Genomic DNA, 72,089 nt, shown 5'->3' on the forward strand with positions numbered 1-72,089 from the left:
TTATTAGATTCATTCACTTACAAGTTGATGTAATTTCTCAATTCCAGAGAAGTCTTGTATTTTGTCACAATGACACTGCATTAGATGGATGACTTGCAGCCATGTTTCATGCTCACAAATGCGATGCTTGATTCTTTAGGTAGTCAACTGAGACAAGCCTATAGCTGAATTCATTTATAGTTTTCTTTGCATAAGCCATGACATAATCATTAGAAGTAACAGTTTGTATTGTATCGGCTTCATTAAGTACGTAAGTCAGGTTATTCGACAATCCATAGTTATCTTTTTCCTCATGAAGAATATATTTGTCATGCATTAGTTTACTTTCTGAATCATTTATTTTCGAATATGCAAGGGACATTTATATTGTTCCATGGTTGCTGGTACTATCTTTTAGGTCCGTTTGTGGATTGAGGAGATTCTCTGGGATAAGAAATATGGCATGGATGTATATCGCTGCAAAGGGGTTTTACGTGTTGGAAACTCTGATCAACTACATACTTTGCAGGTCAGATGCCATTATCAAAAATAGTTTGTTTTTGGCACCAACAATTTGTTTTATGAACCATTACTCGTTGAACATTCTACAGGCTGTAAGAGAGATATATGAGATTGTTCCTACTCGCCAATGGAGAAACGAGGAAAAGCAGATGAACCGGATAGTTTTTATCGGTAATATACTCTACTAATGTCGATTTATGAACCAGATTCTGAATTAGTCTCTAAACTTCAAAATATTCTAATTGAGTCCTCTAAGTATTAGTATTGTATCAATCAAGTCCTTCTGTCAGCCTAACTGTCATCTTGTGTTAAATGCCAATTTGAATCTAACTTGGAGCATATTTAAAACTTATGTACTTATTGCATGGAAACAATGTGTGAAAAAAATCAGCTTTTGTCATTAAAAAATTATTAGGGCTATTTTTTTAACAGGTTAGATCCAGGGGATAGGTATACACATGTTTAAATTATGACCATTGTCTTTTAAATATGTTCCACTATAGATCTAGGTTAGCATTTAGCGATTAAACTAACTACTAGGTTGACAGAAAGACCTAATACAAATAATGATAATTTGAGGACTCAATTAGGAAGCTGCGAAGTTTGGGACCAATTTAAAATTTGAGCCATAGTTTGAAGATGTTTAGTAGAATTAACCCTTTTTTTTTTCCAAAAGGACTTATTTGACTAAATTCTTAAAATGGTTTTTGCAGGTCATAATCTGGATGAAAATATACTCATTGATACCTTTAGAGGTTGTATATGAGAATCAACTTGGTCTGAGTGACACTCACCATTTGTGAATTCATTTTGGTAGAATAAAAAATACCAAATCTACTGTTGTGAACAATTTTTATTGATGTGATGTAAGAATAAACATTTTAGGTAGGAGTATAATCTACATTTCAAACTGTTTAATGTGTTTTGATATTTAATTGTATCATCTGCATGTTTCACTCACTTTATTATTGAATAAGATAAAGATATTCATACATGTCCTGAATCTGAATCTTGCAATATAATTGGATTTTTGAAAGAATTTGTGGTTAATATTAAAAAAAAAAAGTCGACTTTATCTGAGTGAGCAGGGGTCATGGTTAAATGATACAATTGCAACTTTAGTCTCTTTCAAATTTTAATAATTTAATTTGATAGTATTTGATTCATTTTATTTAGGGGTGAGCATTTGATCGAATCGAGTAAAACATTTCGAGTTAATTGAGTTAACGAGTTCTATTTTATTATTTTAACTCTATTTGATTTTTTTAATTGAATGAAATTGTTCGAGTTAAAAATTAATCATGTTAAATTAAAATCTTATTACAATATAATTAATTTTATATTACAACACATTAATTTAAAATAATATATATTTGAAAACTTTTTCAAAGCAAAATAATAAAAAAATCAAAATACTTTAAAAATTATTAAACTCGAATAATTAATTAACTTATTTAGGTTTCAAAATTATTGATTTGACTCGAATTCGAAACTTAAATTACTTATTCAAGTTGACTCGAATAACTCGATTCAATTAATTTAAAATTTAATTTTTTTCGATTTTTCTAAATCAAATCAAGTTTTACTCACCCTAATTTTAATACAATTTTTTTATCTTTGGTTGTTAAATATTTAAGGCTTAATTCACAATTTAATTTCTAAATTATACATGTAATTTTTTTTTGAAATATTCAATAAAGTTATTATCTTTTATCCTAATTTTGAATTGTTTTAAATTATTATTTTTCCTTATTCTATTTTAGATTTACCTCTATAAATAGAGGATTTTATCAATAAATCAATGGAGTCATTACATGGTCTTCCGTTTCTTCAATAAAAACAACTATCATTTTGTTTTGTTTTATTTTAAAATTTGAAAGTGGTACACCAAAATAGATCGATACCAATACATATTAAATTCGGTAAGAAAAACAATACATTACCTTTATAGTATTGGCTACAATAAAAGTACCATAGGGGTCCTTATAATAGAAGTTGGATTGCATTTTACCCCCTCCACTAAAAAATGGACAAATTAGTCTTTATACATTAGGTCAAAGAGCAAATGGATCTTTCTATTAAAAATTTCATCAATTTTTGCTATTAAAAACTAGTTTTTGTACGTTAGCATTCCTGGAAAATAATGGATATTTTGGAACTTTGAGGCGTATTATTTTATTGATAAAATTGAAGGTTTGAATAATAAATTATGGATTTATATTCTATATAATATGCTCAAAATTGTTCAGTGATGAATGATAAATTAATGCTCAAATTAAACAATAATTCTGTCTCTTAATGAACAGTTGTATCTTTTAAATAATTGTATCTTTTGGTGAACAAATTCATTGCTTTTGGTTTAATATTGCATCTTTCCATTCATTGTGTATGTTCACTTATATAACTTTTCAACAAAACTCTTCATGAATCGGTCTAAATCTCTTCATTCATTTCCTCTCGTCTATATAAAGCCAAGATAGGAGACTTCCAAAACACATCATAAAAAAAAACCATCAATATCAAAAACTCCTACTAAATTCATTCCTCCTGGAAATAGAGAAAGGCAAGGTTGTGTTCGATTTATCACTATTGTTGTGCTACTACTGTGATCATTTGTTGTTGTATCATGGGAGACAGACGTCCAACGTTACTTAAAGCACCGAGGAGAGGTCGAATCTGTCTTAAGAAAGTTGTTCATACAGGCCTCAACAAAATTCTTCTTCTAATTTTCAACTCTGTCCGATTACAGGTATTCTGTTGTGTTACTGCTACTACATTGTATTGCATTATTATTGTTACTGACATATTAATACTACATACGATATTATATTTTCTTACAATCTTAAGACATATGATTTGTTGTAGTTTTAATCTAAGGCATATAGATTACCATCGTAACTTATTTAGGTTGGTTTATACTTCTGTTTTGGATTTTAATTTATTTATTTGGTTCTTCATTTAGATTACAGAAAAATGTTTCATACATTAAAAAACTCATCCAATTCAAAGGCTAAGGCGATTGTTGCTGCTTAGGCTCAAGTTGCGAACCAAACGTTACTTATGACTATGACTCACAATGAAAAGCCTGCAAAATTCACTAGAGAGAATTTTAAAGCATGACAATAGAAAATGTTGTTCTATTTGACCATGTTGAATATGGCAAAATTTCTGAAGGATGATCCTCCTATTTTTAGAGAAGATGAGGAAGATGCTATTACTGCCTTCAATATTGTCGAAGCATGGAACAACTCTGATTTCCTATGTTGTAACTACATTTTGAACGGTTTATCTGATGAACTTTATGAAGTATACAATATCAAGAAAATGGCTAAGTAATTATGGGAATCGTTGGACCATAAATAAAAAATTGAAGATGATGATGCTAAGAAATTCTTAGTTGTCAAGTTCTTAAACTTTGTAATGGTTGATTCTAAAGTTGTTGTAAATTAGGTGCAGGAATTCCAACTGATCATTCATGGTATTCTAGTAGAAGGAATGATTATAAGTAAATCCTTTCAGGTGGCAACCATTATTGAAAAACTTCCCCCTACTTAGAATGACTTCAAGAACTACCTTAAGCATAAGAGAAAGGAAATGGCAGTGGAAGATCTAATTGTTAGACTTCAAATTGAAGAAGAAAATCGAGGTACTACTAAAAGGCTAAACAAAGCAACCAATCCTAACTTTTCCAAGGCAAACGTAGTGGAAGTCAAGAAAGACTCTAAGAAAAGAAAACATTCTCAGACTGGGTCTAAACTAGGACCAAAAGGTGGTGTATTCAAGAAGCCAAAATTCTAAGGAAAATGCTTTAATTGTAATAAGATGGGACACAAGTCATCCAATTGTAGGCTTCCAAAGAGGGTCAAAACAAATGAGGCCAACACTATGGAAAATATTTCTAAAGAAGTATCTGATCTTGACTTCTGCGTTATGATTTCTGAAGTCAACTTGATCGATTCAAATCCAAGAGAATGGTGACTTAATATTGGTGCCACACGTCATATTTGTTGTGACAATGACTCTTTTGTTAAGTCGGTTCCTTGTGAGAAAGGGGAGAAGCTCTATATGGGCAACACTGCAACTTCCAATATCAAGGGGAAATGCACTGTAATTTTAAAGATGACTTATGGCAAAGAGTTGAAACTTCAAAATGTGTTGTATGTGCCTGACATACGCAAGAATTTTGTCTCTGAGACCCTTCTAAGTATGCATGACTTTAGGATGGTATTTGGATCCTAGAAGTTAGTTTTGTCAAAAGGGGGAATGTTTGTGGGAAAGGGATATGTATTAAATGATATGTGGAAACTCAATGCTATCTCTGTAAAAGCTAATACTATGAATAAGAATGATGCTTCTTCTCATGTTTATATGCTTGAGTCATTTGATTTATGGCATGGTCGGCTCAGACATGTTAATTCTGATACTTTAAGTAGATTAATTAACTTAGAACACATTCCTTCATTTTACATTAATTATAATCATAAATGTGAAACATGTGTTGAGGCAAAACTAACAAGGTCTTCATTTGAAAGAAATATTGAACTACTTGATCTAATATATAATGATATTTGTGGCTTAAAGTTTATTCAAAATAGATGAGGGAATAAATATTTTATTACCTTTATTAATGATAGCACAAAATATTGCTATGTATATTTGCTTAAAAGCAAATATAAAGCTATAGAAAAATTTGTTCTCTATAAGCAGGAAGTTGAAACCCAACTTAGTAAATGAATTAAGAGGGTAAGAAGTGACCGTGGTGGTGAATATGTTGAATCATTTGGTAAATTTTGTGTGCAACATAGTATTATTCATGAAATGACACCACCATACTCTCTTCAATCCAATGGAGTAGCAGAGCGAAAAAATCGAACCCTAAAGGAAATGATGAACGCAATGCCTGGAAGTTCTGGGTTGTTACAGAACATGTGGGTGGGAGTTGTTTTATAAAAGAATTACCTTTTAAATAAGGTTCCCCGCAAGAAAAAGAACAAGACATCATATGAGTTATGGGAGGGTAGGAAACCTTCCTACAACTACTTGAAAGTGTAGGGGTGTCTTGCAAAGGTAATGGTTCCTTTACCGAAGTAAATGAAAATAGGTCCTAAAATGGTTGATTGTAATTTCATTGGTTATGCACGCCACATCAATGCATATTGGTTTCTTGTGCATGAATCAAAGAATTCTAAAATTCACAATAATACGACATTGGAATTTAAAAATGCCTTATTCTTTGAAAATATATTCCCTTGTAAGACTAGGGAAGTTGGGTCAAGTTCAACAAAATGAACTTCAGAGACTATTGATAGTCAAGATTTTTAACAAGAGGTTGAAGTCGAGGTAGAACCAAGAAGAAGTAAAAAGGCAAGGGTGGAAAAGTCATTTGGATCGGATTTTCTAACCTATATGCTAGAGATTGAACCTCAAACTTATAATGAAGCTATACGCTCATCTGAAAGCACTTTTTGGAAAGATGCTATCAAGAGTGAAATTGATTCCATCGTGAAAAATCATACGTGGGAATTAGTGGATCTACCTTAGGAAATTAAACCACTAAATTTTAAATGGATTTTCAAACAAAAAATGAAAGCAGATGGAACAATTGATAAGTACAAGGCCATATTGGTTATAAAAGGTTATAGATAAAAGGAAGACCTTGATTACTTTGATATATTTTCTCCTGTATAAAAAATAACTTCTATAAGGATGATACTTGCTATTGTCGCTTTATGGAAATTAGAAGCTTATCAAATGGATGTTAAGAGAGCTTTTCTAAATGGAGATATTGATGAAGAGATGTACATGGAAAAACCTGAGGGTCATGTAGCTTCAGGGCAAGAAAGAAAGGTATATAGATTGGTAAAGTCTTTGTATGGACTTAAGTAAGCACCGAAGTAGTGGAATGAAAAGTTTGACAGTGTCATGATATTAAATGGATTTAAAATTAATGAGTGTGACAAATGTGTGTCAAAACCACTGTTGATGGATATGTAATTCTATGTTTATATGTTGATGACATACCCATTGTTGGAAGTAACAATGAAATGGTAAAAAGTACCAAAAACTTGTTAAATTCAAGATTTGACATGAAAGATATAGGACTTGCTGACATGATTTTGGGCATCCAAATTAAAAGGTCATCTGAAGGTCTCGTATTGACTTAATCACACTACGTAAACAAGATTCTTGAGAAATTTGGTAAAGATGATTTTGGTGCAGCCAGAACTCCGATAGGTATAAGTCAACATCTGTCCAAAAACAAAGGTGAAAGTGTTGACCTAGTGGAATATGCAAGAGTCATAGGTAGTCTAATGTACCTTAAGAGTTGCACTAGACCTGATATTACTTTCACTGTAAGCAGTTTAAGCAAATTCACAAGCAATCTAGGAGAGAATCACTAGAAAGCGATTGTGAGAGTACTAAGATATCTCAGATATACTCGAAACTATGGATTACATTATTTTAGAGATCCTGCAGTGTTAGAAGGATTCTCCGGTGCCAGTTGGATATCTCATATTCAAGATACTAAAGGCACAAATGGTTATATTTTCACATTGGGAGGAGGAGCTGTGTTGTAACACCCCTTACCCGTATTCGACACTGGAATAGGGTATGAGGCATTACCAGAACACATACACTTATAAACATGTTAAACCGAGTTATAAAATTTCATTCAAATTTAAACTCTTCAAAATTTTAACATGCTTTTATAAATCTTCACGTTAAAACTTTGAACTACTATATTTGTAACAAATAGGGCTTCTGAGACCTAATACATACTCATGCAATTCAATACTTCATTTCCATTTCATTTAATTCACGATTCTCATGTTGACGATTCGATTCAATTTCTCAATCTAATATACATTTCAATACCACAATAATTCATTTAGTTCAAATCATATCATTTACAATTTCCATTTAATTCACGTACAGTTCAATTTCATTAAGTTTAATACTAATACATATCTATCGTTTAACTTAACGTCCCCTTTTTGCGTCATTTTATACTTCAAGCATGAACTTAGTATTTCATTTCCTTTCCACTCCCGTTTCCTATGCATATCACACAAGATAAAAACATTACACTCAACCATAGTCGCAAGCTAGTTCTTTTTGAAGACTAACCACATGATAAACCATTTTAATAAAGATTACAAACTTTAAACCTTACCACCTTTTATGCTCACAAGCATATTTCCATCTAGACATTTACCATCTCAATGCATAATTTTATAAATTTAATGTGGCATAATCCAGCCACAACTTGGCCAAAGCCTAAGCATACACACCAAACATGCTAGCCAAATAAACATATAGTATAAACATTATAAGCATGGATAATCACCACATTTATTTATGTATCAAACTTATCAACATGAGTTAATTCATAAACCATTTCTGACATTGCTACATACCAAATCATATACCAAGTATACCACATACACATACTATGAAACTTTATTTTCTCACATGAACTTTAACCATAACTAATAATGTACAATTATAAACATCATTTATTTTCAATCGTTTATCGATTATAATCGAGCATATGGCCAATTATACACAAATCATTCATATGTTCTTCCAATTTTCCTCCTCCTCTTCTCCATTCCATATCCTTAATGTGCATAACACTCTTAGAGCACGTTTGGTTCGCTGTATTGGAATAGAGGCGTAATGAAATAGAGGCGTAATAGCAAATCAATTGTTTGGTTGAATGTAATGGAATAGAGGCGTAATAGTATTCTTGTGTTTGGTTGAATGGTATGGAGGTGTAATAGTATAAGGGAAAAAACTAAAATGACTAGAATACCCTTAGCAGAAATTTGTTTAGGTAAATGATTATTCTTATTGTTATTAAATTTTAATAAGATTATTAATATCAATAATAAATAATTTAATCATATTTTAACATAATTATTATTAAATATATTTTAATTAAAATATATAATTTAATAAAATTCTTAATAATCAATATTCTTATATGAATTTACTCAAATCATAATATATGATACTATAAAATATAATTTAACATAATTATTATTAAATATATTTTAATTAAAATATATGATTTAATAAAATTCTTAATAATCAATATTCTTATATGAATTTACTAAAATTATAATATATGATACTATAAAATATAATTTGAAATAATTATTATTAAATATATTTTAATTAAAATATATGATTTAATAAAATTCTTAATATTAAATATTCTTATATGAATTTACTAAAATTATAATATATAATAGTATAAAATATAATTTAAAATAATTATTATTAAATATAATTTAATAAAAATATATAATTTAATAAAATTATTAATATTAAAATATTCTTATATGAATTTACTAAAATCATAATATATAATACTATAAAATATAATCTAAAATAATTATTATTAAATATAATTTAATAAAATTCTTAATATTAAATATTCTTATATGAATTTACTAAAATCATAATATATAATACTATAAAATATAATCTAAAATAATTGATTTTGTGGATTTGATTAATTGATGACTTAATAATTATTATTAAAAAAACCCAATTGAATAATATAGTGTGTTAAATATCTTCCTTTTTTGTTAAAAAAAAGAAAACATGATTTGTTTGTAGCATTTTACTTCTTTTTTTTTTGTTTCGTTTGTTGAGATAATTTTTGTAGTGTTAATTATAATTGAACAAAATTAAAAAATTAAAAAAGAATTAAAAAATAAACTCCATCAAACCTGTGAGCCATTCAAACTCCATCAAATTCTATCAGTACAAGACTCTTGTAATTCTACAATAACAAACACAATGATACTATTTATTTTGTTACAAGAAAATTGAACAGAAAAGATCTCTGCTTGGAAATGAAAATAATTTAGATGTAGATATTCAAACTCCAAATCTACTTGATAACACATAGTACATATTGAAAAAAAAATCAAGGACTAACTGATCTTTAGGAAGAAGCTCTAGGTAAAGCAAACAGTTCTAGTGCATTCAAGATGAACATGAAGGCAACATATTTGTAGAATGCAGGTCTTGCTGCAGAAGGACAAAGAAGCAACATTAAGTCTATGATTAATCAACTTGCAAAAAATGTAAGTAACTTAGATGAACATACCAGGTTACCTTTCTCTCCACTTGGAATGGTACATAAACAGTATGGAGCCATAAATAGCAGTCAGCACTAGCCTGTGAACAACCTGCAGACCCCATATTATCTGACGTGGATGTTCAGAGTTGAAGGGCACACCGAATCCAAATGGAAAGAGAAGACAAACACATTTATTTAAAGATGCTGGAAAATATTTGCAACAAATTAAGCAAAAATTGATTTCTAGCAGTAACGAGATTATGAGAATACATATTAAACAAATGTAAATTGAGTACTACAGGGATTATGCATTTAGTGGATTACATTTGTGCTTGTATGGTTCTTGAACACAACATGATTCCAACAAATTTCAGGCGCTACTTACCGCAAGAATCACAAGTTACAAATGCATTAAACTGTAGATCCTTCGTGCATCCTTTAGCAGCTTTAGAAAAAGAGAGCAAGATCTCTGTCTACAAGTTTTCCAAACAAAACATATTTTAACTTGAAATGTAAGGCATCTGTTATCTCTTGAAATTTCCTCTTTGCAGAAGGATTATTTTTATTAGCAATAGGATGGTACTTCTTGGCAAGCTGCATAATTGAAGCTAAAATCATTAATAAAGAGCTAAAAATGAAGCATAATTCGCAGAATTAAATTGAAATTCAGTATAAATAGTCAATAACAGCATAGTGCAATGGGGTTTGACCATCATTGTCCTTCCAATAGAAAGAAAAAACAAAGATTTTAACAACAATGCTTACAACACCAGAAAGAGAAAAGAGAAATATAGAGCATTGTGCACCATTTAAATAAAAAAAATTTCTTATTTACTTCGGTATGCTTTTGAAAACAGTTCAAAAACACTCTAAAGACAGTTATTTCACATTTGTTTATGTGCATTACAGGTACATCAGACAGGGATAGTTTCAGCACACACAAATAGGTTAGAAGGTGAATACCAGTAAAATCGTAACAGAGATACAATAATTACCTTAGCATTCACATCAGCATTAGCAGCCATAACCATTAGCAGTCTTCAGAGACTTTTTTAACATTTTGAACATCTTACCAACATTTAACACACTAAAGATTGCTTAAATATGTTAACAGAACAAACACCAATCATAACAATTTCCACCAGCTCTTGCAAAAATGGAGAAAGCATCACACAAGCAATTAATCTAGCAAATATGGCATAGAAACACAGGACTAAAAGATCCTTAAAGCATATATCTTATCGCTTTCTTAACTATTCTATGTCAAGCAATTAATATTGGCAAAACATATGCAATGGGAAACACTAGAACAAATATTTCATCTCGTTCAAATGGCCATATCATGCAAATAAGTTTTGAGACCAGTGAATAACTTATCTCGAAGTCATGCCAACATACAAAGCAAATGATCCATCAAAATAGGTTTTGAGACCAGTCCATTGTTCTTTTAAACATGCATAACAATATAAACAACCTCAAATTTAGCACAACTCTAGGAGAGTAATTTCAATGGAATCAAGAATGCAAAATCAACTGCAATGCAAATGTAAGCTTCAGCATGCTAATACTATTACTGAAATTGCTTCCTATTAAGACAATCAACCTGAACTTTTCACTTTCACAAATGGATAACCAATAAACATAAAATGCCCACAACTTAGAATTTTAAGGCTATTTTCAGTACCCACATTTTTTTTCTAGAAACCCAAACAAAGACACCATATCAACCAATCAAAAGGGTACCTAATCGATCCCAAATATTCGATTAAGGGAAATAAAATTAAATCTGATTTGCAAACTATAAATCGGGTGAAATATCAAGTAGTTCAGAAAAGAATAACTTCAAAATTATTTCTTCCTAAGCACCCAAGCACCAAAATATAAAATCAAACAATAAATCGTGAAATGGATGTGAGAAAAAGGGGTGACCTTGGAAGGATCGACTTTGGGGAAGCTTTTGACAACGTCGAGGACTCTGTCGATTACTTTGGGGAAGCTTTTGATAGCGTTGAGGATGAGGGCAGAAAATGGAAGAGAAAAAAGGGAAAGATGCGGAATGGGTAATCGGTGCTGAGGGGGCATAATGCCTATTACGCGCAATCAATGTAATGGGGGAGTAAGCGATTCGGGGGGAATGGGAAAACAGCGAACCAAACAGCAGTTTCCTGGTGGGCCCGCTGCATAGGAGGAATACGCATGCTGAGAGGGGAAAACAGCGAACCAAACATGCTGTTAGAAATAACATTTTCTATAGTTTCACTATTTACTTACATGTATACTTAAAATTGTCTCTCCGAGTCAGAGTCACTAAATTATTTTTACCCAGAGCTACAGAGCTTCAAATTAAGAGCCGTTAATTTTTCCTGAAACTAGATTCACATATTTTCTTACCATAAAATTTTCAGAATTTTTGGTGTAGCCAAATAGTACAGTTTATTCTTTAAAGTTCCCTTGTTTCACTGCTCGACAGTTTTGACTTCTCTTCACTAAAAATTAATTATCTCATTGTACAGAATTTGGATATTGTTTCTATTTTTTTCTCTTGAAAGTAGATTCATTGGAGATTTTAAACATATAAACTTTATCCTATAATTATTTTTGTACAATTTTTTAAAATTTTCCAAAGTCAGAATAGAAGATTCCAAACTTATTCTAACTCTGTCTAACTAAACTTCAAATATCTCAAAATATATAACTCTTTTGCTTGCTCTGTTTCTTTTATGTGAAAATAGACTCATTCAGCTCCAATTTAATATATTATTCAACCTTTAATTCAATTTCCACCATTTTTGGTGATTTTTCAAAGTCACACAACTGTTGCTGTCTAAACTGTTTTATTGCTAAATGTACTCTTTCATAATTTCACTTTTTCACTTTCAATCACAATTCAATTCAAAATTCACTTTTACATTTCTAAGTCAATATTCAATTCAATTTCACACCTCTATTCATTATTCAATTACACTTAGTCAATTTCCCGATGAACACTTTGAAATAATAACAGATACTCGGTGGATTCAGCACATAGCAACCACCTTATTAATCAATGATGTCCGGTGGAATCAGCACATAGCAACCACCTTACTAATCAATGATGTTCGGCTCACATAGTAGCCTGCGCATAGCACTACACATGTGGCCATTACCATTCGATGCACGTAGTAGCCTGCACATAGTACTATACACGTGATCGAAACTATCCGGTATGCATAGTAGCTTGCACATAGTACTACACATGCGACCTATCATTCCAGTACACGTAGTAGCCTACACATAGTACTACACACGTGACCATCACTTTCACTTTTACATAGTGGCATACACACAATCCATGCCACACATGTGATCATTTCTGTCACTTCATTCGTATCCCTTTTTATTCTAAAGGTTCATTCGTGAATTTTTCACTTTTTCTCACTTTTCTTTTTATCGATCAATTTCAATTTCTCATCTTTCCTGATTTATAACAATACATTTAACTTATGTAAGCTTCACACTATTCATTCCAGTCCAAAAATCCTACTTTGGAAAAATTATGTTTTTGCCCCTAAAGTTTCATAAAATTATGATTTTGCCCCTAGGCTCGTAAAATAATTTTTATTCAATTTCCTTGCATTTTAGGCCTAGCTGTACCATTTTCATAACTAGAGCAGACCACAATACTCACTTATTCACACACTTGTGACATATTTTATAACTTTTACAAATTAATCCTTTTAGGCATTTTCATCGAAAATTACTTAGTACAAATCGTTTATCACACTCCAAACATTCATATTCTTCCATAAAACATCAAAATACATGCATATCATTCATGGGTAAATTTTTAAACACAAACTCTAGTTCAAAACAATGGTAAAAATAGGTAGACCTTGTTACGAGGATTTCAAAAACGTAAAAATCATTAAAAACAGGGATAGAATAGACTTACAATCGAGCTTGGAAGCTTGAAAAACCCTAGCCATGGTTTTTCCATGAAATTTTCGGCCTAGGGGTTGAAGATGGACAAAAATTGGCTTTTAATTTTGTTTCTAATTCATTTTAATAACTAAATGACCAAAATGTCCTTAATGAAAAACTTTGGAAACATGTCTAACCATACCCATTTTTGTCCACCAACTTAACCAATGGTCTAATTACCATGTAAAGACCTCCAATTTAAAATTTTGTAACAATTGGACACCTCTAACATATAGAACTCAACTTTTTCACTTTTTACAATTTAGTCCTTTTGACTAAATTGAGTGCCCAAACGTCAAAGTTTTCGAACGAAATTTTCACGATTATTTTGTGAAATCGTAGACCGTAAAAATATAATGAAAATAAATTTTTTTCTCGTCGAATTTGTGGTCCCAAAACCACTATTCCGACTAGCCCCATCGGGTTATTACATGTGTCATGGAAATCCTCAAGGCAAACGATTATAATCAAATCCACAACGGAATCTGAGTTTGTAGCTCTAGAAAAATCTGGAGAAGAAGTAGAATGGCTACGAAACTTTTTAGAGGATATTCATGAATGGCCAAAGCCTGTGCCCACAATATGCATATATTGTGATAACCAAGCAACAATTGGTAGATCACATAACGTAATGTATAATGGTAAGTCAAGACACATGTGTCATCGACACAATACTGTTAGACAACTGATCTCAACTGGCGTTATCTCTATTGATTTTGTAAGATCAAAAGATAACATTGCGGATCCGCTAACCAAATGGTTAAATCGAGATCAAGTTGAAAAAAATATCGAAAGGAATGGGAATAAAGCCCATGAATGTTTAAGGCGCTATGCGAAGGAAAATCCAACCTAGTTGACTAGAGATTCCAAGATCTAGGTTCAATGAGACAACCTGCTTGCATAGACCTTGTAAGGTCACTGTAGGGGTTCTTATCCGAAGTCCATTCCTATTATCAAAACAGTAATTAAAATGTGGAAAAGGTTAAGCAATGCTTTTAACGACCATTGCGTGTTTCGGTGAAACGAACAACATAAGTCACCTATATGAGAGTGAAGTGAGGCCGCTTCAATGAGATTATTGGGGCATAGTTCTCTAAGCTCTTGCAAAACTAGGAGGATGTTCACAGCCATACGAACATACCTATGAGAACCAAAATCTTATCAGAGAGGTATTTGTGTGAGGAATATCATCGTTTACACAAACGGTATAACAGTTCAAAGACATTGCGTCTACTAGTCAACTAGTAAAGTAAATATACTTTCATAAGGGAATGTTCAAGGGTTGATGCCTACCTATCGTATGCAAATATCGAACGTAGAATCTATCACCTCTTTGAGTCTTTGAGTCTCGTTGATCCATCAATTTCATTCATGTGGGGGATTGTTGGAAAATAATGGATATTTTGGAACTTTGAGGCATATTATTTTATTGATAAAATTGAAGGTTTCAATAATAAATTATGGATTTATATTCTATACAATATGCTCAAAATTATTGAGTGGTGAATGATAAATTGATGCTCAAATTAAACAATAGTTCTGTCTCTTGATGAACAGTTGTATCTTTTGAACAATTGTATCTCTTGGTGAACAGATTCATTGCTTTTGGTTTAACATTGCATCTTTCCATTCATTGTGTCTGTTCACTTATATCTATTAACTTTTCAACAAAACTCTTCATGAATCGGTCTAAATCTCTTCATTCATTTCCTCTTGTCTATTTAAAGCCAAGATAGGAAACTTCCAAAACACATCATAAAGAAAACCATCAATATCAAAAATTTCTTCTAAATTCATTCCTCCTGGCAATAGAGAAAGACAAGATTGTGTTCAATTTATCACTGTTGTTGTGCTACTACTATGATCGTTTATTGTTGTATCATGGGAGACAGACGTCCAGTGTTACTCAATGCACCGAGGAGAGATCAAATTTGTCTTAAGGAAACTGTTCATACAAGCCTCAACAAAATTCTTCTTCTAATTTTCAACTCTGTCCAATTACAGGTATTCTGTTGTGTTACTGTTACTACATTGTAATACATTATTATTTTTACTGACATATTAATACTTCATACAATATTATATTTTCTTACAATTAGATATATGTAGCATGTCAAGTGTCACTATCTAATTATTTTGTCATCACGCCATTTTTAATAGTATAAATGGATGAAAATTTTAATAGAGATGGTCAATTTACTCTTTAATCTAATGTAAAGAGACTAATTTATTTATTTAGTGGAGAGGATAAAATGTAATTTAACTCTTAATTCGGAGACATCCATAATACTTTCACATATTGACTACTGATAAAAAATAATATAACAAAATGATAATTAAATTATAATATAACACAAAAATAATATAATCTACAAGAAAAAATATAAACATAATTTAAAATTTTAATAGCAATCATGACTCAATCAGTTTAAGCGGCTATAATTGGAGAGTTCTAATACAACATTCAATCCCTTGCAATTTGGGTTTTTCCTTTTGGTGATTAAAGTTCCAATTATTGCAATGATGAATGGATGTTTCTCTCTCCCTCGTTTTAGGGTGGAGTAATTCCCACACCTAATCACATCATGGGCCTCCTTTGTTTTTCAATACACTTTACCAATTACATGGATGGTTCAAATTTCAATCTGGTTAACTTTTATTTTACACCATGTTTGGTTAGGTGTAATGGATTAGCCATTACACCCCTATTCCGTGGCCCCACTCAATACTCAGTTTGATTCGCTGTATTGCCCTATTACAGGTCTATTACGTTGCGGACGGATTCGGCATTTTCTCTGCTTCAGCGCCGATTTCTAATCCCTTCCAAAAACAAAGATTAGCTATTACGTCTCTATTTTGATTTTCTTTTTCAATTTTTGCCCTCAGCTTCATCTTCTACTTTTGTAACTTTCTTTCCAACCATCTCTACGTTTCCCTTTTTTCCATTGATTGCAGAGGAGACCTAGATATTTAAGGTAATTTTTATTTTTTCCTCATTCTCCTTATTGCGTTCTTCATCTTCTTCTCCTTCTTCATCCAGGTAACTTTCCTCCTTCTACTTCTTCCGTTCTTCATCTTTTATTTCCAATTTTCCTTAGCTTTGTCCGTCGCATATCTTCTCTTCTCAAGGCTGCTGTTTTGTTTCGCTCAAATCTATGGCTACTTTCACCTCTTTCTCTCTTTTTCAGTACTCTTTTATCTGTTTATATTTTGTTAATGTTAAGGATAGAGTGATAAAGTATTGATTCTGGGTATTTGATTTGGACAGTAATTATGCAACGACTGGAAGGATTGTTGCAATTGTGAGAGCCTCACCACGACTCTCTTCTTCTCTCACCTCCATCAATTTTCTAACACCAAATCACTCATGCAGGTATTTTTCTTTTCTTTTTATTTGGTTGGGAAGTTCTCTTATTTCGGCATTCAATTGATGAATCTTCTTTTTCCTTTTTCATGCCGGTTTCCTTTGTTGATAGATAGTTCGAAACCATCTGTTAATGCTAATTATGGTGTTGTTATCTAGAATTTATTAGAGAAATAAGAAAATTTAAGTGAAAGAAAAATTAAACATGGGGTGGTCAGTAATATTCCTTGTTTTTCGATATGTAAATAAGTTGAATCAAATTATTATGGCTTGATCACCAAGTTTGTAAATAAGCATGCAGGGATGGAAATGGCTCAACTCATATGTGGAGGTTGTCGAACATTTCTAATGTATACATGTGGAGCAGCAAGTATAAAATGCTCTTGTTGTCACACCATTAATGTTGCACCAGGTACAATTTAATGATTTTGTGCATGTGATATAAATTTGTGGTTGTAATGTTTGGAATTGCAAAAACGATTCTGTTAAAGAAGAATGGAAAATTATTTTTGTGCTTTTAAGAAAATATAATGCTTGTGGCTTGAAGATCTGTTTCTTCAATTTGTTTCTGTACTGTAAACGAGTTTAAGGAATCTTATTCATTTTTCTTTTCTAAAAAGGGGGGAATGCGATTCCATTTCCTGATTAGTGCTTCTTTGTGCTGTATTTGGTTTTCCAGCGTTACAATGTGTCGAGCATGAATGTCTTTTATTACCTTTATATTCTTTGTTTCTATTGTCATTGTCATCTTCGTTTGGTAGTCTTCTGAGCTACTTTAGTTCAAGATATCACTGGTGGATAATGGCTGTTCTAATCAAATTTGAGAGTGAGTACAAACCATATAGTATTTTCTGTTTTGTTTCTTCATTCATCTCATACCATTGGTTTTCCAGGTTACCTTGCAATACGATTAATAGGTTACCTTATGTTTTGTCAGTTTTTTCTCTCTTTTTTCACCTTCTGTTCTGGGGACATACCTCTCAAATTTGGTCTTACTGGCCATTCACTTATCAAATATTTAAATTTTATGCAGCCTTTCATGCTGGGGTATAGATTTTCTTACATTGCAATATCTTAGACATAAATGGTTTAATGGTATTGATTGCCCTTGGTCAAATAAATATCAGTCAAAAGGCTTTTTCTTTGCTAAGTTTTCTAAATTTAATCGGAAGGATTAGAACTTATTATCCGCTTTTGCCCATCCAATAAATATTTTTTAGAGAACCTTTGTGAGATACTGTATATGCATGAGTATGTTTATAGGGAAAAAGTTAGAACTGTCATTGGCATAATTTATGTTCTTAATGGTAGTGTATGTGATGCGGAATTATGCAATTAGTTTTGAATTTGCTCAACTGTTTAGTTTTTATGTTTGAGCTGCTTCTTACTTCAGCTTTGTTAAGCAGTGTTTCTTGCTGCAACTTATAAGTTCAGGACAAGCTGAAAAATCAACGAGCTTCAGCTCTTCCATGATGAGAATTTTTCAGCGTGGTCTTTTGCGTCAGAGGTGTTATATCATGCCATGAACTTTAGCTTCATTTCTTTTATGCAATAGATATTGAGGGTTCTATATCTCACGATTGGTGTCATGATGTATTTATGTCTATTTCTACAGAGATAAAGAAGCTCCAAGATTAACTGAGAGTGGTTTCCAATTCTTGGTGTGCATCATGAAACTCATGGCCCTTTTGCCTCTTTTCTAGTTGTCTGTCACCTAAAATTACTTCTCATCTGTGTAATTTACCGTTGATGGATACAAATACTCAGCTTTGGTATATTATTAGAGAGTATATCTCCAATTTAGAGGTATATTTGATGAGATAAATATTGTGTTCTGCTTGGAACTTGTTTGTTAGAGCTATTGTGTTTTACCGTTGTTAAGTTCTTGAAGGGGAAATTGGCATGAATTTATTGTAAATTTTTATTTGTTATTGGTTTATTAGTATATATTATCCTCTTAAATGTGAATGTACCCAAGGGGTGTGACTGTGCGCATGCACTAAAGTAATAGCTTGTGTATTCTTGTGTGCTTGAGCATTAGCAGCTACTTTTAGTTCAAGGGAAAAAGGTGCCATTTCCTAAATGGGACTTTTCGTTGTATAAGTGTTTGTGGATTGATGGATCCATATACTGATAAGCTTAATGAAGGAAAAATAGAAATTGGCTCCTTGTCTTGGCCTTATACTGATAAGCTTGTACTTTATATAATTGCTTTTTGATTTGTTGTCTTGCATGAAGTGATCTACTACACCTTCAATGGAGAGAATATTTGCTTAAAAGTATAGGACACAAATGATTAAATTGTAAAGTTTGGATATTGACTAATTTTAATTTACCAAATTATATCATAACCTGCTTTCCTTTTTCGTTTTAAAAGAAGCACAGTTTACTAAGTTGAACTTATGGAATTTAATAAAATAAGTTTATTTTATTTTATTATTAAAACATGTTATTTTTATAAGATTTAAGCTTAAATTTAATCAAAATGATATAGAAGAAGGATATAAGATTGATATAAAATTAATATTCCAAAAAGAATATAGGAGATAAAATGTTAAGTTAGTTGAAATATAAAATTAAAATAACTTTACTCGGATGTAAATGAAAAACTCTCATTACATAAATATATATATTGATGTATTTTATGGCTAAACAAAATCAGTCCCTTGATTAGTCAAACAATTAATTCGTTTCGTATCCTGTATCTTCAAATAAAGTGAGGGAATTATATATTTTTAATAAATTGTATTTAATAATAATTATTTTAAATTATATTTTATAGTATTATATATTATGATTTTAGTAAATTCATATAAGAATATTTAATATTAAGAATTTTATTAAATTATATATTTTTAATAATTATTATTTTAAATTATATTTTATAGTATTATATATTAGGGTTTTAGTAAGTTCATATAAGAATATTTAATATTAAGAATTTTATTAAATTATATATTTTAATTAAAATATATTTAATAATAATTATGTTAAAATATGATTAAATTATTTATTATTGATATTAATAATCTTATTAAAATTTAATAACAATAACAATAATCATTTACCTAAACAAATTTCTGCTAAGGGTATTCTAATCATTTTAGTTTTTTCCCTTATGCTATTACATCTCCATTCCATTCAACCAAACACAAGAATACTATTACGCCTCTATTCCATTACATTCAACCAAACAATTGAATTGCTATTACGCCTCTATTCCATTACGCCTCTATTCCAATACAGCGAATCAAACGCGGCCTTAATGTTTTTTGAGTTATTTTTAGATTGATTTCGAGTTTAGTGTATTTGGGGTTTGTATGGTTTCGGGTTTGAGTCAATTTAGAATTAGGTCGGGTTTGAATTTGGGTTGATCGATTTGTATCAAATTTGTTAGTTTATTTATAGTTCATTGAATGAACTCGATTCGATTAATTCAAGTTCAAATCTAATCCAATTCGAGTTTATTATAAAAAAGTCAACATTCTTAACTCAAATATGATCTAAGCAAAAAAAAAAAACATTCTCGAAAGTCTCAATTCTCGAAAGACCAAACTTAAAATGATTCAATTTCAAAATGGTTTGAATAAATAATCCGAAAAATGAATACCATCGGATTAACTTCATCCAATTAATAGGTTAGACAAAGAAGTGTTTGAAGACTGGAATCATCCTCTGGTTTTTTTTTTTTCTTTTACTGACAGAAGATGGGGCGCATAAAGGAGAGAACTTGGGTTTTGAGCCCTAAGACAATTGATACATTTACAGGGAATTTAAACAGTTGACATTTACCGCATATCATTGGATCCCCAGACTAATTTGATGGTTGTTGGTCTGAAATTCCCCTGGATGAGGTGAATTCATGTTCTTCTCGATGGAGGCAAGGCAGTGGGCACAGCTCATATTGTGCTAATGCAACCCTGGATTCTGACACAATCCTTCCATTTGCATAATCAAAAAGAAAAAAAAAAGCTTTTGTCCATTGCTGGGTTAGTCTTATATTTTGCATAACGCCGTGTGTGGGCAAGCATTCAAAGATGACAATATTCACTGTAAAATCAGAATATTGGATCATAATAAGCTATTCTTTAAAAGTAATTATATGAATAAATCCTGATTTATTTGTTTTTGTTGTCCCTTTTATCAAGTCACGTAAAAATTAATGTATTATTCAACTCCAAAATTATTCCCCACAAAACAAACCAAAACTTCACCAACTAGATGTTGTGTCTGTGTGTTTTAAATTTAATTCGTAATTAAGCTACACCAAAACCAATATCTTCCGCCTTGGATTTATATTTTTAATTCACTTCCATTGTCTATCAATTATTTATTCTTGTAAACTGCTGTTGTATATGTGAAACTCTAATTATAGTTTAATTATATACTTGAAATTTTAATATTGATTTAATCATACACATTTAAAGAAATAAATAAATAAATTTATTTTTATATTGGATAAATATATTTATTTATGTATGGAATATATAAATATAAAATTATGTTATATCAATAATTGTGTTAATAATTTACAAGAATTGGATCAAATAAAAAATTTCATGTATAAAATTATACAAAATCAAAGTTTATGTATACAATACATATTAAACCATAGTTCATGTATAATTTTGAGATTTATCCCTAAACTTTTCAACAAAAAAGTGTTGAATAAGATAGGTACCTAGCTACTTATGATTACGTGGACAATATTAAGTCAATTTTATTTTATTAAAATTTTGAAATAAATTATCATTTTTTAAAATGAGATATTCAAATTATCATATTTATCTTTCATCCAAAACTACTGCAAATAATAAAAAATATTATATTAATAATATTAAAATTAAAAATAAATAGTCTTTTAAAAATTAATATTTACTTTTTCCAAACAACATAATTATATTCGATACTTATATTTACTAATTAACCAAAAAAATTTCTAATATAAATTCAGAAATTAAAAAAAACTCTAGCACTTAAAAATTTCAGTTTATAAAGCACATCCTAAATTACATCAAAATTTAACTAAAGGATTAAATCTTTTATTTCAGTATAGTAGAGGGATTAAGGGTGAGTTTAGATGGGCGGTGCATTTACCTGTAGTTAGTGTAAAAATAACGGTAACAATGAAATTAAATACTGTAACATGAGACAAAAAGTAAACTAAACGGACCGCATCGCACCAAACCCACCCTAAAAAGTAGAATTAGACTGATTTTAAATCCTCCTTAAATGAAAAATCGCGTTAACCTCGTTTAACTCCCAATTTTTTGACGGGTAAATCAGAATCGTTAATTTTCAGTTGACCCCACCGTATAAAACATCAGGAGCAGCCCAATCAGGAACAGCATCAACACCACCTGTCATTCTTAGCCCTTTTTCACCAGGGTAGCGTATATTTCAAAAAGAACCAAACAAGCCCACCATTTAATAAATGAATTAATAAATAAAGTCGGCAAACATAATAAATCCTAATTAAAATAAATCATCTTCATGTTACTAAATCATTTCTGCTCTCTCTGTTTGTCTTTTTGCCTTCAGATCTATTATTTTATTAACAATTAAAAAAATTGTTTTTTTTTTTTCTCATTAAAGAAACACTTCTCCCTTTTGCTCAATCACTCTCTTCACCATTTGTCAATTTTCGGAATTTTGAATCTCTCCACAAGTAAGCTCCCACGTAAACCCTAATTGCTTTTTAAATTTTTTTTTTCAGTTTTCGATTCACTTCGATTGGTGTTTAATGATCTTGATCTGTATTGTTTCCATTTTGAGATCTGACTTCCGTTTTACGGGTTCTAAAAACGGAAAGTTTTTGCATTTCCTTTTTTTTGGCCAACAATAGAAAATTCTGTTGTTAGATTCGATATCATTTTCATCTTACCAAAATTCACCGTTAAAAGAATTATAATTTCGTTATTTTGAGTTTTGATTTTAGTGGATCACTTGCAGCTTGGTGCGATTTGTCACTTGCTGGAGACTGAGGAATTGACATTACTCAAAATTGAGTTCCCGTCGGCTCTATTTCGGTTTGGTTTGGATCAGTGTTGTGTGATTTAGTTGTATAGGTGGAATTGTTGATCCATAATAAGGAATTGAAATTCAGCTTTATTATTGTGGTTTTTTTATATATTATGGTGGATTTATAGTGAACTTTGGATTTTGTTCTAATTGTTTTGTATCTGTTGATTGTGATGGTTGGGGAAAGATCGGTGCTGGGAGGAGTGTAGAGTAGGTGGTTTCAATGCTTGTTGGGCTTATCCAGATTCGCGGTGACATATATAGAAGTTTGTATGTAATGATAGGTTATGTTTTTCACAGTTCTTGGAGACTTAAGCTAAAGGGGTTGATTGTTTAGTGGCTTTCCTATCTTTAAAGTTTAAAGTTTTGGACATGAGAAGCCCCTTGCTTAATAAACTATCTGTTATTTTCGGTCCTAGACCGCCTGTCAGTTGGTTGTTATTATGCTTTGTCAGTGTGCTTGCGCTGATTGCAGTCTTTGGATCATCGTCTTCCAATTCATTGGACTCTGTAACTTCCACTCCCGTACCTGAGATCTTTACAAACTATAGAAGGCTAAAGGAGCAAGCAGCAGTTGATTATTTTGAGTTGAGAACTATCTTGTCAGGATCTAGTCGGCAAAGGGAGCTTGGCCTTTGTGGCAAAGAAAGAGAAAATTATGTACCTTGTTACAATGTAACTGCAAATTTGATATCAGGGTTTAAAGATGGAGAGGAGTTTGATCGACGTTGTGAAGTGCCAAGGCAAGGAAGCTGGTGTTTAGTTCGCCCTCCAAAAGATTATAAGATTCCACTCCGCTGGCCTGCTGGTAGGGATGTGATATGGAGTGGAAATATCAAGATAACAAAAGACCAATTCCTTTCGTCTGGAGGCGTGACAAAAAGGTATCTATTAAATGCTTCTAGATGCTTTGTGAAAGTAGCAAGTGTGAGGCTTATCTCCTTTAGTACAAACTTTACCTTTTAGAATTAATCAGTGTCTGGTTCTGGTAGCAGCTTATGTTCTTTATGTGATCAATAACAGTTTTAATTTATCTTCATAATTATTTAAAAAATTGTCTAGAATCATGTTACTAGAAGAGAATCAAATTGCTTTCCACCCTGAAGATGGCTTAATCTTTGATGGTGTCAAAGATTATTCTCGTCAGATTGCAGAGATGTTGGGACTGGGAAGCGACTCTGAATTGTTTCAAGCCGGAGTAAGTCTTTTATTTCACTTTATCATGATATTCTTACAGCTTTTTGCATTTTGGGATACCTTGAGCTTTGAATCGTTGGTATTTTAGGAATATCTTTTTTCCCATATATTTTAGCTTGTTCTGTTTAAAAATATGAGAAGATATTGTATGGTCTTCAAGAGGAGGTAAAAACTATCTGCGCTATATGGTATTTAGTCTCCTACTTTGATTGCAGGTACGCACTGTACTTGATATTGGTTGTGGATTTGGAAGTTTTGGAGCTCATTTAGTTTCACTGAAGTTAATGACTCTTTGTATTGCCGCATATGAGGCGACGGGAAGCCAAGTTCAGCTAGCTCTTGAGAGAGGTCTTCCAGCAATGATTGGAAACTTCATATCAAGGCAACTGCCATATCCATCATTATCATTTGACACGGTTCATTGTGCTCAGTGCGGTATTGTTTGGGACAAGAAAGGTACTTTCAGAGTTTAATAATAGGCTTGCTTTCTGTTATTTATTGATACTCTTCTGTTTTACTTTCCAAATTATTTGGGAAAATGTAGCTATACCACTATTTCATTCCTTATATTTTTAGTGATAATCTACATTTAATGTTTCAGTATAGAGTTGTTTGGTGCATTGTAAATAATGCTTTCTGTTAAGCTTAATAACACCGCTAGCCATAAAATGTATTTGACAACTGAAACTTCAACTGCTGTTCTTTGATGAAAAAGACTATTTAGGGCCAAAAAGGAAAAAGAGAAAGTTAATGCATGTAGCTTGAATTATCTGAAGTGTTAACCTTAGATATATGTATGATCTTAATCCATTATATATGTATCAATATTTAATAAATAGGCAAGTATTTTCCCTATTGTAAAATTACGTAAGCTTTGCTTTCTAACAATGGCATTATAAAACAGAGGGGATTTTCCTTATAGAGATAGATCGGTTACTCAAGCCTGGAGGTTATTTTGTTTTAACCTCACCAACAAGTAAGCCACAAGGAAGTTCAACAAGTATGAAGAAAAGAAACATGCTAACACCACTGGAACAATATACTGAAAAAATTTGTTGGAGTCTTATTGCTCAGCAGGATGATACTTTCATCTGGCAGAAAACAGCCGATGCTCATTGCTATTCTTCTAAGTGAGTATACACTGATATTTTTCACTCTTCTGTTGGTAACTCTTAGATCAACTGATTTATGGAATAGGCTTTGTTTTTAGGTTATCTTACCCTTTAACTTTGAATTAGTTGTATCTGGTTCTCTTAACTTATAACAGTCAAACCTGCTCTGATGTTTTTTGAACTTTCATTTTCTTGAATATAGCAAGAAGAACGATGTACCTCTTTGCAAAGAAGGATATGATGCACCCTATTATCAGGCCTTGGTACCATGTATTACTGGAACTTCCAGCAAACGCTGGATTCCTATTCAGAACAGGTCCTCTAGCTCAGATTTGAGCTCAGCGGAGCTTGAAGTTCATGGAAAGTATTGTTCCTGCTCATTTTTTCTTCCTGCTCATGCTTTTTGAAAAAACAAAGATTCCATTGTGCTGCAACATGTAATACATAGGATATTGATGTAGTAGATGGTTTAGTTGGCTAGGATATTGATGTAGGTTAATCTTGTGCAGGAGTTAGTCCAGAGGATTTCTTTGAAGACTTGCAAGTTTGGAAATTAGCTTTAAAAAACTATTGGTCTTTGCTTACACCATTAATTTTCTCTGACCATCCCAAGAGGCCAGGAGATGAAGATCCTTTGCCACCATTTAATATGGTACGCAATGTGATGGACATGAATGCTCATTATGGGGGTTTGAATGCTGCATTTATGGAGGAAAGGAAATCGGTGTGGGTGATGAATGTTGTGCCTGTTAGGGCACACAATACGCTTCCTCTCATTCTTGACCGGGGTTTTCTGGGTGCTTTGCACGACTGGTCAGTTTTTTACAACTTCATCAAAGCATTTTGTTTAAGTTGATAGCTATGTTCTGGTTTTGGAGTGTAAGTTTTAACATCTTTGTTTGGTTATGGCTATATATCTTCACAAACTTTTACCTTTTAGGAGTGATTTTTCTTTTTGTGTTACCTGATTAAGATAATGTTAAAACTTTTGGATCCCAAATTCTGTTAAAAACTAAAATAGTTTGCTTTAGTTCAGATTCTTTGTTAAAATTGAATATCATTGTTGCCTATAAAGTTTCTGTATCTACTGAAACCTTCAGTTATTGAACTATTATTTGGCTTATTTGCTCAAATTAAGTTGGGAAGTGTATTAGATTGCTAATAGTAAAATTTACATTCGGAGTTTGAATGTACGGTTCTCTTTGAGCTCCTTCAAAAGTTTTTTTTTTTTTTTTGCTATTAAGTTTGCTCTTTAAGGCGTGCAGATATGTCATTCCTTTGAATGCTGAAAGGGAATTTTTATCTCATGTATCTGGTGCTGTGCAGGTGTGAACCCTTCCCAACATATCCTCGAACGTATGATTTGCTTCATGCAAATGGGCTCCTCTCACATCTCACTTCAGAGAGGTGTGGCTTGATGGAGTTATTTATAGAGATGGATCGAATTCTTCGTCCGGAGGTACTCAAATTTTCTGGGTTTGTGCTTGAAATTCAGTGCAGTGTCCCATTCTTTCCTCTTTCTATTTTTCTGTGCGACTTTCCTCCGACACCTCTCAACTGTTTGTTATATTGTTTGAAGACTTGATTTTGTTATGTTTGTATTTTATGCTCAATACCCTAATCCTCCTCAATAAGCCCTGTCTAAAAAGAATTTGATATTTTAATCAATGCCCTACATTACCATTTCAATTGTCGCAGCCTATAATTTGTTGTATTAATTAATGGTTTCTGAAATAGTTTTTAGCTTCTTGAGCAACGGTATACTAGAAGTTTTTGAAATTCATAATCTTAGCTTGTGTTTTTTGCAGGGCTGGGTTGTGCTCTCTGATAAATTAGGAGTTATAGAGTTGGCACGTGCACATGCTACACAAATACGATGGGATGCAAGGGTGATCGACCTTCAGAATGGTAGTGACGAGCGCCTACTTGTTTGTCAGAAACCTTTTGTGAAGAAATGATTGCTTTAGCGCCAAAAGGTCTCAAGACCACAGATCTGTAAACTTTTCTTGATCTGGTAATCCTCTAATTAATCCACCGCAAAACCCTTTTTCACTCAAACATGCATGCATGCAGGCATAGTCAGCGTAAAATGTCAAACATATTAATGATCCTCTTATTAATTGATATCTCATGACACTGGAACTATGTTGGCTTTGGTTTCCAGATCACAGAGTAAGTGGTATGTTTTAATAATTAGGTTTACGCTAACCGGATTTTATGGGTACAAAGCCTTTCAAGTTTTTGATGGTATCATATCATGCACCAAGCTTATAAGCATTCGACTGGTCCAATGGTTATACATATTACACTATTGAAAGAAAATTGAAACCTCCTATAAAACCTAGGCATCAGCACTTATCATTTTTCAAAAGATTATAGTTAGGTATTATGTTCTAGAACTGATGATGCAGCTATTGTGGCAGAGGATGAACTATCGGTGGCATCACAATGTTAGATATGCTCCAGAGTTTCGACAGGTTCGATATTAATGACTTGAGAAGGAGCATGGTGGAGGATTGTAGAATAGATTAGAAACGAGGTTTGCTGCTAAAGTAGCTGCCTTTCGTTTTCTTCGTCAAGGTATTTGTAGCAATTCATTCATCCACATTTTTTCCCACTTGGTCTTACTTTTGAGTTTGTTGATTTCTTTATTATTTGATATTGAACTCCTCCTTGTATTGAACCATCAAAATTCATTGCTGTGCAATGGCCATGAAATGTGATAATTACAAATAGATCAAACAATCTTTCTTTCTAATGGGTTTTTGAGGTTTCTTTTTTTCTTTTTACTTTACATTCGTTTCTTCTGTGTTTGTTAGTGTGCTTGTAAGATTTTGGTTAGGTCTAAATCAGATCACGCAAATGACGAAAACTCTTATGGATATGCTCGAGCCAGAGCTGTCAATATGCCCAGGTCTCGTTAGTTTTGGATTGGGTCAATTTGGATTTTAAAAATTTTGGATCATTAGGTTCAGGTCACTTTAGATTTGGATTGTTACGGACTTGGGTTATTTTGAGTCAGTTTCATATTATGTTTGGGTCATTAACGTTTGCCTGTTGGGTTTCTCAGTTTGTCATTTTGGTTTGAGGTCCTTTTCGATATTTGTTCAGGTCATTTTTTATTTAAGTCATTATTAAATCAAGTCGCTTCTGAGTTTGATATTGTGCGGGTCCGAATCGACTCTTTATGCTTGATTGGGTTGAGTCTAGCTCAGATTTGGCTAAATTAAATCATTTTATTAGATTTAATTATAGGTCCAGCTCTGAGTCATATTTTCTCATCTGGCAATTCTCAGTTTTCTATTAAAAATGCTTTTATGATCAGTGGAGTAATAGTAGCCAAAAATGGCTCAAGCTCTCTTCCACTAAATTATCATATTTTATTTTCCAAGTTTAATTCTCAAATCCCCAATTAGCTAAAACTCCAAAAGAGAGATCTAAATCCAACTGTAATGAAAGAAAATTGATCTAAAATATGAAATTTAACTTGTACTATGATTCTCATTTTTAATTGATTTCTAAGCTTAAAAAGGTTTTAATCATATCTTTAAAATTTTAAAACTACATTAAGTTATTTCATTATTAAAACAATTAATTTTATTTTTAAGTGATTGATGGGCGTCGAAACCACCAAATATAAATTTTTAAAACAAATATAACACTAAATTGAAATATAGAGTAGTAGGGTCGAATCCACAGGAATTGGTTATTTAATTTTGCCTTTTCTTGTAACCAAATTCGTTGTCGCGGCCACAGTCTTTCCCATAAGGAAATACGAAAAACAAATAAAAAAAATATATTCAAAAATACAAAAATAAATTTAAGAAAATAAAATAAATGGATAAATAAAATATTTTTTAAGCTTAGTCTTAGTCTCGGTGTACTCCAATCTTGAATTGATCATTGTAATAGATTTTCCCTTCTAATTGATAAGCTGGTTATAGCAATCGAGGATCCATCAAACTGCCAACTCTTCCTCTCATAGTCAATCCTGGTATTACCTACAAATCGACCCTTGTCAAATTTCCAACCACGTAGCACGTACTTATAATTTAAGACTTCAACAGCCTTGCTATCTGAAAAGCCCAACTTGAATTGACGGCCTCAACCATGTGGGTCGTTTAAATCCGATCACTATCTCCCTTGACGGAATCCAACTAGCTTTTTCCAATTGAACACGCTAATTTGTTCGCGGGATTTTGAATACAGCACTGCCGACTCAACTTCCCAACTGTACGACAAACGATTCCAACCCAACGCGCGCTTTTTGAATTGAAATCGAATCAACTTTGAGGGACGAATTTGTACTATCCCATATACCGGAGAGATAGCGAATACCGAATTACAAAGTCTTTAGTGTGGGTTTATATCTCACGATTATTTTGTAGAAGTGATAATCGGGCTAAGGCTAAAAATGATTTAGTCAATCATGAAAAAAATCATGCTTTGAAAGTGGTTTTGTGGAATTGTGAAAAATGGAAAGGGAAAGGGCATTGGAAGCCAATTAAACCAAAAAGCTGAAAGTTAAAAGAAAAAAAAATTGAAAGAACAGAATAGGGCGACGCAGGAAGGGAGAAAAAAAAAGAATTCATTAAATACCAAAAACAAAATGTGTGCAATTAGTTGTAGCCACTAGATATTTATACATACTTTTAGTGTTAAAATTTAACTAGATTTTTCCTAAATATTATTACTAAATATTATCACTAAATAATTCAAAATTTAAAAATCAAATTTAAACTAGAATTTAAACTAATTATAGAGTTGTAACAATATTAAAAATCCTTCAATCATTATCCAACCACTTAAAAAAAATCTTCAACCCTTCAATCTTTATCCAATCATCTTTGAATATTCAATCTTTCAATCAAACCCTCCTCTTTGCTTTTTGTTCCAATTTAGCCATTTTTTTGTAAGACTTTGAATTTAGCACACCAACTTCATTCCTGATAAGAAAAATCCAGATTTAATAGCGTTTTATTTGATAAATAGCCAAAAATAAATATATTAAAAATACAGATTTATCTTGCTATCAAAGTCCCCTTACTTAGCCGATGCTTGAGGAGCTTGTCCTCAAGCATGATATCTACTAAAAATAATTTGTCAATCCCTTTCAAAATCAAAATCCCCTTTCTTAGTCAAGCATACATCAAACAATTAGGTGAATCAAAAATAAACAATTGCTAAACTCAATCAATAAGCATTTTATAAAATCTCAAATAGTATGTCAAACTCAACTATTTCACTAAATTTAGGCTCAATCAAACATGCAAAACGATCATACTCAATATATGCTTTTATTTATATCTATATACATTTTTTGTTTTATTTTTATTTTTCAAACGTAGTCAAGTCTTTTGACGTGAAGTGAGATGACAACCCAAGCACCTCACCCTGGTTACTCAACCCGACACGTTCTCTTTATTTAATTTTTTATTTTTAACGAATTCGAGACATAATCAAACCTTTTGACGCGAAATGAGATGACAACCCAAGCACCTCATCCCAGTTACTTAGTTTCACATGTTCCTAATTGATTTATTTCTTAAGACACCTCAATTAGCGGAGTGTTACAAGCTTCGACTCATCACCAACGCGAAATAAGATGACAACCCAAGCACCTCATCCGGTTACTCAACTTGGTCACATTTCCAAATCTTCATTCTTAACCAAGCTATTTATTTATTTAAACAAGTACTTTCATTAGGCAAGTTCAACAAAACTAACAATTTTCATGAAATATCGACTAAGGCATAATATTTTCAATTCTACAAAATATTCATTGATCAAGCAAGCAATAGTTATTCATGATTCACCTACTTATTTAAGTAAACTAAACATAAGAATTAGAGGTTTATTTTCGAAATGAATTAAAAAATTATTCTTAGCAAAACACATGCAAAAAGAAAGTATGACATGATCCAAAATTCCCTCTACTTAGCCCATATTGCCCCCAATGTGTAAAAAGAATAATATGAATGGAGAAAGTGTACTCCTCGTTTATATTTAATGGGCTGGAGGGCAATGGAAGTGATCACTTTGTAGAATGGTGAGGATGTTTGAGATGTTGGCTTCCATTATTTCGAGGCGAGCTTCAATGCGATGAAGTCGTTTGTCTACAATTGAAGGTGGTTGCTCCTGGAAAACAGCACAATCAAACGAATTAAAATAATATTTTATTTAATTCTCAAACTAAACTAAACTAAAATTTAAAATTAAAATAAATAAATAATAAATGTGGGTTGCCTCCCATTTAGCGCTTTTGTTTAACGTCGTTAGCTCGACGACCTGGAAAATTTAATCGTTCGGCTCCTCGAAAACTAATTCCTCTACCATGTGTACTTGAAAATTCTCATAAAGGGTTTTAACCTTTGTCCATTGACTTTCAAATATTTCCCGAACTCATCATTTTTAATTTCGACTGCACTATGAGGAAATAGTTTAGTAACAACAAAATGACCAAGCCATTTGGTTCGAAGCTTACCTACAAAAATCCTCAGTGCTAGGTTGTAAAGTAACACTTTTTGACCAATTAGAAATTGTTTGCAAGATATTCTTTGGTCATGAAACGCCTTAGTTTTATCTTTATAAATTTGGGCGTTTTCATATGCGTCACATCGGATCTCTTCAAGCTTTTGAATATCTAATTTTCAATAATTACCTGTGGCGTCGAACTCCATATTGCATCTTTTTACTGCCCAAAATGCCTTATGTTCCAACTTAACTGGAAGGTGGCACGGTTTACCGAATATGAGTCGGTAAAGGCACATTCCTATCGGTCCCTTGTAAGCAGTACGGTACACCCACAATGCATCATTTAAACGTAAGCTCCAGTATTTCCTATTTGGTTTCACGGTCTTTTATAAATTCGACTTTATTTCGCGGTTTGAAACTTCTACTAGACCGTTTGTTTGTGGGTGATAAGTCGTAGCCACACGTTGTGTCACCCCATACTTTTTCAGTAGAGTGTCAATTACCTTGTTGCAGAAATGAGTTTCTCGATTGCTAATTAATGCCCTCAGTGTGCCAAACCTGGAAAAAATAGAGTTCGTTAGAAAATCCACTATAGTTTTAGCATCGGCATGTCGAGTAGCTTTAGCTTCTACCCATTTAGATACATAATCTACAGCCAGAATAATGTAAACATTATTAAATGATGAAACAAACGGTCCCATAAAATCGATGCCCCACACATCAAAAAATTCACATGCATGTATAGGTGTTAGGGGCATCTCATTTTTCCGGCTTAAATTCCCCACTTTTTGACATCTCTCGCAAGTTTTGCAAAATAAATAAGTGTCACGATATATGTGTGGCCAAAATAATCCACATTCAAGTACCTTATGTGCGGTGCGCTTAGGACCAAAATGCCCTCCAAATGCATAAGAATGACAAAAAGAAAGGATAGATTTACCTTAGTTTCTGCGACATAACGTCGAATTACTTGATTGGAGCAGTGTTTCCATAGGTATGGATCGTCCCAAATATAATATCGTGAGTTTCTTTTGAGCTTATCCTTTTCAGAACGTGATAAGTTGAAAGAAACAATACCTGTAGTGAGGTAATTTACTATATCTGCAAACCATGGGTAACTGTCTGAGCTGACAGAAGACTTTCATCCGGGAAGTTATCTTTAACAGGTGTGTCGTCTTTTGAGAAGGGAATTCAACTCAAATGATCAGCTTCTAGGTTCTCACTTCCTTTTTTGTTCTCGATCTCGAGATTGAATTCTTGTAAGAGAAGAATCCATCGAATCAACCTAGGTTTTGCCTCTTTTTTCTCGATAAAAAATTTTAACGCTGCATGGTCAGAAAAAATAATAACTTTAGTGCCTAATAAATACGATCTAAAATTTTCCAAATAAAAAACAATAGCTAATAATTATTTTTCAGTAGTTGAGTAATTACTCTGGGCAACATCTAGTGTTTTAGAGGCGTAGAGTATGACGTGAGGTTCCTTCCCAATTCTTTGCCCTAGGACAGCTCCTACACTTTGGTCGCTTGCATCGTACATGAGCTCGAAAGGGTAGTCCCAATTTGGCGGTTGTACTATAGGAGCTAAAGCAAGCTTTTGTTTGAGAGTGTCGAATGCATTTTTGCATGCTTGATCAAATTCGAACTTTTTATCTTTTTGCAAGAGATTACAGAGCGATCGCAAAACCTTAGAAAAGTCCCTAATAAAACGCCTGTAAAAACCTGCATGACCAAGAAAAGAACAAATTTCCCTCACAGTTGTGGGGTATAGAAGTGAGTTGATAACATCAGTTTTGGCCTTATCGACCATGATCCCTTCAGCGCAAATAATATGCCCTAAAATCAATCCCTTATCTACCACAAAATGACATTTTTCATAATTAAGAATTAGATTAAATTCTAGGCATCTCTCCAAAATTTTAACAATGTTTGACAGACATTCATTGAAAGAATTACCATAAACTATAAAATCGTCCATAAATACCTTAATTATTTTTTCAACATAGTCAGAAAATAAACTTACCATACACCTCTGGAATGTGGCTGGCGCTTTGCAAAGTCCAAATGACATACATCTGTAGGCGAACGTGCCAAATAGACATGTAAATGTTGTTTTCTCTTGGTCCTCTGGTGCCACTAAAATTTGGAAAAAAAACCTGAATAACCATCAAGACAACAGTAGTGAGTTTTTCCTGCTAAACGTTCTAAGATTTGATCAATAAAATGAAATGGATAGTGGTCTTTTTGAGTTAAAGAGTTCAACTTCCTGTAATCTATGCAAACTCTCCACCCATTTTGGACTGGAGTAGGAACTAATTCTCCTGTTGCATTTTTTATTAGAGTCATACCAGTTTTCTTGGGGACCACATGAACTGGGCTGACCCAATTACTATCGAAAATTGGATAGATCATCCCGACATCTAATAGCTTTTGAACTTCCTTTTTGACAACCTCTATCATTGGTGGGTTAAGGCGTCTTTGAGCTTCTCTTTTTGGGCATGCATTTTCTTCTATCGGTATTCAATGTATACAAGTTAAGGGATTTAACCATTTTATGTCGGTAATCGTCCATTCGATATCCCCTTTGTAGTATCTCAAGACTTGAATTGAATTCTCCTCTTCTAATCCTGAAAGTTTACTGGTAAAGTGTTTCAATTACCTAAATAGACATACTTCAAGTGTTCCGGCAATGGTTTAAGCTCTATCTTAGGGGCTTGCAAAATAGAAGGCAAAATTTTAGTTTTAGAAAGTGAAAGTTCAAAGTACTTACCTTGGCTTCTAAGGAATTGATGAGTCTCCAATAGAACAATGGTTTCTCAAATCGCTTCTCTGAATATCATTATCTCCTCCAATTTATCCATCATATTTAGGTCTAAACTCTTGGAAAGTACAGTTTGTAATCCATCCCCTTCATGATACTCAAAATGAAATTTTGTTAGTGGTTCAATAATATCAATGCTAGAAATATTCGACATTCTGTTAGGCTGGCCCATCGCCTCATAAACATTAAAATTTTCCACCTCCCCGTCGAATTCCATAGTGAGGGTTCCACTACGAACATCAATCTTTGTACATGTGGTACTTATGAATGGCCTCTCGAGTAGAATATCAAAAACATTTTTCAGGTGGCCGTCTTCCATATCAATGATGTAGAAGCCAATAGGAAAAATTAATTTATTTACCTTTACGAGAACATTTTCCAACACTCCTTCTAGATATACGCATACCTGTCTGTCAATTGAATAATTACCCTTGTTTCTTTCAAAGGAACCCTATTTAACAATTTAAAAATAGATAAAGGCATTACATTAATAGATGCTCCTAAATCACACATGACTTTCTTTATGCCAATATTACCTATTTTGCAGGATATAGAAAACATACCTTGGTCCTTATGCTTAGGCGAGATTTTCCTTTGTAGCACTGCAGAAACATTTTCTCTCACATTCACCCATTCGTTTCCTTGGAGTTTTTTTTTTTCGGTACACAGTTTTTTAAAAAATTTTGTATAGCGTGGAACCTGTTTAATTACATCAAGTAAAGGAATATTAATTTCTACCTTTTGGAATGTCTCAAGGATTTTTTTTCCTCTCGTTCCTTTTTAACTTGGGCAAGCCTTCCAGGGTATGGGGGAGGTATGACAAATGGTTTATGAGGCATCGGCTCAATGGGGGCTGCTGGTTCAGTTTCTTGTTTAACATCGTGGTCATGACTCGTGCCAGACACTAGTTTTGAATCTTTCCAATCCTTTACGGTCACAACACTTGTGTTTGGACGTGGATTCAGCTCGGTTTGAGATGGTAATTTTCCTTAGTTCTCTAAATGACTAACCATAATAGCTAACTTACTTATTTGTTGATCCATTTCTTGGAGACGCGCTTCAGTCTTTTGTTGGAACTTTTCGGTGCTAACGGCTAACCTTTTTACTATAGTTTCTAGAGATGACTTTAGAGGTTGATACTGTTGAGGTGGAGGTGGTCTTTGTTGATATGGTTGATTGTTTCGATGGTTCGATCCATAGCTTAGATTAGGTGGTCCCTCTACCTTGCATTGTACGGGTGCGAATATGCCTTTAAGGAAGCTCTGAGAAGTTCCTAACGACATCTACTTGCACAGTTGTGTTTTCAAGTAAAATCGGGCACGAATCGGTAGGATGATTAGGCTTAGCACAAATCTTGCACAACCGAGCTTGGTTCGTCTATCCTGCAAGCATATTTTTAACCATATTAGTAAATTCATCAATTTTTATTTACTATGGAAGGAGTACTTAGCTCATGAACCCTTCTCGTAGGTTCCATAGGTGGCCGATACTGTTGAGAATTTGCAGCCATAGTCGAAATTAATTCCCTAGCTGTTTGGGGAGTCATGTTCACAAGAGCCCCTCCACTAGCAGCATCAATCATTTTCATTTCCATTGGGAGTAACCCTTCATAGAAATACTGTAAGAGTGACTGTTCAGATAGGCCATGTTATGGGTAACTTGTGCACAACTTCTTATATAGCTCTCAATATTCATAGAGTGACTCTGTTTTCTTTTGTTGTATTCTGACTATACTCCTCCTTAATTTGGCTGCTCGAGCTACTGGGAAAAACCTGTCAAGAAACAATCGAGACATATCAGTCTAAGTATTAACAAATCCCGGAGGTAAATAAAACAACTATTCTCTAGCAGAGTCAGCTAATGAAAAAGGAAAAACCTTATAGTTTTATTTGATCATCAGTTACTCCTTCTGGTTTCATGCTTAGACAAACCACGTGGAACTCTTTTAGATGAGTATGAGGGTTCTCGTTTTTCAAACCATGAAAAGTAGGCAATAAATGTATTAATCTTGACTTTAACTCGAACGGTGTTTCGCCCGCCGGATAAGTTATGCATAGTGGTTGTTGTTCATCTGGTGTAACTGCAAGTTGGCGTATAGTTTGATCTGCCATTTCATTTGAATCTTCGGATGAGTAGATATCTCAGTGTAAAATCCTTCTTCAAAATCAGGTTGTGGTTGTTTACCACGTCGAATAGCTTCTCTTCGAAGTGTTAGAGCCAACTTTTCTATCTCTGGTTCAAATGCTAGAGTCCTCGATTCTGACCTAGTCATAAAGAAAATAAACAAAAAATAGAAATTTTTATCAATTCCCCGGCAACGGCTCCAAAATTTGATGGGCGTTGAAACCACCAAATATAAATTCCTAAAACAAATATAACAATAAATATTTGAAATATAGAGTAGTAGGGTCGAATCCACAGGGACTGGTTATCTAATTTCGTCTTTTCTTGTAACCAGATTCGTTGTCGCGGCCACATTCTTTCCCACAACTTGTGCGTAGTAGTGCTAAATTTTTTTTAAAAAAATGGAGGTTTTAAGTTGATTAAGATAATAAAATAAGGAAATACGGAAAATAAATGAAATAAAAATATATTCAAAAATACAAAAATAAATTTAAGAAACTAAAATAAATGGATAAATAAAATATTTTTTAAGCTTAGTCTTAGCCTCGATGTACTCCAATCTTGAATCGATCCTTGTAATAGATTTCCCCTTCTAATCGATAAGCTGGTTATAGCAATCGAGGATCCCTCAAACTACCAACTCTTCCTCTCGTAGTCAATCTCGGTATCACCTGCAAATCGACCCTTGTCAAATTTCCAACTACGTAGCATCTACCTGTAATTTAAGACTTTGACAGCCTTGCGATCTGAAAAGCCCAACTTGAATTAACGGCCTCAACCATGTGGGTCGTTTAAATCCGATCACTATCTCCCTTGACGGAATCCGACTAGCTTTTTCCAATTGAACACGCCAATTTGTTTGCAAGATTTTGAATACAGCACCTCCGACTAAACTTCCCAACTGTGCGCCAAAAGATTCCAACCCAACGTGTGCTTTTTGAATTGAAATCGAATCAATTTTTAGGGACAAATTTGAACTATCCCATATACCGGAGAGATAGCGAATACCGAATTGCAAAGTCTTTAGTGTGGGTTTATATCTCACGATTATTTTGTCGAAGTGATAATTGGACTAAGGCTAAAAAGAATTTAGTTAATCATGAAAAAAATCATGCTTTGAAAGTGGTTTTGTGGAATTGTGAAAGATGGAAAGGGAAAGGGTTTTGGAAGCCAATTAAACCAAAAAGCTGAAAGTTAAAAGAAAAAAAATTGAAAGAACAGAATAGGGGTGACGTAGGAAGGGAGAAAAAAAAGAAATTATTAAATACCAAAGGCAAAATGTGTGCAATTGGTTGTAACTACTAGATATTTATACACACTTTTAGTGCTAAAATTTAGCTATATTTTTCCTAAATATTATCACTAAATAATTATAAATATTATCACTAAATAATTCAAAATTTAAAAATTAAATTTAAACTAGAATTTAAACTAATTATAGAGTTGTAACAATATGAAACATCCTTCAATCTTTATCCAACCACTTAAAAAAAATCTTCAACCCTTCAATCTTTGTCCAATCATCTTTGAATCTTCAATCTTTCAATCAAGCCCTCCTCTTTGCTTTTTGTTCCAATTTAACCCTTTTTTTGTAAGACTTTGAATTCAGCACACTAACTTCATTCCTGATAAGAAAAATCCAAATTGAATAGCATTTTATTTGATAATTAGCCAAAAACACAGATTTATCTTGTTATCAGTGATACATTAAATTTTAATTTAAAAATTAAAAACTAAAGAAAAATAAATCCTTAGAAAAGAAGAAAAGTTAAAAAAAAAAACCAAATCAAAAGGAAAACTTTGTGGCATAAAGTAAAAACTTAAAATGTAAAAAAGCAAAAGTAAACTAAAACCTAACGAGGGAACGAGTTGAAGCCTTGTAAAACCTCTTTTGCCTTTAACCTTTTTTTCATCTTTAATTTCAAATTATGTTAAATAAGATTTGATGTGTCACTTAACGATGAAATTAACAATTTTAATAATAAAATGACCTAATTTATATAACTTCAAAAATTAATTTAAAATGTGAGTCCTAATTGAAGTTTTACACATAATGTAGAAGTTATCCTCTAAACTTAAAAACCTTAGTCTTGGTAAATGCTTTTTTTTTTTGGTGGTAAAAAAAATTATTCATAGATGAAATCAATATAAAAGGAGATTATGGAGTCTCACAAGGAAGACGAGTAAAGCAAAAAACAAGAAGACATGGTCTGAAGAGCCTCCAGGTCGCGTTCTATTGGTACTCAAAAGTCACTTATCATCCAGAAAAGAACATCTTGTCTTGATGCCAAGCCTTATTATATAGGCTTCAGCCGTTAGTATCTCCCTCTGTATGTATTGATTTTTCCCCCCAAAGATTAAATGGATTGACCGAAAATGACAGAGTATAAGCTCAAATAAAGCTTTTGGTGCATCAACAATTGATTTCTTTTCAAGAGATTAAACAAATTAATTGAAAATAACATAGGATATCAATTGAGTACATCAGTAAGCTCAAACAAAATGAAATCGACAACATCAAGTAGCTTTGGAGGCTCTTTCATGAGAGTGAAGTTCCCATGGCATATGGGCCAACAAACAACAAAAGATGTTTGTGGTGAAAGTGTTACACTACTACTCCATCGTCATTTGGTATGTTTATTTGTTATTTCTTTCCACACATTTCTACATTTTTTAAGTAAAATCGAGTCATATTAGTGTTAATTTATGTTCTTAGGTGCTTAACTAGTATAAGTGTGTTTTTAAGTAAATTTTATGTTATTGATAAATTTTTTATATCTAAATAAGTTTGTGTGGTTATATAGAATCAATTGGGAGCCAAGATGCACTTTAAGGGTGGACTTGTAGTTGCGGTCACGACCACAAGTCATGGAAGTTGCGACATTGAAGATAGATGCATGAGGAGCTAACACAGGCATCTTGCCGAGGCGTGGAAACACTTGACCCTGTGACATTGCAACCTCATGTCGTGACGAAGAATAGCTGACATCGCGACGGTTACAATGGACACTGACCTGCATTTTAAGGATATTTGTGATCATTCTTCAATTTTAAGCCCTGAATATTATAATGATATTAATGACATTTTAGTCTTGTAATTCTTTTGGATATAAACCAATTTTTATACTCATTTTAGAGGGATTAATAGATTAGAGAGTAGACGGTAGATGATATTTTTCTTTCGTAGGAATAGATAAAAGTAGAAGTTTCTTTTCCATTTTTTTAGTAGTTAGATCTTGATTTTATTTTTTTTATGTGGAGTTTTTTTTTTCTATTTCGATTTTGATCCGAGTGACTCAAGATGGAAAGTTGTTGGGTAAGGATTTTGTAAAGTTGTGCTGAGCGGTGAAACCGACATGGTACTCCTAATCAAGAGTAGTAAACAACTTGATTGAGATAGTAGATTAGCTTAATCGATACTTGATAAATTGATTTATCTTAAGTTAATGAGTTGGCATTGTTTAAACAAGAAATAGGAAGTCTTTAATTTCTAATAGAATGTCTAGGATTATTTTTATCTTGATTCTATTTCTGGTTGCACTACTAATTTGTGTCTAAATTAGATTAGTATTTGCTTTGAAATAATTAATTTGATAACAATATTTATTAATTTTGACAACCCCTTAGGTTCAGTCCTCAAAATACTTCGTGTATTTTGTTATAACACATATAAATATTACAACTGACCTGTCACATTTTCAGTTGTTTTTTCTGCTTATTAATTCTATATATTTTGTGCTTATTTTCTCTAGATGGTGTTCATACACTATATCGCAGTCAACTACCTTTATTTCTATTCTTAAATCTCACTGAATGAAGTATAAGGTGAAAATCGACCAAATCGTCTCTACTACAAAACCAAGAATGACAGCCAGAATTGAACACTCAAAACAAAACAAAACTCAGATAACTCTACGATAAATCTACATTCACTACATCTTCATGAAGTTAATGAAAAGTCACATGTCGTAGGGAGGGCGTAGCCTGTGGCATGCAAAACACTTGACTCCCTGGTTTAAGAAAAATTACATACTGTTATGATGTTTGTCATTACCGACCTGTTGCCCGCTTACCCGATTTGGACTGACCCAATCCTCTTTATTTTAGTAGTAATCGCTAGCATAGTTCACTTACATGAGTTCCCACGTGGTGGGTTCGCATAATCGTGCAAGCGAACCCACACTCAAGGGACACGTGTTAACCTTAGAATAGGGTACATGTTGGCATGCATAAGGGCCTACTTAAAACAGTCATATATAGAAATTATACCATATAAATAGGAAAATTAGCCTCCTTGAGGGAGAGACTCACAAAAATACTCAACACATTCTCAGCCTCTCTCAAGAAACAATTAAATCACTTTAATTCCTTAGTTAAATGAAAAAATTTATAATCTATCTTGATCTATAATATAATATGTCAAACTTCACCTTGGTTGTAAGTGAAAGCTTCATGAAGCAAAAGAAAATGGGAAGGGAACCAATTGACATAAGATAAGAAGAAGAGCCAAAGTGGTTTTGGAAATTCTATTTCTTCGCTTGAGAGATAACAATAAGTCGATTTCAATTTAGGACTGTTTTAATTAACTTAATATTTAATATTTAATATTTTCTTAATTATTTTAAATATATTTATATTTTATAATATATAAATCAGTTAAGTTAATTCAATAATTTATATCTTCATTGTTTTAAATATATATTTTACAATATACTTTAAATAAATTGGTGAATTGACTTAATCGACCGAATTGATTAGTGTTAATTCAATTCACTTACAGAAATTATATATCATATAAATCGGTCGATTCAATTATTGTATATGATTATAGGTTAAGTTAAAAAAATCGATCGAATTAATATGATTTGGTGTGTACAAATAACCATCGTTAAGAACTGAACACTTGGCTGACTAGAATGAAAGTATCCTAAAAATTAGGTGACGGAATTATAAAAAATTTTAGATGACTAAAATAAAAACAACCTAAAAGTTGAGGGACTGATTTACCCATGATAAGAAAAAAAAGTCTAAACATGATTGTTGAATGTGTCAAACTGATTGGCGCTTCAATTTTATTAGTGGAAGGGAAAAAAATTTGGGTGACGAAATTATAAGAAGTTTTTAGATGACTAAAATGAAAATAATCTAAAAGCTGAGTGACCAACTGGGGTGATTTACCCATAAAAAATATCTAAAACATGGTTGGTGCTTCAATTTTATTAGGGGAAGGAAAACACTTCGAATTTTCAGTGTCGATATAAAATGGTTTTCAACTCATTGGAGTTGCAGGGGATCGAACCCTGTACCTCTCGCATGCAAAGCGAGCGCTCTACCATTTGAGCTACAACCCCATTTGCTTTCATAATTTTAGTTTCCATATAATATTTTAAATACTTGGATTACATTTTAGGCATTGGGTGGATTGGAAAGAAAGAGAGGGAAGAAATTATAATATATATATATTCATGTTGTATTATATTTAATTTCCAAGTAATATTTAATATTTTTGCATCAATTTATTTTATGTTTATAAATTTGTTAATGTGATTCAATTTATAAAAAAAAATTGTGTCTAAAATTTAATACATAGCTATAGATTATACATTTAAAAGTTTAGACAATAATAAATGTTGATTCACTATTATATTTAGGATTCATGTTCCACCAACTAGATAAAAAAAAGTTAAGTTTATATTTGTTGATTGAGTCTTAGCTCTATTGACATCGGTATTATTATCAGTATAGGAGAACATGGATTCGAGTGCGCTGAAGCGTATTATTCTCCTATTTAAAGGTTGAGGAGGAACTATGAGTAGTTCTAGACATTATATCAAAAAATAAGAACTTATTGAGATTAATGTTCAAAAACTTATATTTAATTTTAATTATAATATATGTATTTAAATATTAGTTTGCATGAAAGTTGATTTAGAATCCGTATTCAATATTCCTCTTGAATTTTTCTTCAATTTTAAATAATCTATTTAAACTTTTTCATGAAAATATATTTAAACAAGTTAATTTAGACAAATTTGTATTATTTAAATTATTTACTTTTAAGGATTAATTCAATGATTAAACAATTCGTAAATTTATTTCGTTTTCATGTCTCCGTATTTTAATTTTTTAATAATATTTTTGTTTTTAAATTTATCACATATTTTACAAATATATCTAATTTATTTAAATAAAATATTAAAATAATAATTTTTAATATAATTAAAATTCAAATTTTTTATAATTAATTCTTCAAATCAGTTTCTTCTTTAATTTAGTTATCTCTCATTTCAATATCAAATTTCCATTAATAATATCATATAAAATTCTTATTATTAAAAATTTTGTTAATAAAATTTTGTTTTTTAAAAAGTAAATAATGATTTAAAAATAAATTTTAAGCAATAATATCTTAATTAAATTTACAGTAATTAATAATAAAATAAAAAATATATAAGAGAGAAATATACAATTTTTAAGAAAGAATTGAATAAGTCTATAATAACTAACGGATGGCGCGGTCTCCCTTTGAAAACCTCTCCCTAAACTTTGCTCCTTCATTAGCTTTCTTCTATAAGAAATCATCTTCTTCTTTCCTTTCTCTCATTCCCTTTTTTTTTTCCCTTTTCTTTTGAAGTACACTTCCTTTTTTGAATTTCTATCTCAACAATGTCTTCTTCAGAAAAGGAGAGAGAAACTCATATTTATTTAGCTAAACTTGCTGAACAAGCCGAACGTTATGAAGGTAACGGAAATTTTATTACTAATAATAACGATGAGTTTTCAAATAGAGATGGCAAAATTTGAACATTTCTATAAATTTGGTAGAATTTTACATTGCAGTGTGCTGAGAAAGTGTTATTTTAAAATTTTAAAATTATTTACAAGTTTGAGTTAATTTTCATTTATTTAGAGTTTAAATTTTGAATCATTTTAGATTTAAATAAATTTTATTTAAATCATTTTCAAGGATTTTTCACTTTAATATTTTATTTTAGTTAAATCAAGTTTGATGCTAGATCATTTTATGATAAAAAATCTAATAGATTATGGATAAATTATTATAATATTAAATTAAAAATTTATTAGTGAAAAGCAAAGAGTAGTGAATATAATGGCATCTATAGTATAGTATGTGTAAGCTTTAGTTCGGCTGGTAAATACAAAACTTAATTGTATGTTTAAGTAAACATTACAAATAATAAAGCCTTAAAACATAACATAAAATAAAATGTAAACACTTAATCAGGATTTTTGAAAAGAGGTTACAACAATCCCTTTCTTCTCAGAAGAATGTAGGAAGTAAATTTCATTTGAATGTTACTTAAACCTCTCTCATTTAAATGCTTTTATTTGTGTTTATAATAAGCCTGAGGCAATTATTCCTATTGTTATTGTTGAGGCTAATGGATCTCCACACAGTGTTTTAATCTAGTTCATGTTTTCTAAAAAGAAAAGAATACTTGCCTCTATTTTATGCTACGAATGGCGGGAGGGCTAGCCCTATTTATAGGCAACCCCAATCATCCACATGGACCGTTAGGAGCATTTCTAGTCTAAAAATCTTGTTCTAAGCAGTTTAAGGCCCTGTGTGGCTTATTTAAACAGACAACTCAGGACGCCTCTAGACCCTTCGCAGGTTCCATAAGGCCTCCTCCCACACCATGCGGGTCTACTAGGTGGCTTGTCTCAAGCATCCCTCTTCAGTTGCACACTCTCGGCAGTTATGTGCGGGCCATGAGTCTGACACATGCTCATTTTCAACATCCATACAAACAAGAGCATAGAGATGGATAAAGCAATCTCTACTATTGCCCTCCTCCATAGTCATCCCTTAATTTAAGTTGTATTTAAGATTGGATCAGCAAGTTTGATATTTTTTTTCTTTTATCTCGTGCTTTTGGTTTTTGGATGTGAGATAGAAATGGTGGAGAGTATGAAAAAAGTGGCGAAACTTGATTGCGAGCTGACGGTGGAAGAAAGGAACCTACTCTCGGTGGGATACAAAAACGTGATCGGGGCACGAAGAGCCTCATGGCGGATCATGTCTTCCATTGAACAAAAGGAGGAATCCAAAGGGAACGAAGAGAACGTGAAGCTGATCAAAGGGTACCGTCGAAAAGTAGAAGAAGAGCTTTCCAACATTTGCACTGACATTTTGAGTATCATTGATAAGCATCTCATCCCTTCATCTTCCTCTGGTGAAGCCACTGTTTTTTACTACAAGATGTATGTTTTCCTTTTTCACTTTTCATTTTAAATCTTTCACTCCGCTTCCTCATTGCCATTGATACTGCATATTCCATACACTTTTACTCTAAGGTATAAGTCTCAAAGTCTTGTCTAAGTTCATATATATACTAATAATTTGATTCTGATTATAGTTATTTGTGAATCTAAACTTCTTGGATAAAAAGTTCAATACAGTTTTTATATATATTAAAGCAATGGGATTCAGGAAAGGTGATTACTACCGGTATGTTGCTGAGTTCAAGACAGATCAGGAGAGGAAAGAAGCTGCTGAGCAGTCTTTGAAAGGTTATGAGGTAACTTAATGTTTAGTTGTTTACCCTCTTATCATATAAAAATATCCATAATTTGTTTATTGGTTAAATTTTGGTTTTAATCCCTCCATTTTACTCCAATTTGAGATTCAATCCTTTTATTTTAATTTGGTATAAATTCATCTCTTTACTTAATCATTTAATGATTTCAGTTAAAATACTAAAGTAGATATTTGTTAATAACACTCATTTAAGCATAACCATGATGAATTGGAAATGTGTTTTTAAGAAAAAAAGGGTAATACTAATATGTAAAATAAAATATAAGGATTAAATCTCAAGTTTGAGCATAGTAAAAGGGTTGAACAACAATTTGACCTTGATTATAATGTTCTTCATTTCTGCAGACTGAGCTGTTTTTTTTTTTTTGATATATTTTTACTAAAAAGGCTGCTTCTGCTGCTGCAAACACTGATCTTCCTTCAACCCATCCAATTCGTCTGGGCCTTGCCCTTAACTTCTCTGTGTTTTATTATGAGATAATGAATTCACCTGAGAGGTATATATTAAGTCTCTGTCTGTGTCTATATATAGTATCGGTGATATATTTGGTTATAAATTGGGAACGTGCAGGGCATGTCATTTGGCTAAGCAAGCATTTGATGAAGCCATTTCGGAGTTGGACACTTTGAGTGAGGAATCATACAAAGATAGCACCCTAATTATGCAGCTTCTGAGAGACAACCTCACCCTCTGGACCTCTGATTTGCCTGAAGATGGAGGTATTGTCTTGTTTTCAACTGAAAATAGCTTCCTTGTACTCCCACATCAACTTCATTTAGGATCCTTCAAACTTGAATATACCTGTATATGAAACTCACACACAAGTTGGAGTAAACATTATTGAAATAGCAGTGACATAATACATAGTATTTGATCTTTTCCATGCTGTCCTATTCAAACATGAAGCCTTTTGGTTACATTGGTATGTTTGGGAAGCATTGTCTTGAGACATCTAAGGACTATGAATTTTGATGCAGGTGAAGACACCGTAAAAGGTGATGATACTAAATCTGTGGCCAAATCTGAGGCAAAAGCCGAGGTATAAGGGCTTATCACTTGCCACCATTTCTTCTTTTTATTATGATTTCATCATATTATGGTTTTCATCCCTCTAAACACGGTCATTTTACTTTAATAATCTCATTTTAACTATTCCACTTAAAATCCCAAATTTGAGCATAGTGTAAGGATCAAAACCATTATTTGACCATTATTATTGCTTACATTCCTCACTAAATTGGGTTTTGCAGAAACATTGATAAAGAAAATCTGGGAGCCAGAATTTTGGGGGGGGGGGGATTCAATGTTTAAAATTTTCTAGTACTCTGTGTCTAAATTGGCTTCTTATAACTGTTCTTACAAGAGGATTGGATCAACCAGTTTAGCCCTTTTACAATGCTAAACGATCATTTGCAGTACAAACAAAAACCAGATGATGAAATCGATCACTTGAATTTTTATTTTTGTTTTAATTTAATATTCTCTAATATGAATTACTTGTTGAAATTATGGATTTTTTTGTTTGCTTTATATTGTATTGGTTTCCCACTATATTTGGTGTCATATTATAAGCTTCTATTTTCAAGTACTTAGGTTGATGAATTGAATGTGACTTTATGAAAAAAATAGCAGCCTGCTGATTTTGAGATTACCCAAATTTGGAAAGTTGAAAATGGTTTATTAGATGTGAGAATGCGTTTCAACATGATTCTGAGAATGGTTTTATTTAGTGGTAAGAAGGGTTTAATGATTATGTATCCTGAGAGATAATATTAATTGGGTGAATAGAGAAAATAAATGTTATAAAACATATACTCTTTAGTTAATAATTTTATTGAGCTAAATTTCAAATTTAATGCCACTATGAACATAAATTACTTTTAGAAAAACCTTTAAATATTAAAATTTAGCATTTTTATTAATGTTGTAAATAAGAGGAAAAAAATATATTAAAACGTAAATAAAATTAGCAAGCTGCAATGAAAAGATATTATTAGATCTATCAATTTAATTATTCATGTCCTACATTTTAGGATTTCTTAAGTCTAACTTTTTAAAATATATATGATTTATTAAAGGACGATATTTTGATTCATGAAATGTAAAATTATTAAAATAAAATTTTGATTATCTAAAACCTTATTTATTAAATTGTCTTCATTAATGATTTTTTTTTTTGGAAATATAAGATGTTATAAATGGAGAATGAAAAGGGAAATGGGAGAAATTAAAGGCAAAGCTAACAGGGTTTACCCAATATAGACAACTCTATCTCCATCAATATAAGGAGATATATTAAAAGATAAAACAGAAATGAAAGAAGCAGGGATATTTGCTCAAGAGATGCATATAAAAAAGCTACCTGCCCTTATTCCCACTTCATTCACTCAATATCAAGCTCACTTTTCAAAGCGATACAATCGTTTATAACCGACCCAAACTCAGAACGGAACCATGGGGCTGATCAACGCATTGTACACCACCATGCTCTCCAGCTCCAGAACAACCCTTTTCCATAGTATTAAATTGCGGCGGCAACGTAACGGAAATGGAAGCTATCGCGACGCAATATCAGCGCAACACATCAAAGAAATTGCGTCACAATTGTTGCGGTTAAAATCCGTTATGTAATGCCACAATAGTTATTAAAAAGTAGCACAACGCCGCATCAGCACCGCAACAGGTCGTTTAGAGCTTTGTTTGCTTAATTGCAAACTTTATTACATCTAATAATCAAATTTAAAGCTTCTATAAACTAATGTTGGAGTTTTTCAATGTTTAGGCTATAACGGGATAACTATAGTAGGCAACTACCAAGATAATCAATGGCCAAAGATATGTCTGTGGGTCAAAAGAATAAAAAAATCAAAATGAAAACAACATTGAATCTGGAGAATTTTAAAGTAAGAACCGGAAAGAATCATTAGCAGTATGATAGTAGCAAGCATGAAACTAGTAGACATTTTGAGAGACTTGAAAACTATGTTCCCCTAATAAGATACAATAAAGTAATTAAAATGATTAGGTTTCTTATTCTTGAAAATTAAATAAAACTCATAAAATGTATAAATATAATTTGTTAAAAGTAGACAAATCTAGATCATGTTTCATATAAGCTACACAATTTTTTTTTTTTTAGTTTTGAACTTTTGGTAGTATATCAAATTTTGGCAGAAACTGAGCATGTGGGTATTGAGTTTTCTTTTGAATTATTACAAATGACACTATCACATGCTTTGTGTAAGAATAGGAACTAATGTGTGTATATATATATATTCTTTCCCCCTAAAATTCAGCTGAAAGCTTTAAAGCAAAAATTGTAAAAGGTCCAAATTCTTTTTTTACATTACTAGTCTACTACTGAATAACATTTTTGGCTGAAAGAGCAGGAGTATTGAATTTCAAATTCTCTCCACATTTCAAGAGCTATTTCTTCTGTTTTCTATTTCAAGAGTTGTGTTCTTGAGTTAATAGTGAGGAATCGACATCATCTCAACTCATTTGTAAAGCAAGAAATACAAATTATGTAATCATTATTTTGTTTATTACTTAGTTTAAATAATATATTTGCCTTACTAGTTGAATTTAGAGTTGCTATGTAATTATTATTTTTACATATTTAATTAATAATTAGTTACATTTATATTGAATTTTATCTGAATTTTTGTAAATATTTTGTAGTGTTAATTATAAGTTTTATATTTTTGTGAATCTTTTGTATTATTAATTATAGGTCTTATAATTTTTTCCATTTTTTAGTTTTAAGTCTTAATAGCAGTGTTTCTACTATTAGAGTTTTAAGTCTTATTATTTTTGTTTCATTTTGTAGTTTTAAGTCTTATTATTTTTGTTTCATTTTTTAGTTTTAAGCCTTATCATTTTTGTTTCATTTTGGTGAATATTTTTTATTGTTAGTTTTAAGTCCTATAATTTTTGTTTCATTTTTATTAATCTTTTACTAGTTGGTTTGAACTCATGTAATGATTAATAATAATTTTCATGCAGATATAAGAAAAAATGCCACGTTCAAGAAATAAAGAAGATGCTGCTCCTAATGATGATTATGGTTGGAGGTGGGGAGAACCTGTTGAAGGTAATCGTAATAATGTCAAGAGGAATAACACGGTTGAAAGAGCATTTGGCTGCAAAAAAAAAAAAGGAATGTATTACCTTGTCCACATGTCTTGGCAGAAGTTAGAAAAACCATTGCACAACAGCTTCAAGAATATCATAGTGAAAAAGTTGCGAAGCAAAGGAGGAAAGAAGAATTAGAGGAAATAATAAGATTAGGAGATCGTGTAGACTATGGTGATAGTGGTGATGATGATGACAAAGAGTTAACTATCACAAGACGTGAGAGTACGAGATATCAAGTTGAAATGGAAGAAAGGCAACGTCGAAGAGTAAGAATCAGTCAAGATTCAGTTTTTGAAATTGGAGGAGGTAGTAATTCTGGAACTTAAGGAATTAGACAATCATTTAGTGTTCGTAATTCTGAAAGAAGTGGAAGGGAACGTCAATGAACTAATTTGGACTCTCCTAAAGCTAGATTAGCAAACATGGATCCTGTTCTTGAAAGATCAAAAGTTCGAAGCAATCAAAACTTAATTCGAGCTTTCTTAAAAATGCAAAAGCTAAGCTAGGGAAAGCAATGTCCAAGTTGATATTGCATGAAGCTTTACCTGCAATTCTTGCAGAGTTACCATTTCTCCAACCTGTACTTCAAGTTGCAGCGAAAGTTAGAAAATTGGTTAGGGGTCCTTCAGCTTATGAGGTGACAAGAGTGTATTTAGAAGATGAGTATATACAAGAATGAGTAAATAACTTTAGGCCTATATGGGAAGAAAGAGGGGTGACCATTATGTGTGATGGGTGGAAAGGGACAACTAATCAACATATAATCAATTTCTTGATTTATAGCACAAGAGGTACTATTTTTAAAAAATCCATTGATGCTAGCAGTGTTACCTCCCATACTGCTAAGTATTATTTTGGTTTAATGGACAAAATGGTCTATGAAACCGGTGAAGAATTTGTTGTTCAGGTTGTTATAGACAATGAAGCAGCTATGAAAGTCGGCGGTCATATGTTGATGCAAAAGAAAAGGCACTTGTATTGGTCTACATGTTTTGCTCAATGCTTGGATCTTATTTTGGAAGAATTTGGTAATAGAAAAAGTGTGAAAAAGGTCTTAGATGAGGCAAAAAGATAACTTCTTTCATATACAATCATAATTGGACAATTGGTTATATGAAAAATATACCAACGGTGCAGAACTCTTACGACTTAGGATCACTAGATTTGCTACCAATTTTATTGCTTTGGAGAGCATTGTTAGAAGCAAACAAGCACTAAAGGAAATGGTGACTTCTTCAGCATGGAAAAGGTCCACATATGCAAGTAAACCAACTGGACTAGAAATGATGGAAGCCGTTAACTCAAGTGAGTTCTAGAAAAAGGTTGTTGATGTTTTAAAGATCCAAGAACTGTTGGTTAAAGTGTTAAAAATATGTGATGGCGATGAAAAACCAACTATGGGTTTTATTTATGAAGCTATGGATTAAGCAAAGTTGGCAATTCAAAGAGATTGTCGCTATTACCAAAAATATTGGGATATCATTTATAAGAGATAGAGTAATCAACTTCATAATGATTTGCATTCTGCTGGTACATTGTAAAACTTTTAAATATTTTAATTTGTAAAGTGTTTTATTTAGATATTTACTATATTATTTATTATACAGGATATTTCTTAAATCCACAATTTCTGTATGGAGGCAATTCCACAAACCATGTGCTTTGTGAAACCATGAATGGAGTTAGAAATGTTATACAAAAGCTAGAGCCTAACATGAGTAATCAAGTTTTGGCAATGAATCATGTATATATTTATATACCTAAATTTGTAAAGGAACCTATAAATTCTTATATTGTACTAATTGATTTATTTATTTTTAGTTGTTGCTATATCGAGATAAAGTGGATTCTTTTGGAACACCATTAGCTCAAGCTGTAATTCTGAGGACTAATCCTGGTAAAAAAGAATTTTACCTTTATAGTTTTGTAGATAATAAATATATATTTATAGATACTTTATGAATTGCATCTTACTATTTATGTTTTTTATGTAGCTGAATGGTGGATTAATTATGGAGGTTGTGTGCCTCAACTTCAATGCATTGCTGTTAGAGTTTTGAGTCCAACAACTTATCTTCAAATTGTGAGCGCAATTGGAGTATATTTGGTTTGATCCACAAAAATAAGAGAAACAGGTTCAGGCATAAAAAGCTTCAAAAATTAGTTTATGTCTATTATAATATGAAATTGAAGCTAAGGCACATGAAAAGAAAAAAGTGTAAAAGAGTTAGAAATGGGATTTAATCCAATCAATCTCGATAATGTTTTTGAAGAGGAGGATCCATTAAATGCATGGATTGAAGAAAGAGAGGATTCTATGCTTGATAGTGAACCCAATTTTTCATGGTTGCCTGAAGAGCTACTTAATGAACCTGATGAAGAAAATGTCGATGAAGAAACTCAATGCGATGATATGGATGACATTTCACTTGCTCAATCTAAAGAGGAAAGTGTTCAACTATTGACATCAAGTGGTGGTGATGGTGGTGATCTTGGTAGAAATAATGAAGATGCATGCTAAACAGAACATGAGGACATGTATTCTGACACATTTTATGGAGGCCAAGGTATGACTAGATATCCTTATGCTACTGCTCCAGGTTTGTATGAAACAAATGCATCTATTAGTTCACAACATAGAAGAGGTAGAGATGATAGAACTCATGGGAGGATGAGAGAACACTTTCATGATTCATTTACAAGCTCATCATCACGTGGTTTAGCTACAAATGAGAATGAAATTAGTGAATCATCATCTTTGAGTTCTCATTCCTACCAACCAAATGCATTTTATCCACCTTACTTTGGACATAATTCAAGCTATGGATCTTTTGGTTATCATTTACCTCATCACATGTTTCTTACCAATGATGCATCACATGGTTCTATCCCTCCACATTTTGCATACAATGTGATGTCTTTTTCACATGGAACGGGAGGTGATCGAAACCAAGGGAGTGATGAAAATAGAGATGATTTAGATCATTTATATCATTCAATATGGTGGTGAATTATATAACAAATAGAGTTTTTATATTTGTATGTTTATATTTTTCCTTTTTAAGTTGATGTAAAATTAACTTTTCATGTCAAAATATGAGATAATTTATATGTTATTTATTAAAATTATGGTTGTTATTATTCATGATTTAGTGTGATAATGTTTGTATGGTTCATATTTGTTTTCAATGAATTTTTATTTATAAAATTATATTTTTATTTTTATAAATTAAATAAAACTCATAAAAGAGTATCATTAATATTAGAATAATAAATATGATTGTAAAATGTATAAATATAATATTTTTGAAACATTGTGATTTTTGAAAAAAATCACGTCCGCAACAACTATTTGCATTACATAATGTCCGCAGCATTCGCAACTGCAATTTAATACTATACGACCTATTCAACTGTAAAAATTTTATCCATCATATGCCTCGACTACATGAGCTTCGAAAACACTAGCCCTTTGACCTGAGAGTGCCTCTATAACACCACCATCATCATCCCACAATACAACAGCAAAACTAGAAGCCCCTTTCCGCCTGAAAAACCACTACACCAGTATTGCATTTATAACAGCCACGTGTCGGAGCCGACCAAGTGGTAGCAGCTACTGGAAGATGAGATGGTTAGTTAGGTTACTGTTGAAGAACAGCTTGAGAATCAACCCAATTTTACAAGAAGCTGACTAGCCGTAACATCCCACTCATACCAAAGAAACCAATTTTGTTTGAACCACTAAAACCATAAATATGCGAACAACCAGGGCCGTACTTCGCTTCTAAACAATCCTCGATGAAGCTCGAAATAGTAGTAGTACTGACCGAAGAAAAAGAAGAAATGGAAATACCCTAGTTACAGCCATTTTGTTCCTCCAATGTGGAGCCACCACCCAGTTCGCTGCTGTCCCTTTGAATCTTTGTGCCCCAGACAACTCCATTGAATCTCTGTCCCTTTTTTTTTCCTTCTCTTCTCCTCTTTTTCTTTCTTTTTTCTTAACTCTAGTCACCGCTGTTCATGGCCTTCTCCTACCAACCGTCATCACCAAATGACTCATCTTTTCCTCTTCTCAAATCTCAATTCAGATTTCCCAATAAGCTTTCAAAATATCGAGATTAAGACCTCAAAGCTTTGAACAAGGCTTCAATGGATCTTCGTCATCCATCGCGGCTCACCATCATATTTCGGCCATGACTCTTTTCTTTCCAACCATGACTCTTGACCACTCGGATCATTGAACTGGTGGCTTGAGTTCTTCAACTCAAAACCCGAAATGGGTGTGGGTTTCTTCTCTTTTGATTCTCCCCATTTTTTATTTTTACTTTTCTCTTTTAATGTAGGCCAATTTGGGATTCTTGTTCTTTTTTTCTAGTTTGATTTTAGATGCTTGCTATTTAGTATTTTTGTTTTTGGTTGGGATTTCACGGGTCTAGAATGTTTAGGGGTTGAGATTTGATGGTTATGGTGGTGGTGTCTTGGCAAAGGAGTGACAGTGAGTGATGATGGTATGGTGATTAAATGATAGTGGGCTTGTGAAGGTTGCTAATGTTGAGGGTTGTGGTGAGGGAGTTGAGAGGGATGAAGAAAAATGGTGAAAATCCCTATTTTTCTCTTTTTGTTTTTGCTATTTAATGGTGGCGTGTGAGAGGGATGATGGGAAAATGCCCAACATGACCAGTCACCCGTCCCGTTAAGCCTGTAATGGAAAATGTTAATAGGTGACTGATTTGTCACTTTTTGGTAATGTTAATGATCGATTTGTTATTCTTTGAAAGTTGAGTGACTAAATTGAAAGTTAAGTAATTGTTTTGTCATTGAGGTCAAAGTTGAGTAACTATTGGTATAATTTATCCTTAAAACAATGGAGCAATATATGATCAATGGTTTTAGGTTCACCACACCAACCACACCAAATATCAACGTTAAGACTCCTAGTTGCACTGTTGGTGCATAAGTCTCATTCACAGAATAAGATAACCATTGTCATTGGTATAAAACAAAAAAAAATTGAAAGATTTAAAAATAAATATAAATAACTTTATTTTTTAAAATAAAAGTTAATTTATAATTATTAAACATAAATAAATATAAAAATATCAAATTTGAAACTCAAAACCCTAAGCCTAAAATCTAAACTTGAAAAATTGGTTCCTGAAACTCGAGAGAGAAATAAAATAATCATAATTAATATTTAATTATGTTTAAATAAAGTTAGTAGTATTTATTTTCAAGTCCTTCAATATTTTTTATTTTACACTAGTGATGATTTGTCATCTTATTATTAACTAATGGTGCATGAAATCTATACACCCACGGTTAGGCCTGCTCATGGGCCGAGTCACCCAGCTCGACCCGAAGGCTCGCCCTAAAAGTGTAAGGGTTTGAGCAAAAATATAGGCTCGAAAAATGGGTTAGGGCAAAAAAATTATGGCCCGTTTTAAAAAAAGGACGGGCTTCGGGTATGACATTTTGGCCCGAGCCCGGCCCAAATTCACTAGATGCCAAAAAAAATGTTTTTTTTTGTTATTTTTATGATATTTTCTTGTTGTTTTCTCCCTATTTTGCTATAATTTCATTATTATATTGCTACTATTTTGTTGTTATTGTTTGGATATTTTATAACACTTGTTTTATTATTACTTTTGTTATTATTTTAGAGACATTTTCTTGTTAAGTTGCATCTATCTCAGTATTATTTAAGTATACATATTTTTTAAAAGTTATTTTCAATTTGCTTGGAAATAGTTGTTTTAATGTTTTTAGTATTTTTGATGTATTATATATATTTAAGAGTTATGTAAACAAATAGTATAATATAAAAAAATTAATATGAGTGGCCGAGTTGGGCCTGTGTTTTAGCATTTTTATCTGGACTGGGTTTAGATAAAATTTTAGGCCTATTTTTCGGGTCGGACCCTAGCAAACAGGCCTTAATTTTCGCTTGGGCCTGGTCCGGCCCATGAGCAGGTCTACCCACGGTGCATCAAATATTAATCCTAAATAAAAAGTTGAAACAATTTTAGACCATTAGCATGCAAATTATTTCTATCTCATAGATGAATTTTAAAACTTACAATAAAATTAGCAAAATATCATATATTTTGGAAAAAAAAAATATGATAAGTATATATATTCTTAATTCAAATGTGTATATAGTTGGAATGTTATTTGAAGAATAACTTGTTTCATCAGTTATTGTTATTATTATTATTATTATTACGTTTTAGTTGAAGAAAAATAAATTGAAGTCATAAAAATAAGATAAATATGTCTAAAATGTCACATTAGCATGGAGTACATAAAGAAAATGAAGAAAATGTAGTATTGAGAATCCCTCTTATATTTCAGAATTTTGATACTATTGGAAATAATAAATTACTGGCTCAAAATGATATTTGAAATGTTAAGCTAAAATTTAACATTGCCCCAAAAATGTTACTTTACTTCAACCAAAGACACCCTAATAACAAAATCTGTTGTTTTTAAAATTTATTATTTTTTTAAAAAAATCCAATTAAATTGATATGAAATTTATAAATAGTAATTGGATTAGACTCGGGACTCCATGAATTGGATTTAAAAAAATAGAAAATTGTTTAAAAAAAAATCAATTTACTTATAGGTGTTTCTCTACATTACTTATAAACCCCTAAATCTAAACTAATTAGATTAGAGTATTATACGTGCTTCAGTGCTCTAATCACTATTTTCCTAATGCTATCAACTGAACAAAAATTCAATTAACTATTTTTTTAGTACAATAAAAATGTATGAAAATAAATCATATTTTTATGTAGAGTATAAAAGAAAATAGTGAGAAGAAACAAATGTAAAATTTTAAACACTTTTTTTTTTCATAAAGAGGGGAAAAAAATAGCATATCTTTTATAAATAAAGATATATAACTTTTAATTACAAATTAGGTTTTCCATCAATTATCTATTTATTCTTTTATCACTTTGACTGGTGATACATTCAATTAAGAATATTAGTATAAGTCTAGATTTTAGAAAAATATTTTACCCAAAAAAGAGAAATCATAAAGTAATAATAAGCTGAGATAAAAAATAATAATAATAAAGTAATAATAAGGTGTCAAAAGATGGTAGAGCCAAACTAATTACATCCCATCAAAATTGCAACCTAATTTTTACAATAATATTGTGCAAATTGATAAAGGAACATTATCACAGTTAGAAATCATCAGATCTCAAGTAAAAAAACCAAGTCTAGTGCAAATATCAGGATGCCCCCCCCCAAATTCCCCAAAATTGATTTAGGGTTCTTCCTTGACAAAATAGCTTTGTGGCAAGCAAAAATCTTCCTCATGGTTTAGGATATCAATCTCTTCATCATCTGGTTTCTGATATTTACAAAAGAGAGAAATTAGCTTAACAAAACTATCTTTTGACATCACCAAAAGCAATAGCACTTTTTATTAAGGGTTTTAGGGCTACTTTTCCTTCTTTTCTTTTTTTTTTTTATCAAAAAGACTTTGTACCATCAACAAACATTAACTAGCAACCCAGTTTTTCAGGAGGCACTTTCCTCCTATAATTTACTTGGACTTGATGGTGAGCATCGGACTTGGGTATGTGCTAACATGAGTAAACTCGATTTTTTTTTTCTAAGTTTTCTATATTTTTGGAGGATCATATATGTGCATATCAATATTTCAATATACATCAGAAATAGATGTCAAACAGGGGTACTTAGAAGAAAATGAAGAGTATAAGTAACAATGACTTCCTCATCTAAGATACAAGACAGCTACCAATTCTTATGTTGAGACCAAGACAGTAATCAATGCATAAAACTCATCTTCAAAGGAATACCATATTAACTGATGGACATGAAAATTAATTATAGAACAGGCAAGTTACCAGCACTTCCAAGTTGTAGAAACGATCTAGCAACTGCAGAACCTCGTCTGGAGAAAAATGCCGGTCCAGGCTGTGACAAAATTTAGCAAAACGATAAGTAAAAATGAAAGAAACAAAAATGACAGAACAGGATCGAAAGAGGGGATCAGTTCGGAGCAGCAAGAACAGGAGGCAGAACAAACCTTTTCCTCAGGAATTCCATCAGACCATAGAGGACAAAGTGGCGATGCACGCCTGCGAAGAAGCAAATTAGATTCAAAGTTATGCATTAATGTAGATTGTTAAAGACCAAAATGAATCCTAGTTATTTTACCATAAAAATGTGCATTAACTGCTAAATGCACCAAATAATTTACCACATATAAGTTATTTGAACAACTGAAGTAGCTCTAAGGTTTGAAAGCTTAACATTGGCATATAAACAATATACATGAAGCACCATTTGTTTTTGAAGTTACAATTTACAAGTATATCAACAGTTTCCATCCAAATCAATCATTACAAGCACTGAACTGAACAATTAAGTCAACAATCAAACTAACTTGCGCATACATGATTTACACATGAGGGACTTGAACTTGGAATCTAAAAGTTCCTAATGCCTCAACCTTGCCATTTAGCCAATGTCTCATTGACATGAAAAACACCATTAGGTTCTAAAACTACCAGATCAAATACAGAATCAAGTCAACTACAGAAATAAAAAGCTGACCTTTTTACTGCAATTACCAGCTAAATACATATTCATTAAAGGTTTTTGCTGAAAATATTGCTTAACCATTTTTCACCACAGCAATAAGAAAATTAACGGAATCAACATTTGAATTGATCACATTACTAGCATGTTAAAAAGTAATTCACAAACTGAATCATAAATACAAATTTCCAATAAAACTTTACAATTAGAATCCAGAAAAAGAAAATTCAATTCATTTTTTTTCCAGATAACTCCTAAGAATCAATATTTAAACTGAAATACAAAAGAACTTCTCCCTATAAAAAAACAATTCACAAATTTAAAAAAAAAAAAGAAGAAGAAGAAGCGATGAACGTGCCTCGTAATTTGACGGGAGGATAAATTTCAAGTGCTTCCAATAGCCTGAGCTCCAATTCCACCTCCTGTTGCTCCTAATAAATCAACAGATAAATATAAAATTTAAATAAAAATCAACAAAAAAAAGTGATTACTAATTGCATAAAACGGAGAAAAAACGAAACGGCGAGAGAAACCTTAGGAAGAGAAGAGGCGGAGGACGGCGGAGCTTTGCAAGGAGAATGTACGGAAACGCCATCTTGTTCCTCTTCTTTTTCTCTTCCACCCTCCATCCCCTCTTTAATTACTTTTCTGCAGTCGTAAAAACAAACACCAGTAGGTGAAATTACTTATACTATCTTTCAGATTAAACTTCAAAATTTGAACTATTAATATTTTTTCCCCTTTCTTGGGCTGGATCCGAAATATACTTCCCATTCCAAGTTTTGTTTTGTTTGTGCCACGATTGGTACGGCCCATTATTTTGGTAGATTTCATGGGGAAATAAGAGACCTTGGGCTTCCTTACCTCTAAATTTGGAATACCTTAGTAATTCGTCAAAATTTCATCCCAATGACAGCTATATCAATGGTTCCACTAGAATTTCTTTACCTTAAATTTTACTGCTGAATTCTAATTTTGATTATTTGAAATATTTTATTTTTGTATTTAAAAAATATTAAAAATTAATAAATTAACTGAAAATTTTGTATTTAATTAAATAAATACTTGAAGAATAGAAATATATAAAATAAGTTTTTAATATTATATTATTTAACTTATTATTGTTAAATATTAAAATAAGATATAAAAATATTTTCATTGAATTTTGTGTTCAAATTATTCTAAATTAAAATTGGACAGTAAAGTTTAATAAAAACAAAAATTTAGTGGTAAAATTTAATCAAGTAAAATGGCAAAATTCGATGCACAATTAAAGCATGGTAGTAAATTTAATTCATAAATATCAATAAAAATAAAATTACATACTAATCCAATAATCTAGTTTTTTTTTAAGTATATTGGAGGAGTTAATTCTTTATATTTTATCAATTTTTTTTATGCATCTAAAGGTATGAGATTTCCCCTTTTGGAATTATTGATAAGACTCTCAAAATTAATCAAAAATAGGAACCCTAAAAACCTCACAAGGAGAAACATCATATGATTGTGTGAGTTTAGCATAATTATAATGGTGGAAATATGATGTTTATAACCAATGGTATTCGTTATTTGCTGAAGAAGAGAAAGAGTGAAAGAAGAAAAGGTCATTGGGACCACATGGTTTCATTGTCTCTTCACACTTACAGCTGATTTCATATATTGCAACATCTAAATTTTATTATAAATTTATGAAGTTTAATTGTTTTTAAAACTTAATGCGCATGAACAAAAGTTGGCTCACAGTAGCACGTTTTTCGTCTCTCTTTGTTTGTTCACAGTAGCAAGTCTTTTGTTCCTTTGTTTTGTCGGTTTCTTTTGATTTCTTTATTTTTTATGCCACCTTTGCCTTTTGCTATTTTTGCTTTCGAAAATGGAAAAAAAACCTTGCTAAGTTGAGTATAGAAGATGTTAAAGAAGAGGTTTGGCAATTTTCTCATGGATTTGAGTTGCAGAAAAAGGCTTATGAATTCAGTCTTGTTGGATGTTTTATTACGGCGAGTGTGATACATTTTCCTGCAATGAGAAACACTTCGACAAATCTCTTGCATTCATTGGGGTAAGTTCAAATTTCAGATTTGGGTGAGAAACGTTTTTTATTCAAACTCTTTCATGCACTTGATATTGATAGAATGATCAATGGCGCCCTGTTGACGTTCAATAACCACCTTTTGGTGTTTTACCGTTTAAAGGAGGATGAAGATCCGATGCAAGTTCCTTTGGTTTTCTCGTATTTTTGGGTCCAAATACATGATTTACCCTCTGGTTTTTTTTTTGAAAATGTTGCTAGATAGTTCAGAAATTTCATTGGAAATTTTGTGGAATATGATTCTAAACTGCAAAACCGTGGGTATACAAATTTTATGAGGATTCTAGTTCAAGTAGATGTTCGTGTTCCATTAAAGAGACGAAATAAAATAAAGATTTCTCAATCGAGTTTTGTTTATGCGAATTTTAAATATGAGAAATTAACGCTTTCGTTTTATTTGCGGATGTTTGGGACGTGGTGATAAGTTCTGTCTAGTTAGATTATCGCGTGGATAATAAGAGTTAGAGTTAGGTTAGGATTTGTCGTTAAAAGCATAGTCAATAAGGGAAACTACCACGGCCAATTTTTGGCTTTGTGAGGAAGATGATGCAAATTTTTTGAAAGCCAATTTTGAAAAGCAAGATTCTAGGAGAAATTTATGGAATATTAGAGGGCAGGAATCAGGGTACAAAATTAATCCCATATTGGGATTAAATTTGAAAGTAAATTCGAATATTATGGAAAGAAAAGTGGTGGGCTGCTCAAGTGGTTTAGGTAAAGACACTATGGACCATGACTTGGAAAACAACCCATTAGAGGGTCTTGAAGGCAAGAAAAGACAAAGATCGAATTTTTTGAGCTCTATAGTTTCTGAGTTTTCAGATTTGAGGGGGATCGATGATGGGTATAAGAACACCCTACTCAAAGGATATCAGCGACAGTCGACCAGATGCAATGAAAATTCTTTGTTGGAATGCTCGTGGATTGGGGAATCTGCGGGATGTTCGTAGAATTCGACATATGCTAAAAATTTATCATCCCCATATTGCCTTCTTTATGGAGACTAAACTAAATTCGAATGTATGGAGAAAGTTAAGAAACAGTGTGGTTTTCAATGTAAGATTGATGTTCGGGCTGAGGGTACTTGTGAAGGATTGAGTATTGGGTGGAATAAGGGGTGTTTTATTATATTGAGGAATTTCTCAAGAAATCACATTGATGTAGAAGTGCAAGAAGTTCCCACTAAGCCCAAATGGAGAATGACAGGTTTTTATGGTGTTTCAAATTCTCGTCATAGAATTGAATCATGGAATCTATTACGATTGTTAGGACATGATCAAAATTTTCCATGGATGGTATGTGGCGATTTTAATGAGATTATGTATGCTTTTGAAAAAAAATGGCGGCATTCCTAGGGATGAAGGACACATGGAGGAGTTTCAATTGGTTCTTATAGAATGCCAGTTAGAAGATATGGGCCATTTAGGTCCTCGGTTTACGTGGGAAAAGGGTAATTTGCTAGAAAACAATATTTGAGAAAGACTCGACCGTGGAATGGTAAATGCTGAATGGCGGTCATATTTTTTTGAATTCTCGTTACGCCATCTCTCTCATTCTATTCCAGATTATTGCCCCTTATTTATTAATACATGGAATGAAGCCCAACATCATACAAAAGAAAGTTTCGCTTTGAAACTTAGTGGGCTATGTAGGAAACTTGTGAGGTAGAAATAAAACATCTATGAGAGAATAGTTTTGGTCACGTCACTGATCGACTTGCTCAACTTTGTGGAGGTTTACAAAAACAGATGGATAATTTGAAAAATGACAGAGTCGATAAGTCGAAGAAGCTTCTTAGGCGTATAGATCAATTGGATGCGATGGAAAGAACGAAAGAGAATCTTGCTGAACTGATTGATGTGAAAGTGCATCTTAATATGGAAATCGAAAAAGAGGAGTCATATTGGGAACAAAGAGCTAGGGTGAATTGGTTAAATTTGGGGATCGAAATACAAAATTTTTCCATAATTGTGCTTTACAGCACAAAAGGATAAATTGTATTAGAGGTTTGCCTGATGAAAATGGCCAACTTATTTCAGGAAATTCTGAAATGGCTGCTATTGCTAGTACGCATTTTTCAAAGGTTTTTCTACTTAAGGGATTGGCGACACGAATCACATTCTATTATGGGTGGAAAATTGTATTTCTCAAAGTCTCCTAGCCAAGTATAGTAGAGAGGAGATTTGGACAGTCTTGAAAGAAATGGGTCCAACAAAAGCTTTAGGTGCAAACGACATTCCAGCTTTATTTTACCAAAAGTATTGGCACATTGTTGGGCAGGACATTAGATCGTTTTGCTTGGATGTTCTAAACTGAGGTATTTCTCTAGAATCCTTAAATCTCACTCATATTATTTTAATTTATAAGGTTGCTCATTCGAATGATCTAAGGAAGTTTCAGCATATTAATTTTTGCACGATGCTTTATAAGATTATATCTAAAACAACAGTAAATAGATTTAAACAAGTCTTCGACATATGTATTGATGAAGCACAAAGTGCTTTCGTGCTGGGAAGACTCATTACGGACAATATTCTTCTAGCCTATGAAGTATTGCATGTTTTTAAGTGAAAGAGAACGGGTCAAAAATGTTTTTTGGCTCTAAAACTTGACACGAGCAAAGCCTATGATAGAGTGAAATGAGATTTTTTGAGAAGTATGATGTTAAAGATGGGATTTGATCGTTCATGTGTCATATCCCAAAAATCAAGTTAGTAGAAATTGGGTTAATGAACCAAGAGCGGTCACGCTCAGATTTTTTTCAAATGATCTTTTTCTCATTTGATAATAAATAAGTATCAAGTATAGTGATTGAGTAATGCTGTCCTTAATGATTTGTGTTCGAATCCCTTCCCTCACATTATTTTCTATATGGTGCAATTTTTCTTCAAATCTTAGCAAATGTCACACCATGTTTTTAAAATAAATATTGTAGTTTGTGAAAAAGGAAGTTGACTTAGTGGTTATGAGCTTAAATAATTTCCTAAGAACCTTGGGTTCAAATTTCCACACTCTTCATATTTTATTTAATTATTTGGCAACTTTTGCATGGGAAAAATCTTCCATAACCATCCACTCCTAGTTACCATGCAAAGGAAGATTATTTCCTCTTTTAACTAGCTAACTGTCCCTCTTAAACCTCCCTTTTCACTCCCATGGTCCCCTTTTTGCTCCTTTATCCCCTCAACATGCCTATTTTCTTCACCCTTACCTTATGTGACATGCATTGAACATGGTCAAGGTGAATTAAACCTTTTGATGTTTATATTTTTTTCCTCCTTCTCCATTTTTGCCACCACCTTTTTTGCTCCTATTTTCTTCTTTCTTTCCTTTTTCCTTTTTCTTCCATTTCACCTCCTCAACAAAGCCTTTTTCCTTAATTCTTCCACATCTCTTCCATTCCTAGCCAATCACACCACCACCTCACCACCACATCTCCATCGCCGGACCTTCATTGTCACCACCATCGTCGTGTTGTCGCCATTGGCCACCACCATTTTTCACCGTTTTCTTTTTTTTTCTCCCCCTTTCTTTCGTAATCAACCTTTTTATTATTCAACTTCATATATCAATTTTATTGAAAGGTTTTATTGTTAATATTTTCTAATCTATCATTTTTATTATTTTATTTTATTTGTTAGTTGAGAATCCTCCTCTTTAATCGAATCACTATAAGGATTATTGAGACTACTTACCCTCGAGATTACACAAGTATTGGTAAATCCTCTGATTAAATTATTTCTTTTTTTATTCTTGCTTATGAAAGATTCTAACAAGGGTATTTCTTGTTCGTGCATGAAGTGTTTATTTAAAACCCTGAACCCATACTCCATTCTTTATAGGTGTTTGTCATTGGGACCATTGATTAAGTAAGTGATTCAACTTAATCATTTATTCGAAAATATTATTAAAAATGTCAAAATACTAACATGATATTAATGTTTAACTATGGATTCAAGGGTTGATCTCCTCTCTTAGAGTTGGGAAACAAAATCATTATTACCGGGTCATACAAATTCAGGTGTGGGTCTAAACTGATACAAGTTATATAACATTAATAATTCCTAAACAAAATATTATTATTTGATTTGTGATTTATGTGAATACTTTGAGTATTCTAAAACCAGAGACTAAATTTGTTGAAACGAATTATACTAGTAGGTGATTTCGAACCAACTAATTTTGTGAAAAGTATGTTGTGTAGTTATGATTTTCACTGTTTGAAAAGTATGTTATTCTCATTCTCATGTTAGGTGATATTATGTCATAATTGATTTTACATGACAAATAACTAGTGATATTTTGATATCTTGAAATAATACGTGAAACGCATGTTAAACATGCCCTACATGATATTATATGATTCGATTTGCATGTTTCAACATGCCCAATGTGATAAATGATATTTTGAAATGAAATATACATATATATGTTGATTGTGGCCATATCACATTCATGAGGTGGGATATTGTAAGGAGGAAGAATTGGTGGCTTCGTCTACAACCTACATGGCAGCTTATCTGCAAATATTGGTGGCTTTGTCCACAAACTACATGGCAGCTTGTCTACAAATATTGATGGCTTTGTCCACAACCTATATGGTAGCTTGTCTGCGAATATTGGTGGCTTCATCCACATATTGGAGTGTTTGGATGAATGAGTTCTAGGGAACTCTTTTTGGAGTGCAGCGATGACGGGTAGGATGTTTTTATAAAAAAATGCATAATTGTTTTCCAAAAGTTGCACTACCATGACCATATGCATAATATTGATTATGTTGTATAATATGTATGTGGTTATTGTTATTTAACTTGTTATAAGACTCACACTGAGCTTTATAGCTCACCCCCCTTTAGTTTTTTTTTTTAATTTTAAAGATAACCTCAAGGTTAGGATGCGATGACAACATTTGAAAGAGTTTCTAAGAATTATTTTTGAATTAAAGTAATTAAATTTTATTTTGATATTTTGTTATTTTGGGTTTGTAATAAGTTTGATTATGGACTGTGGCATGAGACTTTACTTTGGGAATTTTTCATTCTGATTTGCATAAATTGCTTGCATGACATTAAGTTTTAAAAACTGCATAAATTAGTATTTGATTAATATTATGCATGAAACTTGATTTTTATTAAAACTTGATAAAATCAGTTTTTTTCGCTACGACAATGAAAACGAGTTTTAGACAAATATATGAATTTTGTTTTGAGATTTTAAATTTCCTATTGAATTTACATGAAATATTGATTTTTAGCAAAATATGGTTTTAGCAAAATGGTTCGTTGCAATTTTCATAAAAATATATCAGTATTACATTTTTTCGCTACAAATATGAGAAATAAGTTCTTAATAAAAGTAGACTTAATTTCAAAATTTATAATGTTTACAAATGAAATTTCTTAAAACATTTGATTTTATGAATTTAACTTGTTTTTTTAAATAGTGACGAATAGTCAAGTTCTTTAGTTTTGAATAAATGATTTTGACATATGATTGAAATTATGAAAGTTTTGAACAACGATCAAACATTTGCAAATAAAATACTAAAGTCATCGATTACTAAAATTTCTCGATTTCACTAGTTTGAAATGATTTACGCAAATGGTTTAAAAAAGTACGTTTGAAAACTATGAAAGATTTTCTGGGCCATTTCAGTGGCCAATGTAGCTTTTCGAATTCAGCCATAGCGTCTAGGCCAAGTTTGGGGTGTTACAAATGAGTGGACTTCATCATGCACTGTATTAGTACTATGAAATATTCAGTTGTGTTAAATGGTGAGGAAGGGGAGATTATTTCACCATCTCGAGGATTGAGGTAGGGGTATTTTTTTGATTTGCAACAAAGGTTTATTAGCATTGCTGAGATTAACAATAAAGGATGGGCTATTGACGGGGGAAAATTTTGTAGAAGGGGTCCACTAATTTCTCATATTCTATTTACTGATGATTGTATCCTATTTGGTGAAGCTATAGAGAGAGGTATTCACATTTTGAAAGAGAGACTTCGTGAATATGAAGTGTGTACTGATCAATGTATAAATTTTGATAAATATTTGCTCTAATTTAACTTAAATGTCATTGATGAGTTACGTGAGCACGTTTCTTGCTTTCTTAATGTTAGATTTTCTACTAATGCAGAAAAGTATTTAGGCCTCCTAATATGGTGGGAAGGGGAAAAAGTTTGCTTTCCAGGTGTTAAAAGATCGCGTGAGTAATAGAATTAAGGTCTGGAGTATTAAGCATCTCTCACAAGGGGGTAAACAAATTTTTATCAAAACAGTTTTGCAGGCAATCCCGACTTACTCTATGTCATGCTTCTTATTGCATAATTCCTTATGTTTAGAGATGGAAGGAATTATTAGCAAATTTTGGTGGCAGAAAAACCATAATAAACATGGGATTCATTGGTGTGATTGGAAGTGGCTATGTGAGCTTAAAGAGAATGGGGGAATGAGATTTAGAAGTTTGGAAAAATTCAATTTGGCTTTGCTTGTGATGCATGGATGGCGTTTCATTTGCAATGTTGATTCGTTGTCATCTCACATGTTAAAAGCTAAATGCTATCTAGATTTAAAATTTTTTAATGTAGGTTTGGGAACTTACCCTTCCTATACTTGAAAAAGCATTTGGGTGACCAAAAAGCTTCTTCAAGACAACATGGTTGGAGAGTGGGAATGGGGTCCCAAATTTTGATTTGGTCTAATGACTGGATTTTAGGGGTTGTAAACATAACAAGAATATGGTTAGTAATGCGAGCATTCAAACAATAGCTGATTTGATAGAGCCTATGACTAGAAGTTGGAGAACAAAGTTTTTTCATACTACCTTCAATGAAGAAGATGTAGATAAAATTCTTTGTATTCCACTGGCTCGTGCTCCACATAAAGATAAATTGGTTTGGCGGGGGGAAGATTTAGAGGAGTATTTAGTGTGAAGTGGGTACAAGTGTCTGTTATAAAGGAGTATTATAGAAAGAACTAGTATAGTGTAGACTACCTATTCTCCCTATTACAAAAAATTATGGCAACTCAACCTTCTGGCTAAAATGAAAATTACAAACTAAAGAGTGTTTGAAAATTATATCCCTACATTCCATAATCTATACAATAGAAGGCTAATTGGTTCAACAAATTGTGTTAGATGTTCTGATGGAATGGAATCGATTAAACATGTTTTTATAGATTTCTCTTCTGCAAAAGAGATTTGGTAGTTACTTAATTTTTGTTGGCCAAATATAGTATTAAAAATGGATTACAGGGAGTGGATGAGTAATGCCTTTTCTAGCAAATCAAGTTTTCAATGCAGAATCATAACATGCACAATATGGGCAATTTGGATGGCTCGGAATAAACCTATTCATGAGGGAGTCAAACTGTAATATCCCATTTTTCAATAGTGTCAGAAACAATAGTTTTGGGACAACAATTTTGATATGTAAGGTTGTGTTTTAGTATTTAATTAATGTTTATGGAGTTACATTAAGGTCATATTAAATTTTGGTGAATACATTTTATTGTTTACTTAGTTAACTTAAGAAAAAGGACTAAATTGTAATAGATGTAAAAGTCTAGTTATAATTGAATTACAGTGATTAAATGGTGTAAATTTTATAGGTGGAATGGTTTAATTGGCAATTTTGCCATTTTAGTTTAATATGGACGATTTAGGGATTTGAGTTAGCTAAAATATGTGTTTAATTAAAGGGTAGTATTGTAATTTAAGAATTTGAAACTTAAGAAACAAATAAAATAAAACATGTAACAACCTGATTTTAGGGTTAGTAGAATAGTGGTTTCGAGACCACAATCCGAGGTCAAAATAATTATTTTATTATTTTATTAATGTTTGTAGTATGATAGAATGTTCGGGTGAAAATTTCATAAAGAAATTTTACCGTTTGAGTGATTAATTTGATAAAAAGGATTAAATCGCGTAAAGCGTAAAACTTGTGTTCTATTAGCTAAAAGTGTCAAATAGCTATAGAACATTAAAGTAAAGGTCCTTTTGTGATAATTAATCTAATTGTGAGCTAATGGATGATATTTGGTTTGGCATTTGTGTAAATTTAATTAATTTTAAAGGTTAATTTAGTAAAAAGGTAAATAATGATAATAAATAAAATAAAACCAAATTTCATCTTTCTATTCATCATCTTCCACCGAAAATGAGAAAGATGAACAACCATGGAAGCTTTAATATTCGACCAAGTTTTGTGCTTTATTTGGTGTGTCATTTTTGCTCGGTTTTTAATAATTTCTACTTTTTTGAGATCGTTGCTTCGTAATCTAGCTAGCCCGTACCTTTGATTTCGAAACTGTTAAAGATTTTGATAGTTTTCATTATTGAATACATGTGTTAATTGATGTTTGATGATGAAATATGAAATTTTGATGATAGTTTTACATGTTAATTTTGGACTAAATTGAGAAAAATGATAAATCGTGTGGTAAGTGTATAAATGAAAAATGTGGGCTGTTATGGCAATAATAAAAATTTGGCTAGCTTGGGTTTGTGTTTAATTCCATGAAATTGTGATTTTATGTGATAATGACTAAATTACAAAAATGTGAAAGTATAGGGGCAAAAGTGTAAAATTTCCCTAATGTGTAAATTGTGTTAAATTGAGTGAATTAGTGATTAAATAAGTAAATTTTGTTATTATATAGATTGGGAAAAGCAAGATTTGGACCTAGAAACAGGAGAAAACTACGTATTGGATTGGTCGACCTAATTCGTCGTTTCAACGAACGAGGTAAGTTTGTATGTTAAATAATGTTCTTAAATTGTGTTCTAAATGTTCATTTATCATTGAATTGAATTGAATTTTGATTGGATGAGTACGAGCATGAATTGACAAAGTTACGATGTCTGAAAGTCTCGTACGAACATTAGGAATAACTTAGGATACTGAGATGTGATTACGTGTAAGACCATGTCTGGGACATTGGCATCGATATGAGATTCATGTAAGACCTTGTCTGGGACATTGGCATCGATATGAAATTCGTGTAAGACCATAACTGGCTATTGGCATCAATATATGATAGGATGTAAGACCATATCTGGGATATGGCATTATGCTAGTTATACGAGATTTCTGAGTATCCTTAGTGATTCCAAATGGTTCAATGGGAAAATTCAAGATGAGAATAAAAGTGTAAACGAAATAAGTGGTAAAGGTATGTACGATACTTATACGTATATTGAATGAAAGAAGATTGATAAATAGATGTGAGCTCGTGTATATTACATGGAAAGGTTTGAGTTTATCTAAGTGTTTGATTTATATAAATGCTAATTGAGGGTATCGAATTTCACATGATGAGTAAGTGGATAATTATGAGAAATCCATATGGTTATATTGATTATGAATATGTAATGAATATTGGATTGAATGTGGGATATCTTAAATTGCTTATGCATATGTAAATGTGAATGAATTGGTGAGAATATATTAGATCTATACGAACATGGAAATGAATAAGCTTGTGAGACCCTTGGTTAGCTATGGTATGGATTCATGGTATAACGGTGAAAGTAAATGAGTAACATTGTAATTTGTAAATACTTAATATGTGTTATTTGATAAGTTGAGTATATTATCATACGAGTTTACTAAGCTGCATAGCTTACTTTGTTTTCTTTCCTATGTTTATAGTGTTTCAGAGGCTTGCTCGGGTTGAAAGTCGTCGGAGATTTCATCACACTATCCAACTATCGTTTTGGTATTTCAAAAGCTTTGTGATTTTGGTTATGTGGCATGTATAGACAAGTTGGTTTATGAAGTGTATAAGTGACCTTTGGCTATTTATGCATATGTGTTTGATATGTATTTAGCCATGAGATTTGGCTTAATAATGATGTATAGTTTAATGTGTATAAGCTATGTTCATATTAGTTTGGTATGTAAATTTCCTTGTGAAATGGTATATCTTGGTATGTTTGATTATGGTTCAAATAGCTCAATAGACATTTGGTAAGTGACATGTATATGTTTGGTTTGACCATGAATGCAAATGTAGTGGCAATGTGGCTTAAGAAATGGTATGTTTAAATATGAATTTGAAATGATACTTTGGTATGCCTTGGTTTGGTTTTAGATTGAATGATTTGGTTGGATATTTAGTTTGAATTTAAGGCATGTGATAAATATAATTGATAGTAAGTGGTGAAGGATGAATCATGTGGAGTTGGAATGCTTTGAGCTAGTTTATGGACATTTGATGAGTAGTAAATAAATGGATATACAATGGTATGAAATGTACATGAAATGGTCATTTTTGGTTGCTTATTAGATGTGAAATTGATGCCAAAATGGTGTAGTTTAGGTATGCATGTGAAAGGTGAGAAATGTGGCTTAAACCAAGTCTATTTTCATGCCACATGGTCTGAGCACACGGACGTGTGACTCGACCGTGTGACCTCTGTTACTTAGAAAATTTTTACAAGTTTCAGAAAGTTTTATATGTGATCAGTTTAGTCCCGAACCTTCTCTAATGTATGTTTAAGGTCACGTAGACCTCTAAAAGGGACAATATGTGTATGATTGAATGATATTTATTAATGTTGGATTATTTGATTGAGAACTGAATGCTGAATGTTGTGTTTCAATCGGTAATACCTTGTAACCCTATTCTGGCGACAGACACGGGTTAGGGGTGTTACAAAACAAACATCTTCTCCTTTAGTGGATTGTTCCACCAAAAACTAAAAGCAAAACACCATTGAAAGGGTTTGGGAGGTTCGAACATAGCTCACCTTGCATGTAAGTTCTTTTTGAGTTTATTTCTTGTAATTTTTGTGTTTTTGAAATCGTTGCAACTAGGTCTAACTAACCCGAACCTTCATTTTTGAAGTTGTTAAGAATTTTAGATTGTACCATTGATGAATTATTATGATTTTTATTGATAGATGATGAAGTTAAAGTGTTAGTTGTTGGTTTAAATTAGTATATTAAATAATTTCTGATAATTTTTGTTAAATGATTGAATTGATTAAATATTAGAATTGATAGGGAATTTTTGAGAATTTAGAATAAATGTGGGCTACAAATGGAAGGGTAAAAATTTGGTTGGTATGATAAGTTATAAAATTTTGTTAATTTTGGAATTTCGGGTTTAGGGACTAAATTGTGAGAAATGTAAAAGTTTAGGGAAAATGTGTAAATAATGAAAAGTTAAGGGTCTCATGCATTGAATTGAATTTGAAATGTATGTGATTGTAATAAAGTGAATTTAATTACTATATAGATCAAGACCTGAGTCAAAAAGACAATAATCGAGGAAAAGGGAAAATTACGGAATAGTCCTTACTTTGTAATCAGAATTGATCATAGGTAAGTTCATAGTGTTTTGACATGTAATTGTAATTTCTTGTTATTATATTATTCTTTTCTAGTTAGTTGTATATATGTATGTGAAATTTCATTAGTTATTTATATGATATCAGTTATTGCAATTGAGTACATATGAAAATAAATAATTAAAGGTAGCAATTCTTGTATTTGCAATTTATTGATGATGATACATTGAATTTATAGTATGTGTACGAAAATGATGAAGTGCCTCTGAATGATGATTATGTATAAAGGTAACGAATTTAAGTATAACGCCTAATTGAACGTAGTAATCGCTTAGGATACGATTGGCATGCCATTAAGGTCAGAATGCGCGCTTGTACGGATTGCACTTAGGTGCCTCTGTTTGCACTTCGGTGCCTTTTTTACACTTCGGTGTCTCTGTTCGCACTATGGTGCCACTGCTTGCACTTCGTTGCCTTTGTTACGTATCTATGATGCCTCTGGTGTGGTGTAGTTACCCGAGTATCCGAGTCAAGTTACTTAGTTCATCGGGCTAAATGTTGGTTGACTTGCAATTCATTTATATGCTTAAATGTTAATGCATATTCATGGTATTAGTAAGTGAAGAAGGTTATAATGAACTACTTGTTATTATGTGTGGACAAATGAAATGATGAAATATGGTTTATAGTAATGTAAGTTATTCAAATTATCTATTTGAATATTTGTATCAAATAAGGTAAGTTAA

At 31.9% G+C, this 72,089-nt stretch overlaps 4 protein-coding genes, 2 long non-coding RNA genes and 1 other non-coding gene across 8 annotated transcripts in view; 4 read left to right on the forward strand and 3 right to left on the reverse strand.

The window, feature by feature from the left end:
• Positions 1 to 1,495, forward strand: part of LOC107918349 (COBW domain-containing protein 1) — a 3,829-nt gene extending 2,334 nt beyond the window's left edge. The window contains exons 7-9 of the mRNA XM_016847883.2: positions 398 to 508; positions 591 to 672; positions 1,215 to 1,495. Coding sequence (XP_016703372.1) covers positions 398 to 508; positions 591 to 672; positions 1,215 to 1,267 — 246 coding nt within the window. The 3' untranslated portion in view covers positions 1,268 to 1,495. The remainder of the gene's footprint in view (positions 1 to 397; positions 509 to 590; positions 673 to 1,214) is intronic.
• Positions 1,496 to 9,275: 7,780 nt separating this feature from the next.
• Positions 9,276 to 9,733, reverse strand: LOC107919529 (uncharacterized). Its single transcript, XR_001690378.2, has 2 exons — positions 9,626 to 9,733; positions 9,276 to 9,546 (listed from the first exon to the last, which is right to left on the reverse strand). It is a non-coding gene; the product is annotated as an uncharacterized lncRNA (long non-coding RNA).
• An 8,274-nt stretch (positions 9,734 to 18,007) lies between these two features.
• On the forward strand, positions 18,008 to 18,829 carry LOC121225047 (uncharacterized). The gene is made up of 2 exons (XR_005922773.1): positions 18,008 to 18,429; positions 18,538 to 18,829. It is a non-coding gene; the product is annotated as an uncharacterized lncRNA (long non-coding RNA).
• A 3,552-nt stretch (positions 18,830 to 22,381) lies between these two features.
• On the forward strand, positions 22,382 to 28,010 carry LOC107920226 (probable methyltransferase PMT5). 2 transcript variants are annotated; one of them, XM_016849813.2, is made up of 10 exons: positions 22,382 to 22,590; positions 22,875 to 23,827; positions 24,006 to 24,141; positions 24,356 to 24,596; positions 25,045 to 25,270; positions 25,455 to 25,612; positions 25,762 to 26,065; positions 26,579 to 26,711; positions 27,061 to 27,266; positions 27,676 to 28,010. In XM_016849813.2, the coding sequence occupies exons 2-9, from the start codon at positions 23,316 to 23,318 to the stop codon at positions 27,208 to 27,210; spliced, it is 1,860 nt and encodes a 619-aa protein (XP_016705302.2). In that variant the 5' UTR covers positions 22,382 to 22,590; positions 22,875 to 23,315; the 3' UTR covers positions 27,211 to 27,266; positions 27,676 to 28,010. The 2 variants fall into 2 exon arrangements, with proteins under 2 accessions (XP_016705302.2, XP_040964728.1); XM_041108794.1 differs by lacking the exons at positions 26,579 to 26,711; positions 27,061 to 27,266; positions 27,676 to 28,010 and having other exon boundaries at positions 25,455 to 25,616.
• Positions 28,011 to 41,948: 13,938 nt separating this feature from the next.
• On the reverse strand, positions 41,949 to 42,021 carry TRNAA-UGC (transfer RNA alanine (anticodon UGC)). Its single transcript has one exon. It is a non-coding gene; the product is annotated as a tRNA-Ala (tRNA).
• Positions 42,022 to 43,264: 1,243 nt separating this feature from the next.
• LOC107919597 (14-3-3-like protein GF14 iota) lies at positions 43,265 to 46,740 on the forward strand. Its single transcript, XM_016849030.2, has 7 exons — positions 43,265 to 43,412; positions 44,590 to 44,896; positions 45,126 to 45,213; positions 45,621 to 45,730; positions 45,805 to 45,953; positions 46,212 to 46,273; positions 46,485 to 46,740. The coding sequence occupies exons 1-7, from the start codon at positions 43,337 to 43,339 to the stop codon at positions 46,491 to 46,493; spliced, it is 801 nt and encodes a 266-aa protein (XP_016704519.2). The 5' UTR covers positions 43,265 to 43,336; the 3' UTR covers positions 46,494 to 46,740.
• A 9,677-nt stretch (positions 46,741 to 56,417) lies between these two features.
• LOC107918790 (uncharacterized) lies at positions 56,418 to 58,844 on the reverse strand. Its single transcript, XM_016848378.2, has 5 exons — positions 58,491 to 58,844; positions 58,316 to 58,388; positions 57,443 to 57,494; positions 57,261 to 57,330; positions 56,418 to 56,740 (listed from the first exon to the last, which is right to left on the reverse strand). Exons 1-5 carry the CDS (start codon positions 58,584 to 58,586, stop codon positions 56,654 to 56,656), a joined length of 378 nt encoding a protein of 125 aa, XP_016703867.1. The 5' UTR covers positions 58,587 to 58,844; the 3' UTR covers positions 56,418 to 56,653.
• Between the last annotated feature and the right edge of the window lie 13,245 nt (positions 58,845 to 72,089).

The sequence above is a fragment of the Gossypium hirsutum genome, chromosome D13 (assembly GCF_007990345.1).
Source record: "Gossypium hirsutum isolate 1008001.06 chromosome D13, Gossypium_hirsutum_v2.1, whole genome shotgun sequence".
NCBI classification, from domain to species: Eukaryota; Viridiplantae; Streptophyta; class Magnoliopsida; order Malvales; family Malvaceae; genus Gossypium; species Gossypium hirsutum.

What these genes read in the sequence shown, in the direction of transcription:
- LOC107919597 (XM_016849030.2), top strand. Translation starts at nt 43,337, where the DNA reads ATGTCTTCTTCAGAAAAGGAGAGAGAAACTCATATTTATTTAGCTAAA. An exon ending in ATAATGAATTCACCTGAGAG is followed by an intron (nt 45,731 to 45,804) that starts GTATATATTAAG and finishes GGGAACGTGCAG; the next exon opens with GGCATGTCATTTGGCTAAGC. An exon ending in TGATTTGCCTGAAGATGGAG is followed by an intron (nt 45,954 to 46,211) that starts GTATTGTCTTGT and finishes ATTTTGATGCAG; the next exon opens with GTGAAGACACCGTAAAAGGT.
- LOC107918790 (XM_016848378.2), bottom strand. Translation starts at nt 58,586, where the DNA reads ATGGAGGGTGGAAGAGAAAAAGAAGAGGAACAAGATGGCGTTTCCGTA. An exon ending in CCGCCTCTTCTCTTCCTAAG is followed by an intron (nt 58,389 to 58,490) that starts GTTTCTCTCGCC and finishes TTGATTTATTAG; the next exon opens with GAGCAACAGGAGGTGGAATT. An exon ending in ATGGAATTCCTGAGGAAAAG is followed by an intron (nt 57,331 to 57,442) that starts GTTTGTTCTGCC and finishes ATTTTGTCACAG; the next exon opens with CCTGGACCGGCATTTTTCTC.
- LOC107920226 (XM_016849813.2), top strand. Translation starts at nt 23,316, where the DNA reads ATGAGAAGCCCCTTGCTTAATAAACTATCTGTTATTTTCGGTCCTAGA. An exon ending in TATTGTTTGGGACAAGAAAG is followed by an intron (nt 24,597 to 25,044) that starts GTACTTTCAGAG and finishes ATTATAAAACAG; the next exon opens with AGGGGATTTTCCTTATAGAG. An exon ending in CTGGGTGCTTTGCACGACTG is followed by an intron (nt 26,066 to 26,578) that starts GTCAGTTTTTTA and finishes GGTGCTGTGCAG; the next exon opens with GTGTGAACCCTTCCCAACAT.